The sequence below is a fragment of the Coregonus lavaretus genome (genome assembly GCF_964263955.1).
Source record: "Coregonus lavaretus genome assembly, contig: HAP1_SCAFFOLD_913, whole genome shotgun sequence".
NCBI lineage: Eukaryota > Metazoa > Chordata > Actinopteri > Salmoniformes > Salmonidae > Coregonus > Coregonus lavaretus.
The window spans coordinates 123,504-195,592 of NW_028165943.1; the positions used below are offsets into that span (position 1 = coordinate 123,504).

Below are 72,089 nucleotides of genomic sequence, written 5' to 3' on the forward strand. Positions count from 1 at the left end.
AGGGCTAAACTTGTTGTTTAAAGGGATGGGTCGACGCTATATCAGCATATCCTGTCATGCCCTCTAACACTAACGGTGAATCATTGTCCCTTCTCTCTTTCTCTTTCCATCTCATTCAGTCTTTTCTTCTCTCGTTTGCTCTCTCTCATTTTCTCTCTATTCACCCTCTTTATTTTATGTACAGGCAGGTACAGGCAGAACACCCATCCTTGTGAAACAGTGTGAAGGTCAGTTGTGTGTGTATTTTCACCAGCCTGCTGCTACAGTGGCATTGTGACTACTGTGGTGACTCCTCTCTCTCTAGTGGGTTCAAAGAAAAGAAGTGGGTTGAAAGAGGATGCCTCTCTCTCTCTCTCTCTCTCTCTCTCTCTCTCTCTCTCTCTCTCTCTCTCTCTCTCTCTCTCTCTCTCTCTCTCTCTCTCTCTCTCTCTCTCTCTCTCTCTCTCTCTCTCTCTCTCTCTCTCTCATACGGAACACTGAATCATTTCTACCGCCAGCTGTCATTATGTATGTGGAATATTTACATTTGAATACATAGAAAAAGTATTTCCACATACCTGGTATGACAGGTAAGTGTACAATCAGTGACCTAGACTATTACTATATCCAGGTGTAGAATAAGAGAGAGATATATATAGGCCTTTTAACAAACCAGCCCCTTTGGCAAATATAGCCTGCTATTCAATAAACCATGTGGGTCTGACTCAACCTCTGAGTATGAATGACAGTCATCAGAGTCATCTCCAGTTGTTGTTGTGACTAGTACGGCTTTCCAGTTCCCTCCCACCATGTTCCTCTTTCTGATATGACTGTAAGGACACACCCCTGTCATACACACCTATACACACCCACATCACATGACTGGCTGTGTGTAAAGTGATAACGTGACCAACTCATCGCAGTGGGGTGGGACTGGGAAAGAATCTGGGAAAATAATCAATCTACCCACCCAGTGGGGATAGATTCTCCATGGCAACCCAACTGTCAGGCTGTGAAACTGACAGGAAGACAGGAGTAGGAAAGGGAAGGTAAGAGGGGAAGAAGAGAGTAGAGAGAAGGAGAGGGGTGACTCATCTCTGGTCTCTACCCTACAATACACTTCCATACAGAGCTGATTTACCACCCAAAACAAAGGGCTGGATTCAATCCATATCGCGGAAGAATCGCAGAAGATCAACGTTCAAATGTAAAGGTAATTTACGATTGAGCCGACGTATGCAGAGTTTACCGTGAATACAGTCTCCGCGAATCCTTTGCCTTTAAATTTCAGTTGAACTAAAACATGGATCTTCCGCGATACTGCTGCGATACAGATTGAATCCAGCCCTTACTCAAATGTATTAAAGACAAAAATATATTTGATCTATTGGAGTGTTGGTATCCAGTATCCATTTAGCCACAAAAAACCTTGGTGGTGGTTTTTCTAAACTCTCTACTTGTATCATATTTAAGATAATGTATGAGTGCAATATTTCTCATACCATAGTGGCTACACAATGGACACACACTGGTTGAACCAACGCTGTTTCCATGTCATTTGAATGAAATTACGTTGAACCACGTACGTACGTACGTACCGAGCGCACGCAGACACACACAGTTTGACTTTATTCAAGGTCCGGGCATCGACCTAGAGGCAGATCATTGGAACCCAGCTTCCATCTCTCCCTCTCTCTCTCACTCTCTCTCCTCCTTTTTTTATTTCTCTCTTTCAATTCAATTGAATTACTCTGAAACATATGTTTACATTGCCAAAGAAAGTGAAATAGATAATAAACAACAGTGAAATAAACAATCAAAAATGAACAGTAAACATTACACTTACAAGTTTCAAAGGAATATACATTTCAAATGTCATATTATGGCTATGTACAGTGTTATAATGATGTGCAAATAGTATTTCTCTTACTTCCATCACCCATCTCTGCTCTCTCCCTCCCTCCCTCCCTCCCTCCCTCCCTCCCTCCCTCTCTACTTATTTCATAGTCAATAACAACCCCAACCAATATCAATATCTCATATTCCATCCACCTCACCAATCCCTGGGTAGATAATAAGCCTGACAGCTGGATATGTATTTTGATACTTTCTCTAATATTGAGCTTGTAGGGAATTGCTTTTCCTCATCACATACACAAGTCTGTTGATGTCAACGCTGCGTCTGTGTGTATGAGTCATGAGGCGCGCATGTGTTTGTGTGGGCATACATGTACTTACACTGTGTACAAACCATTAAGGACACCTTCCTGATATTGAGTTCCCCCCCTCCCCAGAACAGACTCAGTTTGTCGGGGCACGGACTCTACAAGGTGTCGAAAGCGTTCCACAGGGATGCTGGCCTATGTTTACTCCAATACTTCCCGCAGTTGTGTCAAGTTAGCTGGATGTCCTTTGGGTGGTAGACCATTCTTGATACACACAGGAAATAGTTGAGCGTGAAAAACCCAGCAGCGTTGCAGTTCTTGATACACTCAAACCGGTGCGCCTGGCACCTACTATCATACCCCGCTCAAAGGCACTTAAATCTTTTGTCTTGCACATTCACCTTCTGAATGGCACACATACACAATCCATGTCTCAATTGTCTCAAGACTTAAATATCCTTCTTAAACCTGTCTCCTCCCCTTCATCTACACTGATTTAACAAGTGACATCAATAAGGGATCATAGCTTTCACCTGGATTCACCTGGTCAGTCTATGTCATGGAAAGAGCAGATGTCCTTAATGTTTTGCACACTCTGTGAATGCATGTGTGTGAGTGTGTGTGTGTGTGAGTGTGTGAGTGTGTGAGTGTGTGAGTGTGTGAGTGTGTGTGTGTGTGTGTGTGTGTGTGTGTGTGTGTGTGTGTGTGTGTGTGTGTGTGTGTGTGTGTGTGTGTGTGTGTGTGTGTGTGTGTGTGTGTGTGTGCGTGCGCCCCGCTGTCAGGCCTATCAGTCCTATAATTGGTTTGCTGCTGGAACGGTAAATACAGAAGAAGAGGAGTCTCAGAGAATGCGTCATAGGGAGAAGGAATTCAACTGGAGTGTGTGTGTTTGCTGCTGGAATGGTAAACAGAGAAGAAGATGAGTCTCAGAGAATGAGTCATAGGGAGAAGGAATTCAACTGGAGTGGAGAGAGAGAATCGTGTGACATTTCATTTATCGATCTCCTCTTGTTATCACATTAATGAGCCGTCAGGCCACGCATTCTAATTAGACATAGCTATGTAACATAGCTAATTAGAAACATATCATTTGAGATTAGAGATATGCAGTGTTAGAGATATAATAGCTACATGTATTATAATTCATTCATAATTTTATTGGGCTATGGATATGCCTTGATTCAGTCAAAACCAATCAAACCATGTTGTTTGAGAGGCAATGATCAAGGTGTTTATTTGATTGTGGATCAGGGTTTAATTGTTGATTACCTTGTTCTTGAGAATACAGGTGTATTGTCTGTAACTAAAAGCTGGTCCTAGACATTTTACAGTTCTGATCACGTAATCAATGAATCACCATCAAATTCAAATGTTGAAATCAAAAGATAATTATTGTTTACAGAAGTAGCAAATTAATGTTGCAGTGTGCAGAGCGATAGTGCAGATCGATAGTTTGTGACTCAGAGCAGGCGTTTGGCCGATAGGGAGAAAATCAACTGGAATCTTTGGATGCAATCAGTGGTGTAGGCAAACGCAGTTTATTTTTTGGGGTAAATAGTTGACAAACCTTGAAAAATGCATTGAAAGTATATGGAGCATTACTTTTTTCATCGAGACCAGCGAACAGTTTACTGGATGCAGTGTAGTAGAGCCAGTATTCTCAAGGCTTTTGCACCATCTGCTGGTTAAATAGGATAGTGCTTTCAAATTAGAGTACATTTGCTGACATTCATTTTTTATTATTTTTTTTACCTTTATTTATCCAGGTAAGCCAGTTGAGAACAAGTTCTCATTTACAACTGCGACCTGGCCAAGATAAAGCAACGCAGTGCGATAAAAACAACACTGAGTTACATATGGGGTAAAACAAAACATAAAGTCAAAAATACAACAGAAAATATATATACAGTGTGTGCAAATGTAGCAAGTTATGGAGGTAAGGCAATAAATAGGCCATAGTGCAAAATAATTACAATTAGTATTAACACTGGAATGATAGATGTGCAGGAGATGATGTGCAAATAGAGATACTGGGGTGCAAATGAGCAAAATAAATAACAATATGGGGATGAGGTAGTTGGGTGGGCTAATTTCAGATGGGCTGTGTACAGGTGCAGTGATCGGTAAGGTGCTCTGACAACTGATGCTTAAAGTTAGTGAGGGAGATAAGAGTCTCCAGCTTCAGAGATTTTTGCAATTCGTTCCAGTCATTGGCAGCAGAGAACTGGAAGGAATGGCGGCCAAAGGAGGTGTTGGCTTTGGGGATGACCAGTGAGATATAGCTGCTGGAGCGCATACTACAGGTGGGTGTTGCTATGGTGACCAATGAGCTAAGATAAGGCAGGGATTTGCCTAGCAGTGATTTATAGATGGCCTGGAGCCAGTGGGTTTGGCGACGAATATGTAGTGAGGACCAGCCAACAAGAGCGTACAGGTCACAGTGGTGGGTAGTATATGGGGCTTTGGTGACAAAACGGATGGCACTGTGATAGACTACATCCAATTTGCTGAGTAGAGTGTTGGAGGCTATTTTGTAAATGACATCGCCGAAGTCAAGGATCGGTAGGATAGTCAGTTTTACGAGGGCATGTTTGGCAGCATGAGTGAAGGAGGCTTTGTTGTGAAATAGGAAGCCGATTCTAGATTTAACTTTGGATTGGAGATGCTTAATGTGAGTCTGGAAGGAGAGTTTACAGTCTAACCAGACACCTAGGTAATTGTAGTTGTCCACATACTCTAGGTCAGACCCGTCAAGAGTAGTGATTCTAGTCGGGTGGGCGGGTCGATTGAAGAGCATGCATTTAGTTTTACTAGTGTTTAAGAGCAGTTGGAGGCTACTGAAGGAGTGTTGTATGGCATTGAAGCTCGTTTGGAGGTTTGTTAACACAGTGTCCAATGAAGGGCCAGATGTATACAAAATGGTGTCGTCTGCGTAGAGGTGGATCTGAGAGTCACCAGCAGCAAGAGCGACATCATTGATATACACGGAGAAAAGAGTTGGCCCAAGATTCGAACCCTGTGGCACCCCCATAGAGACTGCCATAGGTCCAGACAACAGTCCCTCCGATTTGACACATTAAACTCTATCTGAGAAGTAGTTGGTGAACCAGGCGAGGCAGTCATTTGAGAAACCAAGGCTATTTAGTCTGCCAATAAGAATGCGGTGGTTGACAGAGTCGAATGCCTTGGCCAGGTCGATGAAGACGGCGGCACAGTACTGTCTATTATCGATCGCTGTTATAATATCGTTTAGGACCTTGAGCGTGGCTGAGGTGCACCCATGACCAGCTCGGAAACCGGATTGCATAGCGGAGAAGGTACGGTGGGATTCGAAATGGTCGGTGATCTGTTTGTTAACTTGGCTTTAAATGTTTCGAAAGGCAGGGCAGGATGGATATAGGTCAGAATGTATTCAGACCCCTTGACTTTTTCCAAATGTTGTTACGTTACAGCTTTATTCTAAAATGGACTAAATCGTTTTCCCCCTTATCAGTCTACACACAATACCCCATAATGACAAAGCAAAAACTGGTTATCAATTTTAGCAAATTTATAAAAAATAAAAAACGGAAATATTACATTTCCTTAAGGATTCAGACCCTTTACTCAGTACTTTGTTGAAGCACCTTTGGCAGCGATTACAGCCTTGAGTCTTCTTGGGTATGATGCTACAAGCTTGGCACAACTGTATTTGGGGAGTTTCTCCCATTCTTCTCTGCAGATCCTCTCAAGCTCTGTCAGGTTGGATGGGGAGCGTCGCTGCACAGCTATTTTTGATCGGGTTCAAGTCCGGGCTCTGGCTGGGCCACGCAAGGACATTCAGAGACTTGTCCCGAAGCCACTCCTGTGTTGTCTTGGCTGTGTGCGTAGGGTCGTTGTCCTGTTGGAAGGTGAACCTTCGCACCAGTCTGAGGTCCAGAGCACTCTGGAGCAGGTTTCTATCAAGGATCTCTCTGTACTTTGCTCCGTTCATCTTTCTCTCGATCCTGACTAGTCTCCCAGTCCCTGCCGCTGAAAAACATCCCCACAACATGATGCTGCCACCACCATGCTTCACCGTAGGGATGGTGCCAGTTTTCCTCCAGATGTGACGCTTGGCATTCAGGCCAAAGAGTTCAATCTTGGTTTCATCAGACCAGAGAATCTTGTTTCTCATGGTCTGAGAGTCTTTAGGTGCCTTTTGGCAAACTCCAAGCGGGCTGTCATGTGCCTTTTACTGAGGAGTGGCTTCCGTCTGGCCACTCTACCATAAAGGCCTGATTGGAGGAGTGCTGTAGAGAAGGTTGTCCTTCTGGAAGGTTCTCCCATCTCCACAGAGGAACTCTGGAGCTCTGTCAGAGTGACCATCGGGTTCTTGGTCAACTCCACGACCAAGGCCCTTCTCCTCCGATTTCTCTGTTTGGCCAGGCAGCCAGTTCTAGGAAGAGTCTTGGTGGTTGCAAACTTCTTCCATTTAAGAATGATGGAGGCCACTGTGTTCTTGGGGACCTTCAATGCTGAAGACATTTTTTAGTACCCTTTCCCAGATCTGTGCCTCGACACAATCCTGTCTCTGAGCTCTACGGACAATTCCTTCGACCTCATGGCTTGGTTTTTGCGCTGACGTGCACTGTCAACTGTTGGACCTTATATAGACAGGTGTGTGCCTTTCCAAATCATGTCCAATCAATTGCATTTACCACAGGTGGACCAATCAAGTTGTAGAAACATCTCAAGGATGATCAATGGAAACAGGATGCACCTGAGCTCAATTTCGAGTCTCATAGCAAAGGGTCTGAATACTTACATAAATAAGATATTTCCGTTTTTTATTTGTAATACATTTGCAAAAATTTCAAAAAAACTGTTTTTGCTTTGTCATTGTGGGGTATTGTGTGTAGATTGATGAGGGGGGGAAAACGATTTAATCCATTTTAGACGAAGGCTGTAACGTAACAAAATGTGGAAAAAGTCAAGGGGTCTGAATACTTTCCGAACGCACAGTATAAATGAGAGGTTCATAGCTACATTCAACCACTAGGGGGCAGCACCCACTTAAGTATGGGGCCCATGAGGATTTACACAGCATAACAGCCTGCTGTTACACCGTAAACAAAATGGTTCTTATTGTTGATGTCCATGATCAAATCAAATGTTATTCGTCACATGCTTCATAAACAACAGTGAAATGCTTACTTACAGGCCCTTCCCAACAATGCAGAGAGAAAGAAAATAGACAAATAAAATAAAAGTAAAACATGTAATTATAAAAGTAATAACACTGTAGATACACAATGAGTAACGAGAACCTGGCTATATACACAGGTACAAGTACCGAGTTGATGTGCAGGGGTACGAGGTAATTGAGGTAGATATGCACATATAACTAGGAATAAAGTGACAGATTGTAAACAGTAGCAGCAGCGTATATGACAAGTCAAAAAAGTTAGTGCAAAAAAAGGGTCAATGTCGATAGTCCAGGTAGCTATTTGGTTAACTATTTAGCAGTCTTAAAGGCTTGGGGGTAGATATTACTACTGATATGGACACATGATACAGATAGGTAGGGTCAGGAATTTTTAACTTACCCTGAGTTTAGAAAAATTCCTGGCCCTATACATAGGCCTACAACATAGGGGATTGTTTATGAAACAGCCACCATATATTCTCCATATGTGTTTCCCAAGACATAAATAACTTTTTGAAGAATTATGCCTAGCTCAAAGGAACATCTTTTGTTATTTTATAGTTCAGCTCTTCTTGGGAGGTTTGGTTCTTCATAGCCATGTTTCACAAGATGTGACCACTTCAATATGTTGTAGTAGCAGTACATCATGTTCATGTGGTTTGTTCATGTGGTTTGTATTGCCTCTAACCCTCCCCACAAGCCATCAACAGAATCATGGCACAAGTGGCTAAACTAAATCTCTAGCTAGCTACACTATAACTTAAAGCGAATTACAGTACATGGAGTTCATACATTTGAGCTATCTTATGATATACACTACATGACCAAAAGTATGTCGACACCTGCTCGTCGAACATCTCATTCCAAAATCATGGGCATTAACATGTAGTTGGTCCCCCCTTTGCTGCTATAACAGCCACTCATCTGGGAAGGCTTTCCACTAGATGTTGGAACATTGCTGCGGGGACTTGCTCCCATTCAGCAACAAGAGCATTAGTGAGGTCGGGCACTGATGTTGGGCGATTAGGCCTGGCTCGCAGTCGGCAATCCAAATCATCCCAAAGGTGTTCGATGGGGTTGAGGACAGGGCTCTGTGCAGGCCAGTCAAGTTCTTCAATACTGATCTTGACAAATCATTTCTGTGTGGACATCGCTTTGTGCACAGGGGCATTGTCATGCTGAAACAGGAAAGGGCCTTCCCCAAACTGTTGCCACAAAGCTGGAAGCACAGAATCGTCTAGAATGTAATTGTATTCTGTAGCGTTAAGATTTCCCTTCACTGGGACTAAGGGGCCTAGCCCGAACCATGAAAAACAGCCCCAGACCATTATTCCTCCTCTACCAAACTTTACAGTTGGCACTATGCATTGGGGCAGGTAGCGTTCTCCTGGCATCCGCCAAACCCAGATTAATTTGTCGGACTACCAGGTGTTGAAGCGTGATTCATCACTCCAGAGAACGCGTTTCCACTGCTCCAGAGTCCAATGGCGGCGAGCTTTACACAACTCCAGCCGACGCTTGGCATTGTGTATGGTGATCTTAGGCTTGTGTGCGGCTGCTCGGCCGTGGAAACCCATTTCATTAAGCTCCTGATGAACAGTTCTTGTGCTGATGTTTCTTCCAGAGGCAGTTTGGAACTCGGTAGTGCTTCAGTACTCAGTGGTCCCGTTCTGTGAGCTTGTGAGGCTGAGCCATTGTTGCATCTAGACCTTTCCACTTCACAATAACAGCACTTACAGTAGACCAGGGCAGCTCTAGCAGGGCAGAAATTGGACGAACTGACTTGTTGGAAAGGTGGCATCATATGACGGTGCCACGTTGAAAGTCACTGAGTTCTTCAGTTAGGCCATTCTACTGCCAATGTTTGTCTATGGAGATTGCATGGCTGTGTGCTCGATTTTCTACACCTGTCAGCAACGCGTGTGGCTGAAATGGCCGAATCCACTAATTTGAAGGGGTGTTCACATACTTTTGTATATATAGTGTATCTACACAGTTAACTTTGAGACACGTATTTGGGCTCGTTCCAGACAGTCATGCAAAATCTGTGCATATCTGCAGAGGTTTATCAGATCTTTACAATGCCTGGCAAAAGTGTATATATAATATATGACAAAACTAAGATACTGTAATCTGCACAGGACCTTGTTAACCCAGTTCACCCTTTAAGATACACTGAGTGTACAAAACATTAAGAACACCTTCCTAATATTGAGTTGCACCCCCTTTTGCCCTCAGAACAGCCTCAATTCGTTGAGGCATGGACTCTACAAGGTGTCGAAAGCGTTCCACAGGGATGCTGGCCCATGTGGACTCCAATGCTTCCCACAGTTGTGTCAAATTGGGAAACGGTTGAGCGTGAAATACCAGTAGCGTTGCAGTTCTTGACACAAACCGGTACACCTGGCACCTACTACCATACCCCATTCAAAGGCACTTAAATATTTTGTCTTGCCCATTCACCCTCTGAATGGCACACATACCCAATCCATGTCTCAAGGCTTAAAAATCCTTATTTAACCCGTCTCCGCCCCTTCATCCACACTGATTTAAGTGGATTTAACAGGTGACATCAATAAGGGATCATAGCTTTCACCTGGTCAGTCTATGTCAAGGAAATGTTTTGTACACTCAGTGTATGGCTGACTAACAGGAACCCAACCGATAAGAAGTGTCTGACTTCCTCAAAATGAATGCAGGATGGATGGATGGATGGATGGATGGATGGATGGATGGATAACAAAATCAACAAGTTCAGGTTTGACAATCTTGGTGTTTTATTGTAAGTATTGCATTTTCAAACTTACACAGCGAGAATCATCATCATCATCAGAGAGCATGTTCTACAAAGGATTGATGGCCACAGAGTTCATCTGAACAACAAGGGGACTATAGTCTCTCCTATAGCCTGGTTAAACCAGACTGAATGCTGGTTGAACCCAGGCTAGGTCTGTCTTGTTTGGAGGTGGAAATAGCTGTATCTACTTTGACCCATTCTGCTTTAGCCTGGTTCCCAGATCTGTTTGTGCTGTCTTGACCAGAATGACCATAGGAGTTGGAAAGACAACACAAACAGATATGGGACCCAGGCTATTCATTCTCCCTTCGAGTCGGTGTCTATAAGACCAATATCTAGTACACTGGAGTGACATTATTCAGGGTGGACGTCAATTCCATCTAAATTCCATCCGCGAAATGGAGTGTGTATTCAGTTTGGATACCAGGCAAGAAATTCCCATCTTGAACTCAAAAGATAGGAATTGAGTTAGAATTGACCCCAACTCTGGATATAACAACATCCTGCTAGCCATACACAGCCAAAAGCAGGTATCTCTTATATGGCCGCCCTAAGGACACCAGACAACACACACAAAAGAGAGAGAGGGTATTGGGGAAAAACACTGTTTTTCATTAAATATGGGCCCTTTTTTTCTCATAGTGCAAGTAAAAAAAAATACAAACTAAAAGCGATAGACGATAAAGGTGTAAATGAATGTGGGAAGAGTGAAGTAATCTGCCCCCCTGTGAAAGAAGAGGACACTGTTGGTGTTCTGAGGTTGTTTGGCTTATTTGTTTATATCGAGAAAGCACCATCGTCCAATGATACCATCAAGTCTCTCGAGAGATGAGATCATGAAATCCTGCAAGATTACACTAACTTTACACCTTAAATGATGTCCTTCATTGAAACCATAGGCTTTTGTTCTCAATAATATTAATCTGAGGCTTTTTGTAAATGTAAGACACATTTTGTTGACTAAAACATAGTCTAGTAAAGACTACTACTTGTCCTCCTACTAAAGGAGTGTGGAGTTAGTTAGCCCCCATTTTGTATAGTAGCTGGCTCAGTATTTGCCAATTAGACTTGGCTATTGTAGGCTGAGTCCAAAATCAACCCCTTGAACCTACACCCCATCCCCTCCTAGGGGTAATTCTAGGATAATTGGATAGGTGTAAACTGTTATGACAAAAACTCCACCCAGCCTATCAGAAAAGGAGAAGAAATGACCATACAGCTTGGGGTCAGTTTGGAACTCGACCGTGGATGCATAAGAGGCAAGGCTCAGTACTGGGAGCAGCTTGGGGGCTGATTACATTTCAAGTGTCCGGCTAATAAAACAAAAACAGAAAATAATGGAAAAACATTAGCCTGGTATCCCGACTGATTTCACTACGATTCACCAATGTCTTTGTCCCAAATGGCACCCTATTCCCTGCTTAGTGCTCTAGTTTTGACAGAGTCTAGTCAAAAGTAGTGCACTATGTAGGGAACAGGGTGCCATTTGGGACAGACACTTGTTTCACTTAAAAACATAAAAAAGGAGGAGGAGAATAATAAGATAAGACAGAAACAAAATAAGTTAACTTTTTTTTTTTTTTTTTGTTGGTTCTGTGAGGGATGGAGAAATAAGCTAATAAATATATAAACTTTAAAAAACTCAAGGGTCAGGGGGGGATTGTTCTTTCATATGAAGAGATACGTGAATACCAGTGGAAAACAAGACTTTTCAAAGTGCAAGTTGGGTTCGCCTCAGTAACAAGGGCTAAGGATGTACACACAGTCAATGACATCATCATAAACCTTGGTGTTGTCACTTCAGACTCGAGTTCTACCACAGCTCACGAGATACCACCAGTGGAATGCCATATAGGTTTTTTCAAAATAAAAGTAAAAAACTAACCCATTTGAAAAAATAAGAGTGCCACCCAAACTCTTTATTTATGAACAGAAGAAGTCCTGGGGTGGCGGCCATTTTTTATTACAGCCATATAGTTGTTGTTCTCTTGTTGTTGTGTCTTGAACTTTAAGTTAAGTATTGTGAAGTGTAACTTCTCCTCTTGGGGGAGAGGGGGACAGCTACAGAATGGTAACTTTTGAACGTTTCAACCAGCAAAATGAACAAAGCAATACTGTCCAATCCTTGCCACGTCGACGACTGACTGACTGCTTGCCAGTCACACTCTGAGAGAATAAGTAGAATAAATCTTTTCAAAAATATAATTTAAAATGCACAAAAACACAAGGTCAAAAACAGCAACAGAGGCAATAGTTTTTTTCTATCCACAAGTTTTCTACTTTTTTTTTTACACTCCTTTTATCATTGTTCATTTATTAAGCTATTTGTAAGCTATCTAATTATGTACAAAAAACAAAGCAAGTTGAATTAGCTTTTTTGGACGGCCACAGGTCTGTTGCCTTGGAAAAGAGTGGGAAAAAACAGGAGGAGCTCAAATGGTCGAAAAAAAAATCAGAAAACTACTAGAAATAGTTTTATTGCTTGTTACTGCTGGATAGAGAGAAAGGATGATGTTGTCTCTATAGTCCAAAGTTCCTTAGCATTCTTTCTTTTTAAATTGTGCCGATTTGTTTCTATAGACAGCTATAGGGTAGGCAAGTGCAGGATAGCTTGTTGTGGTAGCTGCTTTGTTGTAAAAACACATTTTAAGATTTATTTCCACATCGAGCACCACCCACGTTCCATGGGAATGTATATAATGCATGTATTTTTTTTATTCCATTCGTTTGGATGGAAACGTCCTGTATGACATGGCAGACAAGGATTGTTGGTTGTACAAGCGTTTGATCTGCGTTGTTGATGGGTTTGTTGTTGTTGTTGTTGTTTCACGTAGCACCATTTCAAGTGTCTGTTGGATGCTGTGGTGTGGTTGCGCAGTGGTAAAAAAACCCACAAAGACAAGGAATTTAAAATAAAAAGGACGTCGTTCAAGGGCCAAAATGTGTTGATATGGCATGTAGACTTCTTGACATTCCACAGTCCAAATTACAACTTGTTCCCAAATTTGTTTTTAATTCTAGCAGAACATTCACTTGACTTCGCACACAAGACCAGAGCAAACACGCAAACACATAGAACCAAACAGGGTTTTAAAACTCATAAAACTCATCATAAAACATTCTAATATATATTAGAAATTTAAGTGCATTTCTGATGCTAAAATATGGGGTTGTTTTTTTGTTCTAAAATAACTTAATCAATTGTTTGATTTAAAAAAAGAGATCTATTCCCTTCGATTATGTCTGCAATAAAATCAAGATAATGCTGATCCCAGCTTATTCGTGAAAATAAATCATTTTTCATCTTCATTTTCAACCATTCATAAAGCCACTCAAGTAAAATCTAATTTAAAACCATTGCTCTTATTCAGATCATCAAAATAAAGGTTGGTTGGTTCTGTGTTTGGATCCATCTCTGTTCTTCATGTACCTGTTAATCAGGACGAGGCGGGGGGTTGGACCTTCTGCTTGGGACGGAGGGTGGGTTGAGGGGTTCCAAGGGGGGTTCATCTCGGACTGTGGGTTGTTGGTTCAGCAGCGAGTTGGAGCAGAGCGACGGATGGTGCGAAGGGGAGGGGTTACAGACAGGAAGTAGTTGCCTGAAAAGGCAGGAAGTTAGAAGGACGTCAGGGCGCCACTTGAGGGATGCCATGGCGATGGCGTAGTCGGCGATGATACATGTAGATGGGTTACATGACGATACACAACAGGTGGATGGAGTTTGAAGGCCAAGGTTTTTGCAGGTTGGAGCCGGGGGTGGAGACAACTCTAATTGGCCGGTCGGAGAAGGCGGCGAGTTTGACGAGGACACTGGAGTAACGTTCGCTCTCATAACCTTCGCCGCTGGCAAGGTTCAGGTGGTTGGACTTTGGATGTTGGTGGAGCCCCCGAGGTTGCAGATTGGAGCCGGGGGGGAGGAGTCTACACCCAACAGCCATCTCCTATGAGGAGGATCCTGAGAAGGCTGAGGAGAGTTTGAGGATGCTGCAGCTGGAGTAGCCCTCGTCGCTGGCTAGACTCTGGAGGCTGCTGTGGTCGTCTAGATCGCTGGTGGAGGCCGTAGAAACCGAGTCCAGCTCCCCGTGCTCCGAGAACTCTGTAGACTCCACGTCCACCTCAATCTCCTCTGTCGAGGGGGAGCGAGGTGAGAAAGCGAGAGAGAGAGAGAGAGAGAGAGAGAGAGAGAAGAGCAGAACGTTAGAATAATACACTCTAAACAAGAGCTTCTTGGAACTTAACAGGAACACTACTAAACTGAGAAGTTTGGTGGATTTCTGTGCAGAAACAAATCATTCTAGTTATCCTAAGAATAGGGAACTAGTGTGCAAAGTCCAAATGTCTCTTTAACTGCTGTGCTTATGTGTGTGATACATTGAAATAAAAACTCAAATCTGACAAAGATCCTTATTGGCATTCACGGTCGCTCACCTTGGTCAGAGTCGGAGCGCTCGGAGGAGCAGATGGTGGAGCCCACGCTGTCCATGCGTATCCTCTCTCCCTCCCCCGGCCCAGTGCCTCCTACCCCGACCCCAGTGCCCCCCTGCAGCAGGTCCAACTGGCGCTGGAGGTGCCTCTGCTCCCTCTCCAGACTGTCCAGCTGGTTACGGCTCTTACGTTCCGCCTCTTCAAGTTTCTAGAAGAGGGGGAGAAGAGAGGAGAGGAGGGAGAGAGGAGAGAAGAGAAGGGAGAGAGAAAGTGTGTTTATTTATCTTGAACAAAATGTATTTGTATACCCGTTTCCAAAGAGCACCTGCCACCGCCCCCACCACACCCACAGAGCAATGACGAGTTGCTATCCTTTGTGTTCCTTTATCTATTTAAAATGTATATTTTACCAGGTGTGTTCAAGTTTCTATAGGAGAGAAGAAAGAGATGAATGTGGTTATGAATTGATTTGAATGTTTATTTTAGCGGGCAAGGTTGATGGAGAAGATATTCTCAGAGGGATAGTGACAGTGGGAGAGGGGGGTGGAGGGAGAGATAGAGATAAGTGGCGCAGTGGTCTAAGGCACTGCATCGCAGTGCTAACTGTGCCACTAGAGATCCTGGTTCGAATCCAGGCTCTGTCGCAGCCGGCCGCAACCGGGAGACTCATGGGCGGCGCACAATTGTCCCAGCGTCGTCCAGGGTAGGGGAGGGAATGGCCGGCAGGGATGTAGCTCAGTTGATAGAGCATGGCGTTTGCAACGCCAGGGTTGTGGGTTCGATTCCCACGGGGGGCCAGTATAAATAGATATGTATTCACTAACTGTAAGTCGCTCTGGATAAGAGCGTCTGCTAAATGACTAAAATGTAAATGTAAATAAGGAAGTAGTCAAAAAACTGGGAAGAGGATGAGAGATAGAGGAGTCAATGAAACCTCCAATCAATTCTCCAAACGCTATAACAATGTCAGCAACAGGCTTTAGTCTCCTGAACTAGGCTAACTCTAACCTTTGGAAGGGAAATCACCCAACAGTCCAACACAGAAGCAACTATCTGTCTTTCCAGACTTGCCGTTGTTTATCTTGTATCAGTGTTTTGTTTACGATGCATTTGTTTACTACTGCTGTTACACAGAGTCACGTCTATACTTGATAAAGACTAGAGCTGACAGCTAGAGCACAGTGAGAGAGAGAGAGGGGGGAGAGAGAGGGGGGGGAGTGAAAGAGATAGAGAGAGGGGGGGAGACAGAAAGATAGAGAGGGGGAGAGAGAGTGAGAGTGAGAGAAAGAGCGAGTGAGAGAAAGAGAGACATGTTTCTGTGTCATTGTCAGGGCCAATGTCATTGATCTCCATCTCCATACTAATCTCATTCAGGTGGCTGTTAGTAGTGGGGAAGCTGCACGGCCATAGTTTCATACCCAAGCAACATGTTTGTCATTACTAGCAAGGTTTCCTCCAAAGAAATTCCGCCAGTGAGCAAATTTCAGGTCTGCTGAGCGCAAACTCAACGTTGTGAAAGTTCTGTGCAACTTCCAGCGCGCGTTTACTGTGAACACTGAGGCTGTACCCGCTTTAAGTTACAGTTTTAACAGTGGCCAAGTAGGCTACTGTGGCTATTTGATCATAATGTAGGACTACCATAAAAAACTATGGAGAATATGCATCACATAACATCATATCATTCAGCCTACAGTAGTAGCCAATGTGTGGTGTTCAACGTAGGCCTACATTCCATGAGACTTTTGAACACAAAACATGCAGGCCTTGACATTAACCTGTTTATCCTGAACATTTTGTTGTGTTGTTTGATGCAAGAAACCACTTTACAAAATAAAATGCATTATTATTCCCATACCATTATTACAGAGAATCAGACAAATTATGCTACCCTATTGGCTACTTAGCTTATTCAAGACCGTCTCCAAATAATGTTGCAATGAAAGTGGCTAATAATAATTGCATTGATTCGATCACAATTCCCCAAAAAAGGGAAACGTTGATAGTGTTAATTAACGGGGAGAACTCTAGAGAGTTGAGTGAAGTTCAATCTTGTGCTTCTCTGCGCGGGGTGATATTTCTTCTGCGCGGCAGTCCCAGGGGCACACAGGCAGCTTAGAGGGATCATTGGTTACCAGTCAAATGTGTTGTTTGTGTTACAATAGTAAAGCTTCATACAACTTCAAATCAATCAATGGAAAATGTCAAACATTTGTCATACATGTTTAAAGCATTTGAAGAGGTCATAAGTTTGCATGTGTCCGGGCAGTATAGCTACCTTAATATGTGATTTGGCTTTGTTGAGCAGTCCCAGGGTGGTGTGGCGGTTACAGTCTTTTCCCAGAGGGATGAGGGCCTTCAACCTCTCCAAACACAGACGCAGGTGGGCTCGTCTGGAAGAAGACAGGAACACACAGAGAGAGAGAGAGAGAGAGAAAGAGAGGTTAGAGACAGGATATTACAGGATTCAGGAGCCAGATACAGTAGATGGATAACAAGACAACACATTGGTCCAGATGATACTGAGAGAGAGAGAGAGAGAGAGAGAGAGAGAGAGAGAGAGAGAGAGAGAGAGAGAGAGAGAGAGAGAGAGAGAGAGAGAGAGAGAGAGAGAGAGAGAGAGAGAGAGAGAGAGAGAGAGAGAGAGAGAGAGAGAGAGAGAGAGAGAGGAGGTGTAATGGTGTTTCCTGCACCCTACTCAGTTTTACTTCCCCCCTCCATCGCTGTAGACTCCTGTAGTGTCTAAGGAACCTATAGGTAGTCAGGTCAACCTGACCACATGACCTGACCATGAAATGGTTGTCTCACCTAGCTATCTTAAGATAAATGCACTAACTGTAAGTCGCTCTGGATAAGAGCGTATGCTAAATGACTAAAATGTAAATGAAATTCTCTGAGCCGTAGTTACACCACAACACACACGATCTCAAATGACACAGAGAGGTGTAATGGCATTTCCAACTTCATTTCTCCCTCCCCCTCTTCCTCATTCTAATGATAGCTAGCTAGACTACATTACTGAAGGTCGGACTGTACAGTACATCTAGGTAATGGGTGAGTTGAGAGGTAGAGAGAGATCATGGAGGGTGTAACACAATAACCTGTCAATTGGGTTGCAGTGAAGGGGTCTTCTAGCTAACCTAGGGCATTAAGCTGCAGTGAAGGGGTCTTCTAGCTAACCTAGGGCATTAAGCTGCAGTGAAGGGGTCTTCTAGCTAACCTAGGGCATTAAGCTGCAGTGAAGGGGTCTTTTAGCTAACATAGGGCATTAAGCTGCAGTGAAGGGGTCTTTTAGCTAACCTAGGGCATTAAGCTGCAGTGAAGGGGTCTTTTAGCTAACCTAGGGCATTAAGCTGCAGTGAAGGGGTCTTCTAGCTAATCTAGGGCATTAAGCTGCAGTGAAGGGGTCTTCTAGCTAACCTAGGGCATTAAGCTGCAGTGAAGGGGTCTTCTAGCTAACCTAGGGCATTAAGCTACTCAGACTAGGACACTGAAAGTGTCTCGGCCCTAAGGCTAGATTACAACCTAAAGACTGCAGCAATTACTCAGAAATGACTCTCCTCTCTCTCTCTGTGTGTGTGTGTGTGTTTCTGTGTGTGAGTTCAACTATGTGAAGAACGTGAACGTTATGCCTCTGGGTTGTGTGGGGGTAGGATGTGTGTTTGGAATGGGAGGGCAGCACTGCTTATAGCACTTAAATAATAAAGGTGCATGCACACACACACACACCCACACACACACCCACACCCACACCCACACAAACGTACACACGTCTCTATATATGATAAATATCTGTCTGTCTCTGTCTCAGTCTGTAATCAGCCCCATTCACAGGGCATGCCAGCCCACATTCAGTCTTTATCAGTCCCCCGGTTATCCTAGAGCAGACCCTGCAGGTCTACACAGAGATGGACTACGATCCAGATGAATCTCTGTTCTCTGATCTATAGCATGTGTGTGGGTGTCCTCTGTATAGCGGTGCCTCGGGCCTTACTCCGAGGTTCCACTAGGAAGCAGCATCGCACGGTGAAACATCGGAAGCCATTCACTTAAAATGGAAGGAAAACGAGGGAACCGAACAGGGCGAGGGGACCGTTGAGCAGTGCGAGCATGGGCGAGGGGACCGAACAGGGCGAGGGGACCGTTGAGCAGTGCGAGCATGGGCGAGGGGACCGAACAGGGCGAGGGGACCGTTGAGCAGTGCGAGCATGGGCGAGGGGACCGAACAGGGCGAGGGGACCGTTGAGCGGTGCGAGCATGGGCGAGGGGACCGAACAGGGCGGGGGGACCGTTGAGCGGTGCGAGCATGGGCGAGGGAACCGAACAGGGCGGGGGGAACGTTGAACGGTGCGAGCATGGGCGAGGGAACCAAACAGGGCGGGGGGAACGTTGAACGGTGCGAGCATGGGCGAGGGAACCGAACAGGGCGGGGGGAACGTTGAATGGTGCGAGCATGGGCGAGGGAACCGAACAGGGCGGGACTTAAGTTGGGAAAGGCTGAACTTTATTCATATCCTCTAGGATATCGCGACGTGAGTGACCAATCGAAGCTCACCATAGCTTCCAACCTCTACTGGATTGGCTGACAATGGCTGTTGATACGTAGCACTACTTAGCTCGCTTGCTAGCACCCACATGAGGGTCAGGCTAGCGTGGCTGGGAGAGTGCTGCTTGTATAGTGTTAAAAGCCAGTTAGACAGGTTTGGAGACCTCTGGGTTATCACACTATTTGACCTGGAAGATGGCTGTGGCACATCAGTAAGGCTGAGCTGGCTGAACACACACACACACACACACACACACACACACACACACACACACACACACACAATCTCATTGATCAACTCACTGAGAGAAATAAGGGAGGGAGGGAGAGGTATCCTAGACAAGTCTAGACATGCCTGTCAGGCTACAGTGTGTGAGGTGAATGGAGCTCCTCCAGACAGTAGTTCTACAGGCCTGTACTTCCTCCTCCCCATCCTCCCCATCCTCCACCGCTCTACACTTCACTTCTCACTGATAAAGACAACCATGCACCCTACTGCAGTCTCAGCAGCTGACCCTAGATAACCCTCACTTACTGGAGGGAGGGAGGAGGGAGGAGAGAGAGAAGGAGGGAGGCAGGGAGGGGAAGACAGCAGGCACCGTTCACAGACCTATCTGTCTATCTGTCTCAAGTGAAGGTTAATCTTCATGAGTAGGCTAGGCTAGTTAACCACAATTACTGTAGGCCTATTTAGCCATGGCCTCCTTTTCTTTCACACATAGAAGATGTGTGGATGTAGTTTGAATTCATAGGCCTATTCTGATACGTGTCACAGCAGCTAACCACAGACACCTCCACACCAATATGATGACATCTCAAAGCACATTTCTCAGCCTTGATTTCTACACATGCAAGGTCAATGTAACTAAGGTCAATGTAACTAAGGTCAATGTAACTAAGGTCAATGTAACTAAGGTCAATGTCCCTCTCCTTCCTCTCTTCTCTCCCCTCCTCCAGAGAGCAATGGAGATGGAAACAGATGGGGGGAGGGAGAGGGACAGAGAGATCGAGAGAGGAGGAAGGAGAAAGAGAGAAAATAGAGATGTAGAGATTGACGGAGAGGTAGAGACTGAGATCGACAGAGGCAGAGACAAACAGAGAGAAATAGAGAGAGTGAGCGAGAACGAGATAGAGAAGTATGTCCCTATAATTATGTCACTGTCCATACAAAATGTCCACCAATGGTTATATGGTCCTAAGCCTTTAGAGCACAGTTGTTTACCAGTTAGGTTTAAGAGTTAATGGTCGTAATTCCTAAAGCATGCTGGGCGGTTGTGTATCGGTCGGGTCAAAGACCTGGGCTTAAGGCCTAATAGGTGACAAAGAATGAATGAGTTGTTTGTGGGCTTAAATACCTGAGTGGGACTTTAAATATAGGCATTCTGCACCATAATCTCCTTTGGGGCCTCCTGAGCACAAAATAGCAAACATGTCCAATACTATGAGTAACAATGTGAATTAGAATTTCTGTTTACTTCCTGAATGCAATGGAATGAACCCCAACCCTGCTAGGCCTAGCTGTATTTCCTTAGTGGTTCTTAGAAAAGCATATCTCGTTACATAAATGGCAATGGATTTAATTTGCAGTGGTAGGACACTGCAACACTACACACACCAGCGTTAGCTACAGGAAGGATCATGACAGGACGCTAACCTCAGTGTCAGTAGTGTGCTGGATATAGATAGCCTGCTAAGCTAATTTAGCACTGCAGGGGGTTGGATAGCATTAGCTCCACTCCTATGAATAGCCTAGCGCTTGCTAGCATTAGCCCACTAATGAGCCTTGTTGCTTTAGCTATTGATAGCCTGGAACACGTGCTAACATTAGCCTGCCAAAGGGCCCTGTTCTCCATGTCATCCATCCTATGAATAGCATTACCTAGTGTTAGCTTTACGTGAATGGGGCTCCCATCTGCAGCATGCAGATTACATAACACGTGCTGCTAGCGTGCTGATGCTACCACGAAGGCTTGTACTCAGAACCCACACACAGGAAATCAAAGCTAGGATATTGAATGACAACAAAGGTAAATGGATGCATAACGTTGGAGTTTGTGAACCTGATGGCATGATGATGGTAAAAATAAACAATTGTGTGGAGAGTTGGTCTTCCATGCTCTCTAACCTCCACCTCTCGCTCTCTTTTCTATGCGTCAAACCTGCCTCCAACACAAGGGATAACCCTTCAGAGAAAAAGGCCATCTGCACTTCAAAACCCTCTTTTGTAACACGGCAGAATCGACCCGAGCACTGCTCACAGCTCTTTACCTACGCACTCCTTCTTTCCCTTTATTCATCCCTCCATCTCACCACAGGTTCTTCTTTTACCCTTCTCTCTTTCATCTGATCAAGAGAGAGTTTGAAAGGAAAAAAGAACAACTGCCTTGACAAGATGTTGAAAAATGGTTTGAAGAGAGCTTGAAAAAGCCGGTTGAAAGGATGCTCAGCTGTGCATACCGACAGGCAGCAAGCGTTTAATGTGGTTGGAGTTTTTACCACCACTCTTTTGAACCGTCACCTTCTCCAGCTACGGAGGCTGTAGTAGAGGTAGTGAGTGGTCTTTCTATAGACTGTTACATTATGGTTGTGAGGTAACTGGCGTTTTAGGGGCTGAAGAGGTAGTGAGTGGTCTTTGGGAGGTTAGATGTAGTGAGTGGTCTTTTTTTGTAGACTGTTTCACTTTGGTCTGTGGCTTGCAGCATCACGTCTGGCTCTATCTGCATTAGCACAGGGTGTTGTCTCCCAGTTTAATAGAATAGCTTCAATAGTAGATTTAGTATGTTTTGCAGCTTAGGCTAATTAAAGGTGGGTTTGTTTGAGAAACAAACACAGGGAAAACCTAGAGCCAAGGTGTAGTCTAATAACCCCAAAACAAACACAGGGGAAACCTAGAGCCAAGGTGTAGTCTAATAACCCCAAAACAAACACAGGGACAACCTAGAGCCAAGGTGTAGTCTAATAACCCCAAAACAAACACAGGGACAACCTAGAGCCAAGGTGTAGTCTAATAACCCCAAAACAAACACAGGGACAACCTAGAGCCAAGGTGTAGTCTAATAACCCCAAAACAAACACAGGGACAACCTAGAGCCAAGGTGTGGTCTAATAACCCCAAAACAAACACAGGGACAACCTAGAGCCAAGGTGTGGTCTAATAACCCCAAAACAAACACAGGGACAACCTAGAGCCAAGGTGTAGTCTAATAACCCCAAAACAAACACAGGGACAACCTAGAGCCAAGGTGTGGTCTAATAACCCCAAAACAAACACAGGGACAACCTAGAGCCAAGGTGTAGTCTAATAACCCCAAAACAAACACAGGGACAACCTAGAGCCAAGGTGTAGTCTAATAACCCCAAAACAAACACAGGGACAACCTAGAGCCAAGGTGTGGTCTAATAACCCCAAAACAAACACAGGGACAACCTAGAGCCAAGGTGTGGTCTAATAACCCCAAAACAAACACAGGGACAACCTAGAGCCAAGGTGTGGTCTAATAACCCCAAAACAAACACAGGGACAACCTAGAGCCAAGGTGTGGTCTAATAACCCCAAAACAAACACAGGGACAACCTAGAGCCAAGGTGTGGTCTAATAACCCCAAAACAAACACAGGGAAAACCTAGAGCCAAGGTGTAGTCTAATAACCCCAAAACAAACACAGGGAAAACCTAGAGCCAAGGTGTAGTCTAATAACCCCAAAACAAACACAGGGAAAACCTAGAGCCAAGGTGTAGTCTAATAACCCCAAAACAAACAAGAAAGAGCTTATTGTAGAAATGTCCTTTTTTTCATGGGTAAAACACTGATCTGGCTGAGGACAAAGTCCTGCTAGTTCTGATTATACAGTATTTTGTGGAACACACATCATGAAGCAGAGAGAGAAAGGAGCAATACACTATAGCTGGCCTAGATTTCCTGGAACTTTTGAATAAGTCTTAAATAATTAATGACTTTATGGCACGGGCCATCCAAGATGTATGATATACATTTCATAGGTCTTTAAAGGGGCAGTTCAGACCCTGTTTACAGATAGCACTCCATACATTTGAAGGATGTGATCAGGACGGTATATATTGGTTTAGCGGTAGGTCCATTTCAATGATGTAGGCCTATAAATAGAGGGTAATGTCATTAAAACACTAATTCCTCATTAATCAAGACAGATCCCATCGCTACTGGGCCCCACACCCTCAACCCCTCAACCCCACCTCCCATATTACCTAGTTATTGATGTAGCGAGCTGACACGTGACCCTTCACATAGATATTATACTAATTACAGATCCTTCACATAGTCCGCATCCCAAATGGCACCCTATTCCCTACATAGTGCACTACTTTTGACCAGGCTCTGATCAAAAGTAGTGCACTATGTAGTGAACAGGGTGCCATTTGGCACGCATCCAATGATATTATACTAATTACAGATCCTTGGTGGAGCTCGGTGGTAAATCTCAAAGCTGACAAGGCAGTCAGGAAATGGAGACATCATGGTCATTATGAACTACGCCCCAAATGGCACCCTATTCCTTACATAGTGCACTACTTTTGACCAGAACCCTATAGGCGCTGGTCAAAAGAAGTGCACACCATAGGGAATAGGGCGGCGCCATTTGCGACGCACACATGATCATTATGAACATGGTCTTGTTAGCATTACGTTGACCAATATCACCATTTCTCTTTCCAGGGATAGGAAGAAAAATAAAATCCAACCACTTTTCTTTCCAGCTTTATCTTGCCTTATTTGAGGCACAAAAGCCACAGCCTAAATCCAAATAGATTTTAAATTGGTATTTTTCTGAACAGTAATATTGAGAGCTAATCAGATTATACACACCAAACATACACAGATGTTGTCTATGATTTCAATGAAGCGGAAAGGTATTGAAATATCCACTGAGTGTACAAAACATTAGGAACACCTTCCTAATATTGAGTTGCACCACCCGTTTTGCCCTCAGAACAGCCTCAATTCGTCGGGGCATGGACTCTACAAGATGTCCAAAGCATTCCACAGAGATGCTGGCCCATGTTGACTGCAGTGCTTCTCACAGTTATGTGAAGTTGGCTGGATGTCCTTTGGGTGGTGGACCATTCTTGAGACACACGGGAAAAACCCAGCAGCGTTGCAGTTTTGACACACCCAAACTGGTGCGCCTGGCACCTACTACCATACCCCGTTCAAAGGCACTTAAATATTTTGTCTTGCCCATTCACCCTCTGAATGGCACACATACACAATCCATGTCTCAAGGCTTAAAAATCTGTCTTTAACCTGTCTCCTCCCCTTCAACTATACTGATTGAAGTGGATTTAACAGGTGACATCAATAAGGGATCATCACTTTGACCTGGATTCACCTGGTCAGTCTATGTCATGGAAAGAGCAGGTGTTCCTAATGTTTTGTACACTCAAGTGTAGGGTAAATCTATAATTTAAGCTCTAAAAATATCAAACAGGACTTGTTGGCTTAGCTGTGTACTCTTGGGAAATCGCTTTATGCCTCTGTAGATCATATGGAATAATATATAATTCATATATGGGCCAAACGTGCGGCGCGTTGATCCACCCCCGTACATTTTGCAGATGGTGAAATTCAATATGCATGTGGCAGTCACTCTTCACACAGCCCACATACATGTTACATAAATATTACATAAAATCAAATTGTATTCGTCACATGCGCCGAATACAACAGGTGTAGACCTTACAGTGAAATGCTTACTTACAAGCCCTTAACACTTAATTTTCTTAAAACTGCATTGTTGGTTAAGTAAAAAATTGATAAGTAAAAAATATAAAAGGAGAAAAATAGACAAATAACAAATAATTAAAGAGCAGCAGTAAAATAACAGTAGGGAGGCTATATTGTGACACTCTGGCTCCGGGACTTTTGTATTTGAGCCAGGGTGTATTTGTTTTGTGGGGTTTTGTTGTGGGGTTTTGTTGTATAGGGTGTATTCGTTTGGTTGTGTTTTGGGTGAGTTATTTGTGGTGTCGTGTGACTCCCAATCGGAGGTAACGAGTGTCAGCTGTCGGCTCGTTATCTCTGATTGGGAGCCATATTTAAACTGTTTGTGTTCTCATGAGGGTTGTGGGTTTTTGTTCCTGTTTAGTCTTTGTCACTATTGGACTTCACATTCGTCGCTTTGGTTTGTTGTTTTTGGTTGCTTTAAGTAATAAAGTCAACATGTTCTTTTCACTCGCTGCGCCTTGGTCTCCTTCACTCCTCGACGAACGTGACAGAAAAACCCACCGTAACAGGACCAAGCAGCGTGTCAAGCGGCAACAGGATTCATGGACGCCTATAAAGGATTCATGGACATGGGAGGAGATACTGGCTGGAAAGGGTCCTTGGGCACAACCGGGAGAATATCGCCGCCCTCGTGAAGAGCTGGAGGCAGCTAAAGCCGAGAGGAGGCGGTATGAGGAGGCAGCACGGAGTCAAGGCTGGAAGCCCGTGGGTACTACCCAAAAATTTCTTGGGGGGGGGCTAAAAGGGAGTGTGGCGAAGTCAGGTAGGAGACCTGCGCCTACTCCCTGGACTTACCGTGGAGAGCGAGAGTACGGGCAGACACCGTGTTACGCAGTAGAGCGCATGGTGTCTCCTGTACGCAGGCATAGCCCGGTTCGGTACAGTCCAGCTCCACGTATCGGCCGGGTTAGAGTGAGCGTTGAGCCAGATGTCATGAAGCCGGCCCAACGCATCCGGCTACCAGTGCGTCTTCTCGGGCCGGCGTACATGGCACCAGCCTTACGCATGGTGTTCCCGGTTCGCCCACATAGGCCGGTGCGGGTTATTCCACCTCCCCGTACTGGTCGGGCGACGGGGAGCATCAACCCAGGTAAGGTTGGTCAGGCTCAGTGCTCAAGGGAGCCAGTAAGCCTGCACGGTCCGGTATTTCCGGCGCCACCTCCCCGCTCCAGCCCAGTACCACCAGGGCCTACACCACGCACTAGGCTTCCTGTACGTCTGCAGAGCCCTGTGTCTCCTCCACGCACTAGCTGTATGGTGCGTGTCTCCAGCCTTTTCCCACCAGTGCCTACACCACGCACCAAGCCTCCTGTGTGTCCCCCGAGTCCTGTGCGTCCTGTTGCTGCTCTCCGCACTAGGCCTTATGTGCGTCCCCAGGGTCCAGCATGCCCTGTTCCTGCTCTCCGCACTAGGCCTTATGTGCGTCCCCAGGGTCCAGCATGCCCTGTTGCTTCTCCCCGCACTAGCCCTGAGATGCGTGTCCTCAGCCCGGTACCTCCAGTTCCGGCACCACGCACCAGGCCTACGGTGCGCCTCAGACGGCCAGAGTCGGCCGTCTGCCCAACGGGGCCTGAACTGCCCGTCTGCCCTAAGGCGCTTGAACTTTCCGTCTGCCATGAGCCTTCAAAGCCGTCCGCCAGACCGGAGCCGCTAGAGCCTTCCGCCAGACAGGATCAGCCAGAGCCTTCCGCCAGACAGGATCAGCCAGAGCCTTCCGCCAGCCATGAGCAGCCAGATCCGTCAGCCAGCCATGAGCAGCCAGATCCGTCAGCCAGCCATGAGCAGCCAGATCCGTCAGCCAGCCATGAGCAGCCAGATCCGTCAGCCAGCCATGAGCAGCCAGATCTTTCAGCCAGCCATGAGCCGTCCAGCCAGGATCCGCCAGAGCCGTCCAGCCAGGATCCGCCAGAGCCAGCCAGCCAGGATCCACCATTGAGTCCGGGGCTGTCCCTTAGCCCGATGCTGTCCCTTAGTCCGGTGCTGCCCCTTAGCCAGGTGCGGTCCCTTAGCCCGGTGCTGCCCCTAAATCCAGGTGGGGTAAGTTGGAGGGTGGTCATGTGGAGGAGGCTAGGGAAGCGGGTGGTGACTAAGGTGGGGTGGGGACCACGACCAGGGCCAGAACCGCCACCGTGGACAGACGCCCACCCAGACCCTCCCCTAGACTGTATGCTGGTGCGCCCGGAGTGCGCACCTTTAGGGGGGGGTACTGTGACACTCTGGCTCCGGGACTTTTGTATTTGAGCCAGGGTGTATTTGTTTTGTGGGGTTTTGTTGTGGGGTTTTGTTGTATAGGGTGTATTCGTTTGGTTGTGTTTTGGGTGAGTTATTTGTGGTGTCGTGTGACTCCCAATCGGAGGTAACGAGTGTCAGCTGTCGGCTCGTTATCTCTGATTGGGAGCCATATTTAAACTGTTTGTGTTCTCATGAGGGTTGTGGGTTTTTGTTCCTGTTTAGTCTTTGTCACTATTGGACTTCACATTCGTCGCTTTGGTTTGTTGTTTTTGGTTGCTTTAAGTAATAAAGTCAACATGTTCTTTTCACTCGCTGCGCCTTGGTCTCCTTCACTCCTCGACGAACGTGACATATATACAGGGGGTACCGGTACAGAGTCAATGTGCGGGGGCACAGGTTAGTCCAGGTAATTGGGGTAATATGTACATGTAGGTAGAGTTATTAAAGTGACTATGCATAGATAATAAACAGAGAGTAGCAGCAGCGTAAAAGAGGGGTGGGGGGACAATGCAAATAGTCCAGGTACCCATTTGATTAGCTGTTCAGGAGTCTTATGGCTTGGGAGTAGAAGCTGTTAAGAAGCCTTTTGGACCTAGACTTGGCGCTCCGGTACCGCTTGCTGTGCAGTAGCAGAGAGAACAGTCTATGACTAGGGTGGCTGGAGTCTTTGACAATTTTTAGGGCCTTCCTCTGACACCGCCTTGTATAGAGGTCCTGGATGGCAGGAAACTTGGCCCCAGTGATGTACTGGGCAGTATGCACTACCCTCTGTAGTGCCTTGCGGTCGGAGGCCGAGCAGTTGCCATACCAGGCGGTGCAGCCGTGTGAGTACATGAACACTGCTGTCTCTCACGTGCACGCCCACCCGTCTTATAAAAACACACAACTAACATAGCTTACTGTATACTCAGTCACAAACACACACATGCACACTAACACAGGCTCCAGTGTTGAATCTAGCTACGCTAGCAACACAATGGAGATGTTGTTTTTATGGTAAGGATGCCCTGTGTGGTTCAGTGTGTGTGTGTTCCCTCTCTCTTTCATGAGGCCCACTGCTTACTGTGCTGTCACATGATGACTGCTATGGTGCAGGTCACATGTTCTACCAGCAGCACCTGTCCAACTAACTGACTGAACAGGTCATGTAGCCTATTGGACTGGGGTCAAATAGTCTGTTTGTTCTCGATGCTTAAAGCACATGGTAGTAACACCCACTTAGTCTTTTTTAAAGCACCCACATGGTTAACTCCCAAAAGCAACATCATCACAACATATCACCTTCCCATAGGACAACCCCACCAGGAAGAGTCAGTCAGTGTCACTTCAAGGTTCTGTACTAGATTGACCTTTTCCAATACTATATTTAAGCAATAAGGAACAAGGGGGTGTGGTATATTGGCCATATACCACAAACCCCTGAGGTGCCTTATTGCTATTATAAACTGGTTACCAACGTAATTAGAGCAGTAAAAATACATGTTATACGGTCTGATATACCACGGCTGTCAGCCAATCAGCATTCAGGGCTCGAACCACCCAGTTTATAAAATGTTTTATTTGTAGCAACCACATGATTTTCTAAAGGGAACGAAATGTTCTAAAGAACCATACTGCCATGATAATCAAAGAGCAAATTAAACATTTGATTCAATTCATTACTTTGGGATTCTTATTTGATTCCCTAGTTATAGGCTACTTATTCTATTCCAATAACAGACCATACAGCTGATCGACACAGAGCCACCTTCCCATAGGATAATAGGATGTGTCACTGTCCCCCCTCAAAGCAAATTGGATGTAAATCCGAGTGACAGGGGTGAATGTAAATAAAGAAATACATTGATATTCTTGGCGAGTGGTGGATTGTAATATCTTGCCGAGCAGTGAGTGTTGACATGGTGATCTGCCACGTTTCTGGGCTTAAACACACACACACACACAAACACACACACACACACACACTACTCTCTCAGATGAATATAGGCCTGTCCTGCCGATGGCGTCTTTACACTAAAGGACAGGAGGACGCTTTGCTGTTGTCTATTATAAGACATAGACAGATGGGGGAGAGGGATGGATGTAGGGAGAGGGAGAGGGGGGGGTGGCATACAATACGTTGCGGGGGAGGGAGAGGTGGGGAGAAACAGAGAGGGGAAAAAAAGAGATGGAGAAAGAGAGAGAGAGCGAGGGGGGGACGGGGAGAGACCGTCATTAAAGGTCTAACTCTTCCATCTCTGTGTAATCTGCCCAGAAACTAGCATCTGAAGCCTACAGCAATGTATGAAATGTTGCGCTGCTAGCTGGGCTAGCTACTAAAGACAGAGTGCTCCAGCTCTTAGTGGTTGAGATAACATAGACAACATCCTTGTATAGTTACAACCCTCAATAAGCCAATAGGACAAAAGAGCAGAAACACAAGGACATGAAGCGTGTCTAGCTGGCTATTGACAGAAAGAAACGATTTGGGACTCTTAGACTGGTACTTGAGAGAGTAAATGAGAGAGAGAGAGAGAGAGAGATCCCTCCTTCGCTGTCTTCTTCTTCTGAGTGGGGGACATCCTATAAGGACAATCGTCCTTTGAGTTTTCACTACAGGCAGACAACTGACAGGCAATTGTTATATGTAACTAACAGCACTGAAGAATGAAAGGAATGTGGAATGTGTTCACTCTAGAAGTGTGCGACAGCCCACTCCACTCGTTGGGGATCCTAGAGACTGATTAGTGAGTCTGGGGAGTCGGAATTCCCTCTCGGAATGAAGTCGGATGGTGACCCATATTCCATGTCGGAATGACAGAGAAACATTGGGGATGTAGCTATTCTGTGGGGGTGGAATTTATCACTATGAGTGGGTAGGTATGGTGGTATTCAGTGTGTGTGTGAGTGTGTGTGTGTGTGTGTTTCTCTCTCGTTTTCTGGTTCTCAGTAATGCCCTTTTTAGACTTCCATGGACTAACATCAGTTCCTTCTTCATTCCTTTGAGATATGATTGTCTGGTCGTGAGCAGCACATCCTGTGGATCCATCCAGACAACCACTGGGTTGTTTAGTCTAGAACCACAGTGGAACTCAAAACCAGCTGGTGTATAAAGGGGTTAAATCAACATGGGATATCTGGAATATCAGGGAACCCTGCACCACATTACTTACTCACTCACTCACGCAGGCACACACACACACAACATTTACATTTTAGTCATTTAGCAGATGCTCTTATCCAGAGCGACTTACAGTTAGTGAGTGCATACATTATTATTATTTTATTTTTTCATACCCCCCGTGGGAATCGAACCCACAACCCTGGCATTGCAAACGCCATGCTCTATCAACTGAGCTACATCCCTGCCGGCCATTCCCTCCCCTACCCTGGACGACGCTAGGCCAATTGTGCGCCGCCCCATGGGTCTCCCGGTCGCGGCCGGCTACGACAGAGCCTGGATTCGAACCAGGATCTCTAGTGGCACAGCTAGCCTTAGACCACTGCGCCACTCAGGAGGCGTACACACACACACACACACACACACACACACACACACACACACACACACACACACACACACACACACACACACACACACACACACACACACACACACACGAGGGTTGGTTGGTAAATAAATCCAATTGTACGATAATTGCTGGGCAGATATACACTGTAGTCGATCTGTCCTACTACACGTCACGCCTGCTCACTGAACCCATGCCAAACCACAGAGCGGCATCTGCAATGATGCATGGCAACACAGCAACACAGAGAGGGAGGGAGGGATGAGAGGGGAAGTTTAAAAAGGAAGCATTGCGAGAGGAGAGAAGAGAGAGAGTGGAATGAAATGGATAGAGAGTAAAAAGCAAGTGAGTGAAAGAGAGAGAGATACTTGTTTAATTATCTATTTCACTTGCTTTGGCAATGTAAACATATGTTTCCCATGCCAATAAAGCCCTTTGAATTGAATTGAGAGAGAAAGAGAGAGAGAGAGTTAGAAATAGTCAGCGTGGGGGATGACTGGAGGAAGAGGAGGTAGAGGAGGGGGTTATGCAGGCTATGCCAGCTGTGCAGTGTCCAGTAGGTTCTAGCAGGCAGGGTCCCAGTGAGACTGGGACTGGGGGCTCATAACTAACACACACATGGATTAGTTCACACGTGCCTAACATCGCTCTGCTCTGTAGCTTTTAATCTGGTCCACTGGAGAGAGGGATGGAGGGGATGGGTGGAGAGAGGAGAGAGATAGAGAGGGGGAGGGGAGAGAATGAGAGAGAGATAGAGAGAAAGAGAGAGCAGACCCCAATATCACATGACCTCAGAATCATGTGATTCTGGCGTCCACAAAGCTTGATGACTCTCTACTACTCAAAACAAGAAGTGTCGCTTCCCCTCCTTAGTCCCTACCTCCATGGGGATCCCCTCCTCTATCGTTCCCTGCTTCCCCTCCTTAGTCCCTACCTCCATGGGGATCCCCTCCTCTATCGTTCCCTGCTTCCCCTCCTTAGTCCCTACCTCCATGGGGATCCCCTCCTCTATCGTTCCCTGCTTCCCCTCCTTAGTCCCTACCTCCATGGGGATCCCCTCCTCTATCGTTCCCTGCTTCCCCTCCTTAGTCCCTACCTCCATGGGGATCCCCTCCTCTATCGTTCCCTGATTCCCCTTCATCTCTTTCTTTTCTCTATCATTCCCCATCCATGATCCATCCCTCCATCACTTCCCATCCCTCCATCACTTCCCATCCCTCCATCACTTCCCATCCCTCCATCACTTCCCATCCCTCCATCACTTCCCATCCCTCCATCACTTCCCATGCCTCCATCCCCCCTTCTATAGTGACCTGAGGTCAGAGGAGCATTGGATTAAACTCCAATAACCAGAAGGCTTTACTGTCCTAAAACACCACGTTGGGCTGAAACAGATAAAACCGAGGGAGATCCCTCCAACATCCAACCAACCAGATGTTGGCTTCTGGGGCACGACTGTCCTTCTGCTATCCCTGATATCCTCTCTCCTCTCACTCTGCTCTGGTTTATGCTAATACTGTACACACACACACAGCTGTCTCCCCACCCCCGCCTCAAATCCTAAAAGCAGATCCACTTAACCATGCCTTGTAACAGTGGCTAGGTACAGTAGTTCACAAACCCAGGACCCTATAAGCTAGCTCTGTCCCTGTTACGGAACACTAACTGTAAACAATGACACTCCACCATCCACACAAACCAACCAGGAAGGATATGATGTCGTCAGAAGATACCGCATTTTGATTGGAGGGCATCCGTCCTTAACAAGCCATGATTGGTCGAAACTGAGCAGTTTTCCCTCTAGCAGTCTAAATATAGACCCCAGACAAATGTAATCGAGATGGTTCAGTTCCAACAGGCTTCTAGTTCTTCCTTTTAGGTTGGATGATTTGGTTAGCTGGAATGCTAACCGATTGACATGCTGCTCTAGGGTGCGTCCCAAATAGCACCCGATTCCCTATGTAGTGCACTACTTTTGACCAGGGCCCATAGGGAATAGGGTGCCATTTGGGACAAAGTTCTAGACTAGCAGCAGCAGCAGCAGTAGGGGAGAGGACGGAACATTAGTGCATTCCATCCTGGAACACTCCTACTAAACAGCCACTTGGGATGTGGGTTTGGTTTGTCAAGAAGCGTGACCCACTATCGTTATGGGGTGGGTGAGAAAATACCACCACATAAGGAGTTTTATTAGTTGTGGTAAAAGGGTAAAGAGGGAGAGATGTTGATTTGATCGAAAGCACTGTCTTATCAGGGAGATATTCCAAATACAATCAAAACACTTCTATTTCTATCCTTCTAAACAAACATGAGTGTGTAATCCCCGAAACAAACTGACCCTCCCATCTCCTGCACATCTTGGAATGCTGTACGTGCTAATGCAAATATCCTGTATAAACACAAACATCCCCTGTATAAGGGCACAACAAGGATGTGCATAGATATCCTGAGTCAAAGGTCAGGTAAGGACGAGTGACCGGCACCTAATCCAGCTGGAGGGTGTGTGTGTGTTCACTAAACCAGTGTGTTCTTACAGAGCGACTCAGCAGAAGGAGAATATAGGACAGTTAGGAAGACGTGCGTAACGAGGATGACCTAGAGATTCTCTTGTGTCTCCTACACGGAGTGTGTGTGGGTGTATAATGAGCTGATATAGGACCGTGTGTACACAGTACATCTAGGTTTGTGTATGTGAGTGGATTAGTGCACGCGGTTGGCTAAATATGTGTCCTTCAGAGTCAGGCCCTTCGTGAGACAGGTGTTTTCCGTCTCTATTCACCCTCACCCAGTTACTGTTACTATTACACCCTCTCACAGCCAGATCAACTAACGCTACGCTATGCTAATGCTAACCGCTAACTAACTCCTATAACGGAATATTACTGCTAGCTTCGCTAATGCTAACTGCTAGCAAACAGCTAGTTAACTCTTTTACCAAAATAGAAGTTAGCGGTTAGCATAGCCTCGCCTAGCGTAGCGGATCTGGCTGACCAGAGGGGAAAGTGCTCCAGCCCCCAGCACGTGTGCGTGCTCCACCCTGATTCCGCTGTGCTCCGCTGTGCTCCACTCTGGCTCTGCTGCGTTCGCCAGACCAAAGATCAAGTCCCTTAAGCTGCTTTTCTGAGCCAAGAAAAGCTTACAAGGCATCACGTTGGTTGGCTAAGAACGAATGAGTCCCAAACCGCACCCTATTCCCTATTTAGTGCACTGCTTTTGACCAGAGCCGGTCAAAAGTAGTGCACTATATAGGGAATAGGTTGCCATCTGGGACGAACCCCAACTGGGTCCAGTTTGGGCCTGGCTGCAAGGCCTGACAACAGGGAGGGTGGGGTGGGTATTGTTGTTGCTATGGTCGGAGGAGAATTGGGACAAACTCCGCTCTCACACACCATGAAGGATGTAGACCTGAGCACCTCAGGGTCCTAAAGCCTGGGCCAAAACCAAAACAGCTTTCAGAGTGAAATCACGACTTTGGTATTGTGTTTCATGGTCTTATTCTGCTCCTCTAAAGTCATTCAGAATGATCAGATGAGAGAAGACATGAGGTTCTTCTGAACTTATGTTCAATTGAATGCAATACATTTACATTTACGTCATTTAGCAGACGCTCTTATCCAGAGCGACTTACAAATTGGTGCATTCACCTTCTGATACGTAAGGGATAATCAATGAGGGGCTATGCATTCTATGGAAAATAATGAACGACGTGGAAGGTATGTTCCACGACACGACGCGCCAGCGGAGTGGAACTCACCTTTCACGGAGTTGCATTATTTTCCAGAGAACACATAGAGCCCAATGGGTAGTGGGTAATTGAAATTGGAATCGAACTGCACTAAATATTGCAGATTGTACCCTTAATATATCATAGACATCCCTTGCTGAAAGGTGTTTAAGAGAGAGTCTGTTTGCACAACCCCTTGTCATAGAGTGTCGAGCGGAAAAACTAATATAATTCTATCAGCGGCAGAGAGACTAGAGACACCCAACCACCAGCAGCAATATCATTTAGGAGTTTTATTATTGTCTTGTGTATTATAGGCCTGATACACACTATTAAAAGAATAGTGAGGGGTGAGGGAGACGGCATCTCTAGATTTATGTCCCAGAGTAAAAGCCTGGCCCTCTTGATTACCCATAAACAGAGACATCATAAAACAACATGGCCAGTTGAACACACAGCTGGTTCAATAGGGACTACGGTCATTGAATCCCTCACTAGCAGCATGTATACTGTACATACAATACTTAGCCTAGCATCACGCATAGGAAACAAGCTAATGGTAGGGTTTGGTTAGTAAAATACTAAGTGGTGTTTTAGGGGCTAGGCTATTTGGTTAGCAAAATGCTCACTCACATACTGCTCTAGCAAGGAAGCACCCCACAAACAATCTAATGGTGTAATTTGTCTTAGGTACTATTTATTTTGCGTAATGTTAACGGACGTTGGGAAGCACCCAGCATACACTAACAAACAAGCTAAACCAACCAGTGTAAACTCTAGCTCTAATGCAGTAGGCTATAATTTCACGTCTTCATGTATGAGCGACCTGGTTTATAAGAGACTGCTAAATAATCAAAGAGGGTGAAACCGACGTGTTATCTAGTCTGGTGGCAGTGGAGGCCTGATGCTATGTGAGCATCTGGAATGTGGTTTCTGGGTTTCAGGTCTCTCATCTTCTACCCTGTCATCTCTGTCTGCAGCACGGCTTTGTCACTACAGGGATATCACCTCACGGGCCTGCTGCGGTAGCAAGAACAATGGAATGGAACTAGTCCATTTGATAAACTTGACTAAATGGAATGGAACTGGTGAGTGTTCCATTCCAGAAACCAGAGTGCAGCAGGGCTGGCTTGGACAATTCAATGCCAAACGGGTTTAGTAGGCCCGTGACATATAAAGTATGGTATTTACTTACAGCAAATGAGATTAACTGTATGCTTGTGATTCAGATTTTTGAATGTTTTTTCTTAAAGGGCCGGATTACGATTCCTCCATGAATGAAACTAATTTCTCTAATATTGATTTGTTTTAGGTTTAATCTGCCCAGCAACAACACCACTCACTGTGGCCTAGGTCTAAATGTCATGTGGTAGGTTGAAAACCTTGTCAACAGCAACTAACAGGTGCACTTGGCTGCTACAGTGCTGTTTTAGCATAATGCATTAAGCACAGGTTGTTCCAAACCAGCTAGGCAAGCACAGCAGTTAGTTACATCAGTAAAGGCCTACAGATGTAGGATCTTAATTTGATCACCCTTTTGCAGGAGTACTTTCCTGCAACGCAGGACATTTTTTTACTTGTAGTGTATTTGAGGTTTAAAATGGCTTCTGAAGTTTGTCATTTCCACTTTGACATTTCAGACTTGATTTCCCCTACAAAAATGTCCATTAATTATAATCCACATAATAATTCACATTTTCGGTTGCTGCAGGATTATTTTCCTGCTGTAGCAAACTGGCTCATATTAAGATCCTACATCTGTACGTCTCCTCGCTCCTCCTACCCTCATCACTTATCTCGGCCACAACCCACACAGAGCCACCAGTGCCACACGATGCGTCAGCACTGACGATGCAAAACCATTAGGGCACTATCTGCCAGAACCAGTCTCTGTGGCAGGATGGTAGGACGGCATGGTGTCATTAGAACACAGAACAGTCATGAGATGAGATGACACATCATAACCTTGTCTATATTTAACTAGTTAATTGGTCAACCAACACATCTCCTCTCCCAATGTCCCTGTCATTTAGAAAAGTCACAAAATAAATAACGAGGTGGTATGTAATGAAATGGATTCATTCCTTTCATTGTGCGTAGACTAAAGAGAGGCTACATTAGGAAATGAGTGGGCTTGTTTTTACTATCAATCCTTCAGTCTAGCCTTGTATTATTGATGGTTTCCAAGTGAACCCTTTCAGACCTTCCTCTCCTCTCAGGCGATTGATGAAGCCTAAACACTCCAATGTGGGTGGTTGAACTCCAAATCTGATAAGGGCTTCTAAGAATCCACTGTCTTCTGTCTGTACAAAGCAGCCATAAAACCCTGGCTGTGTCTGAAATGGCACCCTATTCACTATGCAGTGCACTACTTTAAACCAGGGCCCAAATTGCACCTTATTCCCTATATAGTGCCCTACGGGCCCTGATCAAAAGTAGTGCACTTTATAGGGAATAGGGTGCCATTTCAGAGGCAGCTGCTCTCACCCTCAGTAACCTCCAATGCCCCACATTCCTCTGCTTCAGATCAGTGGTGAGTGAGTTTGGGAAAATGCCAAAAATACCAGAAGTTTCTCCAAATATGCTTAGACAGTTGAAAACACCTACCCTGCGAAAGGACAGGAGAGTGAAACTTCAAATAGCTAGGCCTACTTGTTGCGGTGTAAACTAGCAAGCCTAACTTCTATGCAATTGACGAGCAAAAAAAATAAGAAACTTGCATAACATGCACTCCAGAAACTATTTGAACAATTGGCTTGCGTCCCCAAATGGCACCCTATTCCATATATAGTGCACTATGGGTCCTGGTCAAAAGTAGTGCACTATGTAGGGAATAGGGTGCCATTTGAGACACTGAAAATGTCTCTGGTTTCGGGCCCAGTCTGCTGTGCTTGCACCCTACCCTGCCCTGCCTGGCCGTAACCGTGTAACTCAAAGCCCTTAGCAATGGCTCCATTGCGTAACCCAATGTACTGTAGAGTGGTGAACCCAATGTACTGTAGAGTGGTGAACCCAATGTACTGTAGAGTGGAGACTCAACATAGAGAGAGAGGGGGAGGGAGGGCAAAGAGAGAGAGGGCAGAGAGAGGGCAGAGATAGAGGTGGAGAGAGAGAGAGTGTAGAGAGACAGAGGACAGAGAGAGAAAGGGAGAGAGAGAGAGAGAGAGAGCAGAAAGAGCGAGAGGTAGAGAGAGAGGGCAGAAAGAGAGAGGCAGAGAGAGAGAATATCCTTAGATTAAGAGGAACTAGGTCAAATCTTCCTTTTGCTTTAATAACCTGTTGCTGGGGAAAGTTGCCTGGTGGAAAGCTACAAACTGGCAGGCTAAGAGCAAGTGATTTTGCAGTGCAATTTGAGGGGCTAGTTGGACTTTTCCATATATATTTGGACAAGTTGACTTTTTGTTTTAAGTGTAATAAGTATGAAAATGAAAGACCAACTCACCTGTTCTTCTCCAACTCATTATGTGTGGACCTGCAAACAGAAAAACAAGAAAGGAACTTGTTAACCAAGGAACCAACACATTGCAAAGACCTGTGACATTTCAACACATCAATAATTACAAAAGCTTCATTTCAGAAGTCAATAGGCGTATCTATTTCAACAAACATCCATGGATTCAGTTGAGGGGAACAGTATATTGCTGGTACACTGCACTTACTTTGACTTGGTCTGATCAGAATGAATTGGATTGATCAATTAATCCCAATGGAGAAGTACTGTACTAAACTCCTACACACACACACAGATTGGCTGGACTGCGAGGTGCAATACTAAGACTGTGCCTGAGAGTCAGTGTGCACTATGCACTGTGAGTATGGTTGATATGCCCGGCAAGGCTTCAGTCCCATACAAAGAGCCTGTTTCGTCACACACTTCAACCTCCTCCTCCAACACTGCATAGCCCCATGTAGCCCCATGTGTATGGCTGCCTGAGAGTGTGGCGTGTGTATGTGTCAGGCCTCAGACTCAGTGCTGTGTTAATAATGCAAAGTGATTCATCTGGTTCCCTAAGAGCCTCTTTGTATGGCAACACACTGAAGATAATCAGGCCCTCCTGCTACGGCCTAAATGGCCTGCCTGCCCGCCCAGTGTGTGTGTGTATGAGAGTGTGTGTGTGTGTGTGTCTTTTTAAACAAACTCCTCAACCCACTCGCCGCAGGGAGGAACCAATTATTGGTTCCCAGGTCATATGGGCACTTCTCTTTATTGGAGGGGAACTATTACTGTTGCGAAGTTTTCACACACAAAAATGGCATCCTCCTGCAGAGGCTGACCTGATAGGATAGACCACTGTTTAGCTACACGGAACAAGGGATGAGGAAGAGAGTAAGGAGAAAGAAAGAACGACAGAGAGGGAGGAAAAGAGACGCTGCCAGGTTACAAGGGATTCTGGGAGTTGGCGCCTCTTCAGAGCGACTCCAAATCCTTTTTATTTTATTTTACATTTAATTATTAATGTACATAAAAACACCATATGTCTCCATTAGAATACATTACCACCGCTGCTGCTCTTGTGCTTATTGTGTATGCAAGACTGGGTTAACAACTGAACTGTGACAGTCATTTCTCATTAACAAGGACCAGAGAAGCCGGTCTCTGCTAAACTTGCCATCACAGCCTAGCAAGGACCTAAGATGTAACCAATTTCCTGTACTGTAAATAATTATGTAGAAAAACGACATCCTCCTTCGAAACATTTTGCAACTCCGTGCTATAAATAAACAACCGTGCCGGACTCCATATATTAGGCTACACACACAGAGACACACACCCTACACCCACCACACCCTACCCTACACCCACAAGCCTATCTTGATTAATCTAAACCGTTTTTATCTATAGAGCCAATAGACCACCAGCCAGCCAGGAGCCAGAGCCTGCCACAATTTATTAGTGTAAATACCACACAATTTACAGCTCAGCTCATAAACTGTACAAAGCCTTCTCATATACAATGTTAAAACTTTATGCTCCTGCAAGTTTATTTCTCCCCTGTAAAAAATGATGGAGAGATATTAAAGGGGTGCCGACAAACTCTGTGTTTGCTGCTATTGCGTTGTTCTAATGGCGGCTATGAGGACGCTACCGTCCCACCAATCATATGGGTTAAAGTGTAAATAATTGGATGATATTACTTAACGTCAGATATTCCCTACAGGGGGATGAAAGATGAGCTGGAATGTGTTTTACAGGGTTGGCACAATTTATCACAGCCCCAGATGAACAATCACAGTAGCAAGCCTTGCCCTTAAAGGGATACTTTGGGATTTTGGCAATGAGGCCCTTTATCTATTTCCCCAGAGTCAGATGAACTCATGGATACCATTTTTATGTCTCTGTGTGCAGTTTGATGGAAGTTGCTAATTAGCGCTAGCACAATTGCTAACGCTAGATAGCATTGGCTTGAGAAACTACCTCCAACTTCCTTCATTCTAGACACAGAGACATAACAATGGCATGCACCAGGCATCCACCATATGACTCTGGGGAAGTAGATAAAGGGCCTCTGCCAAAATCCTGATGTATCCCTTTAACTACACACATAGAACTAACATCAACAACATGCATTATAGTCTTTCATGGTTGAGGAGAAATTGACTACTTCTCTTATAGTATTTTTAAGAAACAACTGTGCACTCTCTGCTGTTGTGGCATTTTGCATCATTCTGATTGGTGAAGATTATTTTGAATTTCGACTATCAGGATATCTGAGGAAAATAAATCATGATATGATATTTGAATAGTGAAATAATTTCAAATGCCCATCCCTACTCCAAGCAGGTTAGAGTAAACTCTAAAACGATATAAATGGTTTCGAATAGTATTTGAACCCTGGTCTGCAGCAGCCTCCCCGTGGAGGAAGGATCAACCAACAACCCCACAGTACATCTTTATATGGAGACCTGGAGCTGCTCCTTGTAAACTACCCGCCCTCTAAGACACATACAGCACCGGATGTCACAGGAAGGCCAAACAGATCATCAAGGACATCAACCACCAGAGCCACTGCCTGTTCACCCCGCTATCATCCAGAAGGCGAGGTCAGTACAGGTGCATCAAAGCTGGGACCGAGAGAATGAAAAACAGCTTGTATCTTAAGGCATCAGACTGTTAAATAGCCATCATTAGCACATTAGAGGTTGCTGCTTACTATTGAAATCACTGGCCACTTTAAGAAATGGAATACTAGTCACTTTAATAATGTTTACATATCTTGCACTACTCATCTCATATGTATATACTGCATTCTATTCTAATGTATCTTAGTCCATGCCACTCTGTCATTGCTTGTCCATATATGTATATATTCTCAAATCCCATTCCTTACTAGTTTTGTGTGTATTGGGTATATGTTGTGAAATTGTCAGATATTACTGCACTGACGGAGCTAGAAGCACAAGCATTTCGCTACACCCGCAATAACATCTGCTAAACTCGTGTATGTGACCAATCAAATTTGATTTGATTTGATTAGAAGAGATCAAGCCAGATAGGCCTAGATCTCCTATATGGGTTAACACTCGTAAACACACTAGCCCAGGGTTTCCCAAGGGGTGCACGTTTTTTTGTTTTTGCCCTAGCACTGCACAGCGGATTCAAATAATCAACTAATCATCAAGCTTTGATAATTTGAGTCAGCTGTGTAGTGTTAAGGCAAAAACCAAAACGTGCCCCTTGGGTCCCGAGGACCCTGTTTGGGAAACGCTGCACTAGCCTATACAGTAGACAATAGTGTATAATCACCCTCTACGGTAGGCTACAGGACACATCAAATCAGCTATCAGAGTGCGATCAGAATGTCTGTAGCAATAGCTCAACAGATGCAGATGACTTGAATGGAGGAATGGAGGATCCCTGCCACACACAACGGTGAGATAAACATGTCCCTGCTGAATAGGGTGAAAGAGGGACAGAGAGTGTGAGATCAGCCAATCTGATCACTATCATTGCCATGCATAACTAGGCTACACTATAGCTGTGAGTAAAACGTTTGTTCCTGTTTTTCATTCCTCTCAAGTTTAAGATGAAAAAGGCTCTCAGTCTCTCAGTCGGATTGAATCACGGCTGGCTGTCCATGGTAAGATGACTGTATAAGTAGAGGACAATAGTATGTCCATGGTCTTAACCGATAAGACCACCTACGCTATTATAGTCTATACAGAATCTAGCCTTCAATGCATTTTCCTCTGAAAGAGCATTACGGCAGTAGTATCAATCTTGTCTAAGGCTCTTTGTAGAACGTCATTTTCAAATACATCAGCTATTGAAGTGCAGGCTAACGTTTATACATTAGATTAAACTGCATAGATTTTTAGTAATAATCAGATTACACATACAAATGGGGAAAAAATCACAAAGCCACATCGACAGTCTTTTAAAAGGTTCTATGTATTCACCTTGCTCGTGCCTGCATACAACACCAGCCGCAAATAGGAGCTTTTTTCCATCAGGGTTGGGGACAAAACTAACCAAATATTATAGCTTGGGAAGAGTATAACAACATATAGTATTAACAAATGTTTCGACACTGTAAATGGGAATCAGTTGTAAGACCGTAATAACGACTATATTATAACCAATTATTATTTGTTTTGTACATAAAATAATTCAAAACCCATGGTGTTAGTCGGTTTTTCCATCTGCAAATTTCTCCCAGTCCCTAACCTCCATCAGTTTGACAATCAGCTGATGATAGCGAGCTCCAGCTGTTAGTGCTACCCCAAGCCCAAAGCAAAGAGTGCCCTAACATTCACTCTCTGTAGGCTACACGGTTTTTAATCCACGTGTATATTTTATGCTTGGACAATTTCTCTGAATACATGTTAACTCCTGCATATAACATGCCATGATGTTCTATAAGTGGGCTTACATGCTGCAAAAGAGGGCAGAAGTAGGTTAAGACCCTCAAGTGGTGTTGTGCCAACCACATCTAGGCTTGTTTTACCAGTCAATAGGCTACAACGTTGCACTGACAGTCGAGTGATAACACATTATGCCAGCATTGTTATCGATCATTCAGCTTATTATAGAGAAATGCAACTGAATGACAGTTAATTCATTTGTTTAGATCAACATAAATACCCAGGCAAATAACACATTGGCATGGCATGCAAGCTCGAAGCTATTGATCAACAAAAGTGCCGTTTTTCTTACCTGTTATGGTTATTGTGGAACTTCTTGTTTCGAAATTTCTTTTGCCTCTGGTAGTTCGTGTTCTGAATGGACGACGGAAACGTCGATGCATATCCGTGTTCACACTCTGTTGAAATAAAATTGTGGTTAAGGCAAGTTGGACCGTCCCCCACCATATGCAACATTTTGTAAACAACGGGAAAAAATATACAATGTTGGTGCTAGATCATCCGAATAAATTGTGCAACTCTTGCCACCCACCACACATCTACCGTTAACGGAATTAATCGTTTGTTTTCGGTGATGACGCTTGAAAACAGCAACAACACACACAGAACACTGTCACTGACATAGCCTAGCTACATTTGTCTGTGGTGTATTTTAAAGTTGTCAAACATGACAAGCAAATGTTTTTAAAACTCTGAAAATACACAAATGAACCTACATAATCAAATTAAACGAATCTAACCACAAATGCCTAACGTTATTTTATTTTTTGCATACCTCTCTCCCTCCTTTCTAGATATTCTGCTGCTTCCAATAACCTCTGGATGTTCATCAACTGCACTGCCGTCATTCTGCTAGAGCTAGCGAACGTTAGCTAAACGTTTCTACAACTTGTGATACTATTTCAAAGACAGGTATTATTGCGTTTCACGATCCAAAATCGGAATAATTGTTCCTCGTTGAGTATAACACAAAACGTTACTTCAGAAATGTCTTGTTTGTTAGCTAATTTGTTTGCTGGATCTGGAATTAAAAGCCTTGTCGAAAAAAATATTCCTAGTCTTATACAACACAGCTAGCTAGCTGCAGCCTATTCAGTCAGGTTTTCAGCCGTTAAAAAATCGAAAAACGAGTGTAGCAAAGTATTAAAAGTATTCAGGAAAAACAGTTAAAAATTTTACAAAATGGATATAAACTACATAACATTTCCACCGAAAGCCCAAAGCCTGCAAAGTCCCTGCTGCTGCCTGTGTTCACTCCTCCCAGTTTGTTTACCTAGCTCCACAGCTGAGGGGCGGAGACCTAGCTCGAGCTGGGGGCTGGTCTCGACGCAAAGCTATATGGGATATTGAGTCTTTATTCTATTGATTTCTAAGCTGAAAATATTACCCCTATGCTATGGCTGCTATGCTACTTTGCAATGTACTACTGTCCACCTCCAATGTTTCATGTTATTTAAATAATTACTTTTAATTGGAAATGTAAAGGAAAGAGACTACATTATATGAATAAGCCTTATTTTAATAGCCTGATATTCCTATGTTATTATGTTAAAACGTTATTAACTGGCCTATAATGAGTCTAAAAGCAGGAATGGGCTACAGATCACTCCAGACTAAAGACATCAAACATGAATATTGTCCACTGGATTGTAGTTGAAAACCGGTCTGTATGCTATTCCCGATGATCATATCTCCTTTCGCATTCATTTCTAGCAAAAAAGACTGCAAGCCCCATGAATCAACACCAGAGTGGGGGTGTACCTGCTGACTGAAGCCGGGCCCAGCAACAAATTACATCACCGCAAAGGAGACGCTCGATTGGTGATACCTTGTGACAGGCATCTCATGCGAACTTGCACTTGACCAATCACAAAGGGATTTCGCGCCATGTGGAAAACCCGCAAGTATCAGGAAGCAACAACAATCGGGTAGAAAAAAAGGAGAGATGAAAATGTTGCACGAAAGATATCATTGTTTGTTAGATAATAAGAGAATAGTAATCAATTTACTCTAACTTTGAAACTTACTTATTATATTAAACTTTTTGCAATAACCTGATACGTAAATGGTGTACTAAAGAAAGTATTTTTTATAGAAAATATAATAAAGCATGCAAGCATCTATTCAACAAAATCCCTTTCTTGAGATTTACAGATTGTGCAACTATTGCACAATGAACAGAAATATAAAGCAATACAACTGAAACCAGGTGCTCTAGGCTAGCGTCATAATAGTGAGAAAAAGCATCCTATCTGAAATATGTACAAACATCTAACAATAGGCCTATCTCTCCCCCCAAACAATCGAGCTGTTTAGACTACCGAGGAGGCTGCGGGGGCACTATGACGTCACCCCAAAATGAGTTGGAGGGCGCTGCGATGCTGTGGTAAAATATATCTACTCTCAAAGTGGTGGCCAACAAAATGTTCTGTGCACCCACACCTAAAACCATTATGGGGTTTAATAAATCTAGGCTTCGTCAGTGGCCTGGCCTATATGGTCAAATAGGAATATATGGTGAAATAGGAATTTAGGTTAAATAATTAAATTGTTCCAGTGAGCAGGTGCAAAGCAAATTATGCTTTTGAGGGGTAGAAAAACATACACAAAATTATATATCTTAATCATATCAGAAATCTAGACTACAGGGAAAGTAATAGATAATGTATTACATTCATAATATTAGGCTATTAGTGCAATATCAGTGCGCGTGCATAATAATGCATGCATGAGAATAATAAGTAGATCAGTTGAATGAACTCAGCCCTTTGTTGTCTCGCGTCTGTTGACAATGAAACTCTTGTTTCCCTGAATATTACTGGGAGAAAACCGTTACACAAATAAACTTACTTCCATCCTTCCTCTCGGCGTTCTCGATAAAACTTGCTGCTTCCAGCAAAACTTGAACGTTTTTCAGAAAAGTATCAATCTGACTCAATGGAGAAGAAGCGCCGTCTCTGGAGTTGAAGACGTCATTAATAGAGCAACTAGACATATCAAAATCTTGCTGATCCATAGACGTTTCGGAGTCCAAAAACACATATTCGCTCTTCAACTCTCTTTTCTGCCTATCACTTCTGGCCATTTTCGTTCACTTAGGCTGCTTTGCTGGCTACTTTTCCTGGAGGAAAATAAACAGAAAGGCAGCTAGCAGTAGAGCCTGCTTTGCTTGTTGGTGGTGATAGGGCTTTTATGAACGCAGGTTATATTGCACGAAACGGTGCTTGGAGGATTGTTGCGCATTGGGTACACGGAAAGCCTGCCTCTGTCTGATGCATGCCGCATGGTCCTAACGCCGGCCTTTCAAGGTAGGTTCCTGCCAACGGTTGTCTCTACGTCTCTTCTTTGGCCCCCATATTTTGTGGACTACAGACAATATTACTGAAATATTTCTTTATGATAGCAACAGAATGAAAACTATTCGAGTTGGTGTATAAGGTGGCTATAAGCACTGTATGTAATACGATTATATTTTGGTGTTCATCTTCTTTGTGACTCATGTAGGCTGTTTTGTTTTGTTCACATCACTAAGGTCATGTGAATGAAGGATTACTTTAATATTATCAGCAATTGAGAGGATAGGTCACACACACCCATTCATATTGTCTACATTCAGACTATTGTTGTCTTTCTGGACCAGGTCCAGGTGTGTATAACATGTATTGCCTGCCTGAATAAGTCTGAAAAATGAATGCACTCACTAACTACAAGTCGCTCTGGATAAGAGTGTCTGCTAAATGACTAAAATGTAAATGAATAGGCTAGAAAAAACTCCAGTCTTCTTGAACTTCAACCCGGAAGGAGAATTCCTTTGAAAAAGAGGGAAAATTACTCAATTTTTGTGTGTGACTGCCTGGAATGGATTGAACTGATTACCCTTGATTCTTTCCCCATTTCCCAGTAGCCTTTTAGCTTTTTACAGCACAAGATAGTTCTTTTTACCGGTACGTAGCCTACATGTTGAGACAGAGCTCTCTCCTCTCTGAAATCTACTTTAAACACACACACACACACACACACACACACACACACACACACACACACACACACACACACACACACACACACACACACACCACTTCAAAGCAGCAGCAGTGGGCCACGGGTGTTTGAAGTAAGGTTCACAGAGAAAACGTTGAAGTCCAACGCACAAGGGAACCACTACAGTGTCCGTCCCCTCTCTATCACCGCCTGCTGCGTAGAGGGAAAAGAGGAAGGAAAGGACGGAAGCCATTTGAGGGACAGAGCTAGCTGCCCTGCCCTGGTCTGGTCTGCCTCAGTGGCCTTGTTTGAAGGTGTTGCATTTGCAAAATGAATGGATCTATAAAAAAACGCTCCATAATATTAGTAGGCCTATATATGAGTAGCCTATATAGGAGTTCTAATTCCTAATTCTATGAGTATAACTTCCTTGTGTTTCGAGGTAAATAGGTTCAGTTTGTTCATTGTAATATAAAGTCCAATGTTTGACCAATCAGGTATCCAAGATGGAACAATGGAATATCCCACATCATAGGAGTCAGACTTTCAATCGGTAGAGTAGACTGACAGACAGACAGACTCTCCCAGTGTTGGAGAAAGGCTTATGAGAAGGCCATAGCTTGGGGCTGATTGAGTGGTGCCCGAAGAAGCCAAAGACACACCACTGACTCACTCAGGTGTGGACCCATGCCGTATACAAAACACACACACACACACACACACACACACACACACACACACACACACACACACACACACACATACACACACACACGCACACACAACTGACCCACCACCAAGGGGTACATACACACAAAAAAAAAATGTATGCACGCATGACTGTAAGTCGCTTTGGATAAAAGCGTCTGCTAAATGGCGTATTATTATTATATTATTAAGGGGTGGAATCATGCCGTTTACAACCATTCAGCCCTCCTCTTATGACACGGGTCAACCGTTCCCTTTCAAGTTATCATTTAAATTAAAACAAGCTCTATGTTCTTTAATTAAAGGGTAATTCCTGTGTCAAAACAAGGGATCCTAGCTTACACACTCACACACACACACACACGCACGCACACACGCACACACACACACACACACACACACACACACACACACACACACACACACACACACTTGCCTTAAGCCATGGAAGATGACTAACAAACCATGCAGGGTGGATCCCCCCAACACCAGGGCACCAGTGGATAACCCAGGTCAACTATTCCAATAACTACAGCTCATTCTTCAAGGCTTAACTGGCGACCATAACAACCAGCTCATCCCTTATAGCAAGCCCTAAGGACAGACTCAGACTGTTGAAATGGCATCCTAGTAGTGCACTATAGGGATTATACTATTGCACTAGAAAATAGGGGGCCATTTCAGATTGGCCCTAAAAGTGTTTAAATGCTATCTCAATTGGGGATATTAGTAAAAAAAAATAAAAAATTTCCAGACCGGAATTTTTGTCAAAATACATTAAATGAGTCAACGCCATATCAATTAACTTGTTTTGATTAAAAACAGTAGGCTGTAATGGAAACTGGGGACATGATACACCTTCAGTAATTATGTTGGGAAAACAATCGCTGTTAATGTCTGAGTAGGTGGTTGGCATTTAGTCTCAGGAACCCATCATCATTTTTTGTGTGTGTGTAATTTTTACCTGCTTTTTCTCCCCAATTTCGTGATTACGATCTTGTCTCATCTCTGCAACTCCCCAACGGGCTCGGGAGAGGCGAAGGATGAGTCATGCGTCCTCCGAAACATGACCCACCAAGCCGCGCTCCTTAACACCCGCTCGCTTAACCTGGAAGCCAGCTGCACCAATGTGTCGGAGGAAACACCGTTCAACTGACGACCAAAGTCAGCCTGCAGGCGCCCGGCCTGCCACAAGGAGTCGCTAGAGCGCAATGAGCCAAGTAAAGCCCCCCCCGGCCAAACATTCCCCTAACCCGGACGACGCTGGGCCAATTGTGCACCGCCATATGGGACTCCCGGTCACGGCCGGTTGTGACACAGCCTGGGATCGAACCCCAGGCTGTAGTGACGCCGCAACACTGCGATGCAGTGCCTTAGACAGCTGCGCCACTCGGGAGGCCAGGATCCCATCATTTTGGCCACCGCTGGTGAATTTACCAGAAGCCTCTTGTTTCCTGACCCGTTTTTGCGTAATTTTTTTTGTCATCCTCACACTTCAGTGTCTCCATGGAAGGGACATATTAGAAGCATTGATGAAATGAAACCTTCAAATGAGAGAGAGATAGATACACAGAGAGATATACATAGAGAGAGAGAGAGGGGGGGGGGGGGGGGGGGAGAGAAAGAGAGAGAGAGGGGGGAGAGAGCGAGAGAGAAAGAAAGAGAGAAAGAGAGATACATTGAAACAATATAAAACAAACTTTATTATTACTTCCCTGCAAAACCTCAGTGACATTTTGGTAAATGTCAGCGATTCACATCATTCTCCTCCGAGGACACATACAGCAGTGGGTGTTCATGGGTAATTAGCTAACATCTGTCCGTTAGCTAGCTACCAAGATTTTAACTCACTGAGAGGGAGAGAGAGACAGAGAGAGAACGCGAGAGAGAGACAGTGAGGGAGAGAGAGAACTCATCACATGACTTGTCACATATGCTGCTGCTACTGTTTACAATCTGTCACTTTATTCCTAGTTATATGTACATATCTACCTCAATTACCTCGTACCCCTGCACATCAACTCGGTACTGGTACCTGTGTATATAGCCAGGTTATTGTTACTCATTGTGTATCTACAGTGTTATTACTTTTATTTTATTTGTCTATTTTCTTTCTCTCTGCATTGTTGGGAAGGGCCTGTAAGTAAGCATTTCACTGTTAGTCTACACCTGTTGTTTATGAAGCATGTGACTAATAAAATTGGATTGATTTGATTTGCATTAAAGTCTTCTGATCTAAAACATGGACTACCCTTCAGATTCACCTCTGTTACAATTGAGACGTATAAAGAGCTTTCACTCTACAGGCCTTTTTACATCCCTAAATTCCTATCTTTGACCCCCCACAAGCCCTCAAAAGTACTCTTTTGTTTTAGTGTCATACTCCCTACACCCTTTTGACCCCAAACCCCATTTCAAACAGGTGTGTAAATCAACTCTGTTCTTTCTCTTTTGGCTGTCATGTGTTGTTAACAGGGACCCTGTTCAACCCCTCAGTGTGTGTATGTGTGTGTGTGTGTGTGTGTGTGTGTGTGTGTGTGTGTGTGTGTGTGTGTGTGTGTGTGTGTGTGTGTGTGTGTGTGTGTGTGTGTGTGTATGTAGGTGTGTGTGTGTGTGTGTGTGTAGGTGTGGACTGTTGTTTGCATCCCCCTCAGTCTGAAAGGGTATTTGGCTAAAATGGACACCCTCATGATGAGAGGCTGTAAAGGTTTCCTCTTAGTTGTTGTGTTGTTTTGTCCATGCTCAATTACATGATTATAATGATTACTGACTTTAATTCCCAGCTTTCAGTATGTGTGAGCGATGGACGATGGAGGTCTACTCTAACACAGACACGTAAACACACACATACGTAAACACACACAAACACACACACACACACACACAAACACACACACGTAAAAAAGCACACACACACACACACATGCAAATCCTGTTTGCCCCTTCCTCAAAACAAATAGGTTTACTAACTGAGTTACATGCTTGGTCTCTGTTTGTTTAGTTGACTGACACCCACACTATGAAACCCAATACAAGCTAGCTTGTACAGGTGCCTATGTGTACTCTATCCCACGGGCATTCAGAGACCATGTTCAAAACATCGTCCATCATGACAGCGCTTTCTCATAAAAGCAACACAACAGTGGGAGTGACAAAGTGTTTTTTGGTGGGAGTATTTCACTTCACATGACCTCCCGTTGACACCAGCTAGCTAGCTAGCTAGCAGTCACGTCAGCTAATTAACTTAGCCTGTTTTCCCATGGGGCCAACCATCTATAGCCCTACGGGTCTCTCTGATTTGTCAGGGATTGTCCCCTAGATGTTAATCTCACCAATATGTCTTCTATCAGATATCAGTCAGTCAGGCCCGTTTTCTTTTGTCTTGTATCACCTAGGGAAAGACTTCCTGTATATTATCTTGGGCCTAAAGGATATTCTCACTCTCTTCCTTGTGATACAGTCCCAAATACTCTGCTGCTAGGCTACAGCTCCAGTCCCAAATATTCTGCTGCTAGGCTCCAGCTCCAGTCCCAATACTCTGCTGCTAGGCTACAGCTCCAGTCCCAAATACTCTGCTGCTAGGCTACAACTCCAGTCCCAAATACTCTGCTGCTAGGCTACAGCTCCAGTCCCCAATACTCTGCTGCTAGGCTACAACTCCAGTCCCAAATACTCTGCTGCTAGGCTACAGCTCCAGTCCCAAATACTCTGCTGCTAGGCTACAACTCCAGTCCCAAATACTCTGCTGCTAGGCTACAGCTTCAGTCCCCAATACTCTGCTGCTAGGCTACAGCTCCAGTCCCAAATATTCTGCTGCTAGGCTACAGCTCCAGTCCCCAATACTCTGCTGCTAGGCTACAACTCCAGTCCCAAATACTCTGCTGCTAGGCTACAACTCCAGTCCCAAATACTCTGCTGCTAGGTTACACCTCCAGTCCCAAATAGTCAGCTGCTAGGCTACAGCTCCAGTCCCAAATACTCTGCTGCTAGGCTACAGCTCCAGTCCCAAATACTCTGCTGCTAGGCTCCAGCTCCAGTCCCCAATACGCTGCTGCTAGGCTACAGGTCCAGTCCCAAATATTCTGCTGCTAGGCTACAGCTCCAGTCCCAAATACTCTGCTGCTAGCCTACAGCTCCAGTCCCAATACTCTGCTGCAAGGCTACAGCTCCAGTCCCAAATACTCTGCTGCTAGGCTACAGTTCCAGTCCCAAATACTCTGCTGCTAGGCAACAGCTCCAGTCCCCAACACTCTGCTGCTAGGCTACAGCTCCAGTCCCAAATACTCTGCTGCTAGGCTACAGCTCCAGTCCCAAATACTCTGCTGCTAGGCTACAGCTCCAGTCCCAATACTCTGCTGCTAGGCTACAGCTCCAGTCCCAAATATTCTGCTGCTAGGCTAAAGCTCCAGTCCCCAATACTCTACTGCTAGGCTACAGCTCCAGTACCAAATATTCTGCTGCTAGGCTACAGCTCCAGTCCCAAATACTCTGCTGCTAGGCTACAGCTCCAGTCCCAATACTCTGCTGATAGGCTACAGCTCCAGTCCCAAATTCTCTGCTGCTAGGCTACAGCTCCAGTCCCAAATACTCTGCTGATAGGCTACAGCTCCAGTCCCCAATACTCTGCTGCTAGGCTACAGCTCCAGTCCCAAATACTCTGCTGCTAGGCTAAAGCTCCAGTCCCCAAAACTATGTTGCTAGGCTACAGCTCTAGTCCCAATACTCTGCTGCTAGGCTACAGCTCCAGTCCCAAATACTGTGCTGCTAGGCTACAGCTCCAGTCCCAATTATTCTGCTGCTTGGCTACAGCTCCAGTCCCAAATACTCTGCTGCTAGGCTACAGCTCCAGTCCCAAATACTCTGCTGCTAGGCTACAGCTCCAGTCCCCAAAACTCTGTTAGTAGGCTACAGCTCTAGTCCCAAATACTCTGCTGCTAGGCTACAGCTTCAGTCCCCAATACTCTGCTGCTAGGCTATGCTCCAGTCCCAAATATTCTGCTGCTAGGCTACAGCTCCAGTCCCAAATACTCTGCTGCTAGGCTACAGCTTCAGTCCCAAAAAACTCTGCTGCTAGGCTACAGCTCCACTCCCCAATACTATGTTGCTAGGCTACAGCTCCAGTCCCAATACTCTGCTGCTAGGCTACAGCTCCAGTCCCAAATACTCTACTGCTAGGCTACAGCTCCAGTCCCAAATAATATGCTATTTAGCAGATGCCTTTATCCAAATACTCTGCTGCTAGGCTACTGTCAAGGCGTGCTGTAGGTGCAGTGGCGGAATCAAATGCAGGACGCAGACTGATAATCCAATAGACTTGTATTGAGCCGAAACACGGCAAACGGACAACACTTGCCCGAAGGCGAAATACGCACGAAGGCGAAATGGAAAACAAACAGCGCACAAACAGGTGCGATAACTCCAGCGCAGTGGAGAGAAGCTCAACCGAGCGAAAACACGTCTAACAACAAACAATAATACACAACACCTGACACACACAACGGGAACTAAATAGGACACTAATGATACTAACTGAAAACAGGTGTGACAACACTCAGACAAAAGCAAACGAACATGAAACATACAACGGTGGCAGCTAGTACTCCGGAGACAACGAACGCCGAAGCCTGCCCGAACAAGGGAGAGAGGCAGCCTCGGCCGAAACCGTGACAGTACCCCCCCCTTGACGCGCGGCTCCAGACGTGCGCTGACTCCGGCCTCGGGGACGACCCGGAGGACGCGGAGCCGGGCGCGTCGGGTGCCCACGATGGAATTCCGTCAGGAGAGACGGGTCCAAAATGTCTCCCCTCGGCACCCAGCACCGCTCCTCCGGACCGTACCCCTCCCACTCCACTAGATACTGGAGACCCCCCATCCGACGTCTCGAATCCAAGATGGACCTCACGGAGTACGCCGGTGCCCCCTCGATGTCCAATGGGGGCGGAGGAGTCTCCCTGATCTCACTGTCTTGGAGTGGGCCAGCTACCACCGGCCTGAGAAGGGACACATGGAACGAGGGGTTAATACTTTTATATTCAACAGGTAGCTGTAATCTATAACACACCTCGTTCAACCTTCCCAGGACTTTAAATGGCCCTACAAACCGCCGACCCAGTTTCCGACAGGGCAGGCGGAGGGGCAGGTTCCTGGTAGAGAGCCAGACTCGATCACCAGGTGCGTACACCGGTCCCTCACTGCGGTGGAGATCAGCGCTCGCCTTATGACGTCGGAGGGCCCGCTGCAGGTGGACGTGTGCAGCGTTCCATGTCTCCTCCGAGCGCCTCGCCCACTCATCCACCGCAGGAGCCTCGATCTGGCTCTGCTGCCAGGGTGCCAGAACCGGCTGGTAACCTAACACACATTGGAAAGGGGTTAGGTTAGTGGAGGAATGGCGTAGGGAATTCTGGGCCATTTCGGCCCAGGGAACGTACCTTGCCCACTCCTCCGGCCGGTCCTGGCAGTATGTTCTAAGAAACCTGCCCACATCCTGGTTTACACGTTCCACCTGCCCATTACTCTCCGGGTGGTAACCCGAGGTGAGGCTCACCGAGACCCCCAACCGCTCCATAAAGGCCCTCCAGACTCTGGAGGTAAATTGGGGACCCCGATCAGACACAATATCCTCGGGTACCCCGTAGTGCCGGAACACATGGGTGAATAGGGCTTCGGCAGTTTGCAGGGCGGTAGGAAGGCCCGGCATGGGGAGCAAACGACAGGCCTTAGAAAACCGGTCCACAACGACCAGTATAGTGGTATTCCCCTGTGAAGGAGGAAGGTCAGTAAGGAAATCCACCGAGAGGTGGGACCATGGTCGTTGTGGCACGGGCAGGGGTAGTAACTTACCCCTAGGCAGATGTCTAGGCGCCTTACACTGGGCGCACACCGAGCAGGAGGAAACATAAACCCTCACATCCCTTGCCAACGTGGGCCACCAGTACTTGGCACTAAGACAGTGCACTGTCCGGCCGATACCCGGATGTCCAGAGGAGGGTGACGTGTGAGCCCAATAGATCAATCGATCCCGAACCTCGAGCGGAACGTACTTCCGACCCTCCGGGCACTGTGGTGGACTAGGGTCGGTGCGTAACGCCCGCTCGAGCTCAGCATCGACCTCCCACACTACCGGTGCCACCAGACACGACTCCGGCAGTATGGGAGTGGGCTCCACGGACCTCTCCTCCGTGTCATACCGCCGAGACAGCGCATCTGCCTTACCATTCTGTGACCCAGGGATGTACGTGATCTTAAAAGTAAACCTGGTCAAGAACATATTCCATCTTGCCTGGCGAGGGTTCAGCCTCCTCGCCGCCCGGATGTACTCCAGGTTACGGTGGTCCGTCAAAATGAGGAAAGGGTGTTGAGCCCCCTCAAGCCAGTGCCTCCACACCTTTAGGGCCTGTACCACGGCTAACAGCTCCCTGTCCCCTACGTCATAGTTCCGCTCCGCCGGACTGAGCTTCTTAGAATAAAAAGCACAGGGGCGGAGTTTAGGTGGCGCGCCAGACCGTTGTGAAAGCACGGCTCCTAGACCGGCCTCTGACGCGTCCACCTCTACCTGGAACGGCAAAGAGGGATCCGGATGCGCCAGCACCGGGGCCGAGGTAAACAGGTCCTTCAGCCTCCCAAACGCCCTGTCCGCCTCGGCCGACCACTGCAGACGCACCGGACCCCCCTTCAAAAGAGACGTGATGGGAGCTGCCACCTGTCCAAAACCCCGGATAAACCTCCGGTAGTAATTCGCAAACCCCAAAAACTGCTGCACCTCCTTCACAGTGGTTGGTGTTTGCCAATTACGCACGGCCGACACCCGGTCTACCTCCATCTTCACCCCTGACGCAGACAACTGATACCCCCAAAAAGGAGACCGACTCCTGGAAAAACAGACACTTCTCTGCCTTCACATACAGGTCGTGCTCCACCAGCCTCCGCAACACTCTACGCACCAGGGCCACATGCTCGACACGGGTAGGCGAGTACACGAGAATGTCATCAATGTACACAACCACCCCCTGCCCCTGCATGTCCCTGAAGATCTCATCCACGAATGATTGGAAAACTGACGGAGCGTTCATCAACCCGTATGGCATGACCAGATACTCGTAATGGCCCGAGGTGGTACTAAAGGCTGTCTTCCATTCATCGCCCTCCCTGATGCGCACCAAGTTGTACGCGCTCCTGAGATCTAATTTAGTGAAGAAACGCGCCCCATGCAACGACTCAGTCATGGTCGCAATCAGCGGGAGTGGATAACTGTACTTCACCGTAATCTGATTGAGACCACGGTAATCGATGCACGGGCGCAAACCACCATCCTTTTTCTTCACAAAAAAGAAACTCGAGGACGCAGGGGAAGTGGAAGGCCGTATGTATCCTTGTCTCAGAGATTCGTCTATGTAAGTCTCCATAGCTTTCTTCTCCTCTTGAGACAGAGGATACACATGGCTCCGTGGGAGCGCAGCTCCTGCCTGGAGGTCTATCGCACAATCTCCCTGCCTATGGGGCGGCAACTGCGTCGCCCTCGCCTTACTAAACGCAATAGCCAAATCCCCATACTCAGGGGGAACGTGCAATGCGGGCACCTGGTTTGGACTCTCCACCGAGGTAGCCCCTACGGAAACGCCCAAACATCTACCCACACACTGAGCAGACCACTCCATCAGAGCCCTCTCCTGCCACGAAATGGATGGGTTATGGGTACTCAACCAGGGCATGCCCAGCACCACCGGATACGCAGGAGAGTCAATCAGGAATAGCTGAATCATCTCCTGATGACCCCCCTGCGCACACATCCTAAGTGGCGCCGTGACCTCCCTGATCAAGCCCGTACCCAACGGACGGCTATCTAGGGCATGAACGGGGAAAGGAACATCAACAGGAAGAAGGGGAATCCCTAACGCTAAACAAAACTTTTTATCAATAAAATTCCCAGCCGCGCCTGAATCTACCAGCGCCTTATGCTGGGAATGAGGTGCTACCTGTGGAAAACGCACAGGCATACAAAAATGTGCAACAGAGAGCTCTGGGTGAGTGGGGCGCCTACTCACCTGGAGGGAATCCCCAGTGCGGGACCTGTCGTCCTCTCCCCTAGGAGGCCAACCCCAGCACCTAGCCGCGGTGTGTCCTCCCCGACCACAGTTGGTGCAAGGGATGGACCCCCTAGTAAGCCGACCCCTCCTCTCTCTAGCGCCAGCGCCCCCGAGCTCCATGGGGCACGGCTCGGAAGCGCTGGAGGGTGAAATGGACGGACCCCCCTCGGAACGCCCGCGGGTAGCTAGCAGGTTATCCAGCCTGATGGACATGTCGACCAACTGGTCGAACGTGAGGCTGGTGTCCCTACAGGCCAGCTCCCGACGGACGTCCTCTCGCAGACTACACCTGTAGTGATCGACGAGGGCCCGATCATTCCACCCTGCATCTGCCGCTAGAGTACGGAATTCGAGGGCGAACTCCTGAGCACTCCTCCTCCCCTGCCGGAGGAAGACCAGACGCTCCCCCGCCGCTTTCCCCTCCGGGGGATGGTCAAACACCGCCTTGAAGCGGCGGGAGAACTCGTTGTACGTGATGGTGTCCGCGTCGATCCTCCTCCACTCCGCGTTGGCCCATTCCAACGCCTTCCCGGACAGGCAGGAGATCAGGGCGGACACGCTCTCATGTCCCGAGGGCGCCGGATGCACGGTGGCCAGGTACAGCTCCACCTGGAGAAGGAAACCCTGGCACCCGGACGCGGTCCCCTCGTAAGCCCTCGGGAGCGAGAGTCGGACTCCTCGGGGTTCTGGTGCGGGACTAGGCTGACTGGCCGATGGTGCTGGCACGGAGGGTGGCGGTGGAGGCGTCCCCCAGCCTCGGATGGTGGTGATCACCTCCTGCAGTGCGGTCCCCATCTGCAGGATCTGGTCCCCTTGCTCCCGGACCCTGTCCTCCAGAGTCGCCTGGGCTGCTGCGGCTCCTGCTGATTCCATAGGTGGTGTATTATTCTGTCAAGGCGTGCTGTAGGTGCAGTGGCGGAATCAAATGCAGGACGCAGACTGATAATCCAATAGACTTGTATTGAGCCGAAACACGGCAAACGGACAACACTTGCCCGAAGGCGAAATACGCACGAAGGCGAAATGGAAAACAAACAGCGCACAAACAGGTGAGATAACTCCAGCGCAGTGGAGAGAAGCTCAACCGAGCGAAAACACGTCTGACAACAAACAATAATACACAACACCTGACACACACAACGGGAACTAAATAGGACACTAATGATACTAACTGAAAACAGGTGTGACAACACTCAGACAAAAGCAAACGAACATGAAACATACAACGGTGGCAGCTAGTACTCCGGAGACAACGAACGCCGAAGCCTGCCCGAACAAGGGAGAGAGGCAGCCTCGGCCGAAACCGTGACAGCTACAGATCCAGTCCCAAATATTCTACTGCTAGGCTACAGCTCCAGTCCCAAATACTCTGCTACTAGGCTACAGCTTCAGTCCCCAATACTCTGCTGCTAGGCTACAGCTCCAGTCCCAAATATTCTGCTGCTAGGCTACAGCTCCAATCCCAAATACTCTGCTGCTAGGTTACAGCTCCAGTCCCAAATACTTTGCTGCTAGGCTACAGCTCCAGTCCCAAATATTGTGCTGCTAGGCTACAGCTCCAGTCCCAAATACTCTGCTGCTAAGCTCCAGCTCCAGTCCCCAATACTCTACTGCTAGGCTACAGCTCCAGTCCCAAATATTCTGCTGCTAGGCTACAGCTCCAGTCCCAAATACTCTGCTGCTAGGCTACAGCTCCAGTCCCAAATACTCTGCTGCTAGGCTACAGCTCCAGTCCCCAAAACTCTGTTAGTAGGCTACAGCTCTAGTCCCAAAAACTCTGCTGCTAGGCTACAGCTTCAGTCCCCAATACTCTGCTGCTAGGCTATGCTCCAGTCCCAAATATTCTGCTGCTAGGCTACAGCTCCAGTCCCAAATATTCTGCTGCTAGGCTACAGCTCCAGTCCCAAATATTCTGCTGCTAGGCTACAGCTCCAGTCCCAAATACTCTGCTGCTAGGCTACAGCTCCAGTCCCAAATAATATGCTATTTAGCAGACGCTTTTATCCAAATACTCTGCTGCTAGGCTACAGATCCAGTCCCAAATATTCTACTGCTAGGATACAGCTCCAGTCCCAAATACTCTACTGCTAGGCTACAGCTCCAGTCCCCAATACTCTACTGCTAAGCTAAGCTCCAGTCCCCAATACTCTGCTACTAGCCTACAGCTCCAGTCCCAAATACTCTGCTGCTAGGCTACAGCTTCAGTCCCCAATACTCTGCTGCTAGGCTACAGCTCCAGTCCCAAATATTCTGCTGCTAGGCTACAGATCCAGTCCCAAATACTCTGCTGCTAGGCTACAGCTTCAGGCCCCAATACTCTGCTGCTAGGCTATGCTCCAGTCCCAAATATTCTGCTGCTAGGCTACAGCTCCAGTCCCAAATACTCTGCTACTAGGCTACAGCTCCAGTCCCAAAAAACTCTGCTGCTAGGCTACAGCTCCACTCCCCAATACTCTGCTGCTAGGCAACAGCTCCAGTCCCCAATACTCTGCTGCTAGGCTACAGCTCCAGTCCCAAATACACTGCTGCTAGGCTACAGCTCCAGTCCCAAATACTCTGCTGCTAGGCTCCAGCTCCAGTCTCCAATAATCTGCTGCTAGGCTACAGCTCCAGTCCCAAATACTCTGCTGCTAGGCTACAGCTCCAGTCCCAAATACTCTGCTGCTAGGCTACAGCTCCAGTCCCAATACTCTGCTGCTAGGCTACAGCTCCAGTCCCAAATATTCTGCTGCTAGGCTACAGCTCCAGTCCCAAATACTCTGCTGCTAGGCTACAGCTCCAGTCCCCAATACTCTACTGTTAGGCTACAGCTCCAGTCCCAAATATTCTGCTGCTAGGCTACAGCTCCAGTCCCAAATACTCTGCTGCTAGGCTACAGCTCCAGTCCCAATACTCTGCTGATAGGCTACAGCTCCAGTCCCAAATTCTCTGCTGCTAGGCTACAGCTCCAGTCCCAAATACTCTGCTGCTAGGTTACAGCTCCAGTCCCAAATACTTTGCTGCTAGGCTACAGCTCCAGTCCCAAATATTGTGCTGCTAGGCTACAGCTCCAGTCCCAAATACTCTGCTGCTAAGCTCCAGCTCCAGTCCCCAATACTCTACTGCTAGGCTACAGCTCCAGTCCCAAATATTCTGCTGCTTGGCTACAGCTCCAGTCCCAAATACTCTGCTGCTATGCTACAGCTCCAGTCCCAAATACTCTGCTGCTAGGCAAAGCTCCAGTCCCCAAAACTCTGTTAGTAGGCTACAGCTCTAGTCCCAAATACTCTGCTGCTAGGCTACAGCTTCAGTCCCCAATACTCTGCTGCTAGGCTATGCTCCAGTCCCAAATATTCTGCTGCTAGGCTACAGCTCCAGTCCCAAATACTCTGCTGCTAGGCTACAGCTCCAGTCCCAAATACTCTGCTGCTAGGCTACAGCTTCAGTCCCAAAAAACTCTGCTGCTAGGCTACAGCTCCACTCCCCAATACTATGTTGCTAGGCTACAGCTCCAGTCCCAATACTCTGCTGCTAGGCTACAGCTCCAGTCCCAAATACTCTGCTGCTAGGCTACAGCTCCAGTCCCAAATAATATGCTATTTAGCAGATGCCTTTATCCAAATACTCTGCTGCTAGGCTACAGATCCAGTCCCAAATATTCTACTGCTAGGCTACAGCTCCAGTCCCAAATACTCTGCTGCTAGGCTACAGCTTCAGTCCCCAATACTCTGCTGCTAGGCTACAGCTCCAATCCCAAATTCTCTGCTGCTAGGCTACAGCTCCAGTCCCAAATACTCTGCTGCTAGGCTACAGCTCCAGTCCCCAATACTCTGCTGCTAGGCTACAGCTCCAGTCCCAAATACTCTGCTGCTAGGCTAAAGCTCCAGTCCCCAAAACTCTGTTGCTAGGCTACAGCTCTAGTCCCAATACTCTGCTGCTAGGCTACAGCTCCAGTCCCAAATACTGTGCTGCTAGGCTACAGCTCCAGTCCCAATTATTCTGCTGCTTGGCTACAGCTCCAGTCCCAAATACTCTGCTGCTAGGCTACAGCTCCAGTCCCAAATACTCTGCTGCTAGGCAAAGCTCCAGTCCCCAAAACTCTGTTAGTAGGCTACAGCTCTAGTCCCAAATACTCTGCTGCTAGGCTACAGCTTCAGTCCCCAATACTCTGCTGCTAGGCTATGCTCCAGTCCCAAATATTCTGCTGCTAGGCTACAGCTCCAGTCCCAAATACTCTGCTGCTAGGCTACAGCTCCAGTCCCAAATACTCTGCTGCTAGGCTACAGCTTCAGTCCCAAAAAACTCTGCTGCTAGGCTACAGCTCCACTCCCCAATACTATGTTGCTAGGCTACAGCTCCAGTCCCAATACTCTGCTGCTAGGCTACAGCTCCAGTCCCAAATACTCTGCTGCTAGGCTACAGCTCCAGTCCCAAATAATATGCTATTTAGCAGATGCCTTTATCCAAATACTCTGCTGCTAGGCTACAGATCCAGTCCCAAATATTCTACTGCTAGGCTACAGCTCCAGTCCCAAATACTCTGCTGCTAGGCTACAGCTTCTGTCCCCAATACTCTGCTGCTAGGCTACAGCTCCAATCCCAAATACTCTGCTGCTAGGTTACAGCTCCAGTCCCAAATACTTTGCTGCTAGGCTACAGCTCCAGTCCCAAATATTGTGCTGCTAGGCTACAGCTCCAGTCCCAAATACTCTGCTGCTAAGCTCCAGCTCCAGTCCCCAATACTCTACTGCTAGGCTACAGCTCCAGTCCCAAATATTCTGCTGCTAGGCTACAGCTCCAGTCCCAAATACTCTGCTGCTAGGCTACAGCTCCAGTCCCAAATACTCTGCTGCTACGCTACAGCTCCAGTCCCCAAAACTCTGTTAGTAGGCTACAGCTCTAGTCCCAAAAACTCTGCTGCTAGGCTACAGCTTCAGTCCCCAATACTCTGCTGCTAGGCTATGCTCCAGTCCCAAATATTCTGCTGCTAGGCTACAGCTCCAGTCCCAAATACTCTGCTGCTAGGCTACAGCTCCAGTCCCAAATAATATGCTATTTAGCAGACGCTTTTATCCAAATTCTCTGCTGCTAGGCTACAGCTCCAGTCCCAAATACTCTGCTGCTAGGCTACAGCTCCAGTCCCCAATACTCTGCTGCTAGGCTACAGCTCCTGTCCCAAATACTCTGCTGCTAGGCTAAAGCTCCAGTCCCCAAAACTCTGTTGCTAGGCTACAGCTCTAGTCCCAATACTCTGCTGCTAGGCTACAGCTCCAGTCCCAAATACTGTGCTGCTAGGCTACAGCTCCAGTCCCAATTATTCTGCTGCTTGGCTACAGCTCCAGTCCCAAATACTCTGCTGCTTTGCTACAGCTCCAGTCCCAAATACTCTGCTGCTAGGCAAAGCTCCAGTCCCCAAAACTCTGTTAGTAGGCTACAGCTCTAGTCCCAAATACTCTGCTGCTAGGCTACAGCTTCAGTCCCCAATACTCTGCTGCTAGGCTATGCTCCAGTCCCAAATATTCTGCTGCTAGGCTACAGCTCCAGTCCCAAATACTCTGCTGCTAGGCTACAGCTCCAGTCCCAAATACTCTGCTGCTAGGCTACAGCTTCAGTCCCAAAAAACTCTGCTGCTAGGCTACAGCTCCACTCCCCAATACTATGTTGCTAGGCTACAGCTCCAGTCCCAATTATTCTGCTGCTTGGCTACAGCTCCAGTCCCAAATACTCTGCTGCTATGCTACAGCTCCAGTCCCAAATACTCTGCTGCTAGGCAAAGCTCCAGTCCCCAAAACTCTGTTAGTAGGCTACAGCTCTAGTCCCAAATACTCTGCTGCTAGGCTACAGCTTCAGTCCCCAATACTCTGCTGCTAGGCTATGCTCCAGTCCCAAATATTCTGCTGCTAGGCTACAGCTCCAGTCCCAAATACTCTGCTGCTAGGCTACAGCTCCAGTCCCAAATACTCTGCTGCTAGGCTACAGCTTCAGTCCCAAAAAACTCTGCTGCTAGGCTACAGCTCCACTCCCCAATACTATGTTGCTAGGCTACAGCTCCAGTCCCAATACTCTGCTGCTAGGCTACAGCTCCAGTCCCAAATACTCTGCTGCTAGGCTACAGCTCCAGTCCCAAATAATATGCTATTTAGCAGATGCCTTTATCCAAATACTCTGCTGCTAGGCTACAGATCCAGTCCCAAATATTCTACTGCTAGGCTACAGCTCCAGTCCCAAATACTCTGCTGCTAGGCTACAGCTTCAGTCCCCAATACTCTGCTGCTAGGCTACAGCTCCAATCCCAAATACTCTGCTGCTAGGTTACAGCTCCAGTCCCAAATACTTTGCTGCTAGGCTACAGCTCCAGTCCCAAATATTGTGCTGCTAGGCTACAGCTCCAGTCCCAAATACTCTGCTGCTAAGCTCCAGCTCCAGTCCCCAATACTCTACTGCTAGGCTACAGCTCCAGTCCCAAATATTCTGCTGCTAGGCTACAGCTCCAGTCCCAAATACTCTGCTGCTAGGCTACAGCTCCAGTCCCAAATACTCTGCTGCTAGGCTACAGCTCCAGTCCCCAAAACTCTGTTAGTAGGCTACAGCTCTAGTCCCAAAAACTCTGCTGCTAGGCTACAGCTTCAGTCCCCAATACTCTGCTGCTAGGCTATGCTCCAGTCCCAAATATTCTGCTGCTAGGCTACAGCTCCAGTCCCAAATACTCTGCTGCTAGGCTACAGCTCCAGTCCCAAATAATATGCTATTTAGCAGACGCTTTTATCCAAATACTCTGCTGCTAGGCTACAGATCCAGTCCCAAATATTATACTGCTAGGCTACAGCTCCAGTCCCAAATACTCTGCTGCTAGGCTACAGCTCCAGTCCCCAATACTCTACTGCTAGGCTACAGCTCCAGTCCCCAAAACTCTGTTAGTAGGCTACAGCTCTAGTCCCAAAAACTCTGCTGCTAGGCTACAGCTTCAGTCCCCAATACTCTGCTGCTAGGCTATGCTCCAGTCCCAAATATTCTGCTGCTAGGCTACAGCTCCAGTCCCAAATATTCTACTGCTAGGATACAGCTCCAGTCCCAAATACTCTGCTGCTAGGCTACAGCTCCAGTCCCCAATACTCTACTGCTAGGCTACAGCTCCAGTCCCCAATACTCTGCTACTAGCCTACAGCTCCAGTCCCAAATATTGTGCTGCTAGGCTACAGCTCCAGTCCCAAATACTCTGCTGCTAAGCTCCAGCTCCAGTCCCCAATACTCTACTGCTAGGCTACAGCTCCAGTCCCAAATATTCTGCTGCTAGGCTACAGCTCCAGTCCCAAATACTCTGCTGCTAGGCTACAGCTCCAGTCCCAAATACTCTGCTGCTAGGCTACAGCTCCAGTCCCCAAAACTCTGTTAGTAGGCTACAGCTCTAGTCCCAAAAACTCTGCTGCTAGGCTACAGCTTCAGTCCCCAATACTCTGCTGCTAGGCTATGCTCCAGTCCCAAATATTCTGCTGCTAGGCTACAGCTCCAGTCCCAAATACTCTGCTGCTAGGCTACAGCTCCAGTCCCAAATAATATGCTATTTAGCAGACGCTTTTACCAAAATACTCTGCTGCTAGGCTACAGATCCAGTCCCAAATATTCTACTGCTAGGATACAGCTCCAGTCCCAAATACTCTGCTGCTAGGCTACAGCTCCAGTCCCCAATACTCTACTGCTAGGCTACAGCTCCAGTCCCCAATACTCTGCTACTAGCCTACAGCTCCAGTCCCAAATATTCTGCTGCTAGGCTACAGCTTCAGTCCCCAATACTCTGCTGCTAGGCTACAGCTCCAGTCCCAAATATTCTGCTGCTAGGCTACAGATCCAGTCCCAAATACTCTGCTGCTAGGCTACAGCTTCAGTCCCCAATACTCTGCTGCTAGGCTATGCTCCAGTCCCAAATATTCTGCTGCTAGGCTACAGCTCCAGTCCCAAATAATCTGCTGCTAGGCTACAGCTCCAGTCCCAAAAAACTCTGCTGCTAGGCTACAGCTCCACTCCCCAATACTATGTTGCTAGGCTACAGCTCCAGTCCCAAATACTCTGCTGCTAGGCTACAGCTTCAGTCCCCAATACTCTGCTGCTAGGCTACAGCTCCAGTCCCAAATATTCTGCTGCTAGGCTACAGCTCCAGTCCCAAATACTATGCTGCTAGGCTACAGCTCCAGTCCCCAAAACTATGTTAGTAGGCTACAGCTCTAGTCCCAAATACTCTGCTGCTAGGCTACAGCTTCAGTCCCCAATACTCTGCTGCTAGGCTATGCTCCAGTCCCAAATATTCTGCTGCTAGGCTACAGCTCCAGTCCCAAATACTCTGCTGCTAGGCTACAGCTCCAGTCCCAAATACTCTGCTGCTAGGCTACAGCTTCAGTCCCAAAATACTCTGCTGCTAGGCTACAGCTCCACTCCCCAATACTATGTTGCTAGGCTACAGCTCCAGTCCCAATACTCTGCTGCTAGGCTACAGCTCCAGTCCCAAATACTCTGCTGCTAGGCTACAGCTCCAGTCCCAAATAATATGCTATTTAGCAGATGCCTTTATCCAAATACTCTGCTGCTAGGCTACAGATCCAGTCCCAAATATTCTACTGCTAGGCTACAGCTCCAGTCCCAAATACTCTGCTGCTAGGCTACAGCTTCAGTCCCCAATACTCTGCTGCTAGGCTACAGCTCCAGTCCCAAATATTCTGCGCTAGGCTACAGCTCCAATCCCAAATACTCTGCTGCTAGGTTACAGCTCCAGTCCCAAATACTTTACTGCTAGGCTACAGCTCCAGTCCCAAATATTGTGCTGCTAGGCTACAGCTCCAGTCCCAAATACTCTGCTGCTAAGCTCCAGCTCCAGTCCCCAATACTCTACTGCTAGGCTACAGCTCCAGTCCCAAATATTCTGCTGCTAGGCTACAGCTCCAGTCCCAAATTATCTGCTGCTAGGCTACAGCTCCAGTCCCAAATACTCTGCTGCTAGGCTACAGCTCCAGTCCCCAAAACTCTGTTAGTAGGCTACTGCTCTAGTCCCAAAAACTCTGCTGCTAGGCTACAGCTTCAGTCCCCAATACTCTGCTGCTAGGCTATGCTCCAGTCCCTAATATTCTGCTGCTAGGCTACAGCTCCAGTCCCAAATACTCTGCTGCTAGGCTACAGCTCCAGTCCCAAATAATATGCTATTTAGCAGACGCTTTTATCCAAATACTCTGCTGCTAGGCTACAGATCCAGTCCCAAATATTCTACTGCTAGGATACAGCTCCAGTCCCAAATACTCTGCTGCTAGGCTACAGCTCCAGTCCCCAATACTCTAATGCTAGGCTACAGCTCCAGTCCCCAATACTCTGCTACTAGCCTACAGCTCCAGTCCCAAATACTCAGCTGCTAGGCTACAGCTTCAGTCCCCAATACTCTGCTGCTAGGCTACAGCTCCAGTCCCAAATATTCTGCTGCTAGGCTACAGCTCCAGTCCCAAATACTCTGCTGCTAGGTTACAGCTCCAGTCCAAAATACTCTGCTGCTAGGCTACAGCTCCAGTCCCCTATACTCTGCTGCTAGGCTACAGCTCCAGTCCCAAATACTCTGCTGCTAGGCTCCAGCTCCAGTCCCCAATACTCTGCTAATAGGCTACAGCTCCAGTCCCCAAACTCTGCTGATAGCCTACAGCTCTAGTCCCCAATACTCTGCTGCTAGGCTACAGCTCCAGTCCCAAATACTCTGCTGCTAGTCTACAGCTCCAGTCCCAAATACTCTGCTGCTAGGCTACATATCCAGTCCCAAATATTATGCTGCTAGGCTACAGCACCAGTCCCCAATACTCTACTGCTAGCCTACAGCTCTAGTTCCCAATACTCTGCTGCTAGGGTACAGCTCCAGTCCCCAATACTCTGCTGCTAGGCTACAGCTCCAGTCCCCAATACTCTACTGCTAGGCTACAGCTCCAGTCCCAAATACTCTTCTGCTAGGCTACAGCTCCAGACCCAAATATTCTGCTGCTAGGCCACAGCTCCAGTCCCAAATACTCTGCTGCTAGGCTACAGCTCCAGTCCCCAATACTCTGCTGCTAGGCTACAGCTCCAGTCCCCAATACTCTGCTGCTAGGCTACAGCTCCAGTCCCCAATACTCTGCTGCTAGGCTCCAGCTACAGTCCCCAATACTCTGCTGCTAGGCTACAGCTCCAGTCCCAAATACTCTGCTGCTAGGTTACAGCTCCAGTCCCAAATACTCTGCTGCTAGGCTACAGCTCCAGTCCCAATTACTCTGCTGCTAGGCTACAGCTCCAGTCCCAAATACTCTGCTGCTAGGCTCCAGCTCCAGTCCCCAATACTCTGCTGCTAGGCTACAGCTCCAGTCCCAAATATTCTGCTGCTAGCCTACAGCTCTAGTTCCCAATACTCTGCTGCTAGGCTACAGCTCCAGTCCCCAATACTCTGCTGCTAGGCTACAGCTCCAGTCCCCAATACTCTGCTGCTAGGCTACAGCTCCAGTCCCCAATACTCTGCTGCTAGGCTCCAGCTACAGTCCCCAATACTCTGCTGCTAGGCTACAGCTCCAGTCCCAAATACTCTGCTGCTAGGTTACAGCTCCAGTCCCAAATACTCTGCTGCTAGGCTACAGCTCAAGTCCCAAATACTCTGCTGCTAGGCTACAGCTACAGTCCCAAATACTCTGCTGCTAGGCTACCGCTCCAGTCCCAAATACTCTGCTGCTAGGCTACAGCTCCAGTCCCAAATACTCTGCTGCTAGGCTACAGCTCCAGTCCCCAATACTCTGCTGCTAGGCTACAGCTCCAGTCCCCAATACTAATTTGCTAGGCTACAGCTTCAGTCCCAATACTCTGCTGCTAGGCTACAGCTACAGTCCCAAATACTCTGCTGCTAGGCTACAGCTCCAGTCCCAAATATTATGCTTCTAGGCTACAGTTCCAGTCACAAATACTTTGCTGCTAGGCTACAGCTCCAGTCCCCCATACTCTGCTGCTAGGCTCCAGCTACAGTCCCCAATACTCTGCTGCTAGGCTACAGCTCCAGTCCCAAATACTCTTTTAGGTTACAGCTCCAGTCCCAAATACTCTGCTGCTAGGCTACAGCTCCAGTCCCAATTACTCTGCTGCTAGGCTACAGCTCCAGTCCCAAATATTCTGCTGCTAGGCTACAGCTCCAGTCCCAAATACTCTGCTTCTAGGCTACAGCTCCAGTCCCAAATACTCTGCTGCTATGCTACAGCTCCAGTCCCAAATACTCTGCTGCTAGGCTACAGCTCCAGTCCCCAATACTCTGCTGCCAGGCTACAGATCCAGTCCCAAATACTCTGCTTCTAGGTTACAGCTCCAGTCCCAAATACTCTGCTGCTAGGCTACAGCTCCAGTACCCAATACGCTGCTGCTAGGCTACAGCTCCAGTCCCCAATACTCTGCTGCTAGGCTACAGCTCCAGTCCCAAATACTCTGCTTCTAGGTTACAGCTCCAGTCCCAAATACTCTGCTGCTAGGCTACAGCTCCAGTCCCAAATACTCTGCTGCTAGGCTACAGCTCCAGTCCCAAATACTCTGCTGCTAGGCTACAGCTCCAGTCCCAAATACTCTGCTGCTAGGCTACAGCTCCAGTCCCAAATACTCTGCTGCTAGGCTACAGCTCCAGTCCCAAATACTCTGCTGCTAGGCTACAGCTCCAGTCCCAAATACTCTGCTGCTAGGCTACAGCTCGCATTTTCATTCTGACTTCATTTTCATTCTAACTCTATTTTCCTTCTGACTCTATTTCCAGTCTGACTCTCTTCCTGCTTCAGAATCCTGGCTGGTTGTTTATCTCCACAGTTGTTGTTTTAACTCTGAAAGAGACCTCAGAAGACCTGTTACACACAGATCTGCATGCACACACACACACGCATATGCACGATAATGCATGCATACACAAACACTCACTCACACACACACACACACACACACACACACACACACACACACACACACACACACACACACACACACACACACACACCCTGTAGGTGATGGAAACCTGTTGGAAGAGAGTGACTTCTCCCTGTCCCCAGGCAATTTACATTTTGCTTGTGGTGACCATTGTTTCACTCTGTTCCCATGAAGTGACATCTGGTGACAATGGGTAAGAGGAAAGAAAGACACCCTGCCCCTCACACATGGTTTCTAGACCTGGCGCCAACGAAGATGTGTTCTTTTTTTACATTATTAGCTCAGAAAGTGTTCCTTACTTAGATTTGTGTGTATTGGGTATACAGTCGATATTACAAGTCTACACACCCCTGTTAAAATGCCAGGTTTTTGTGATGTAAAAGAATGAGACAAAGATAAATCATGTCAGAACTTTTTCCACTGTTAATGTGACCTATAATGTGAACAATTCAATTGAAAAACAAACTGAAATCTTCAAGGGGGAAAAATAAAAACCTTACAATAACCTGGTTGCATAAGTGTGCACACCCTCTTATAACTGGGGATGTGGCTGTGTTCAGAATTAACCAATCACATTCAAACTCATGTTAAATAGAAGTCATTACACACCTGCCATCATTTAAAGTGACTCTGATTAATCACAAATAAAGTTCAGCTGTTCTAGTAGGATTTTCCTGACATTTTCTTAGTTGCATCTCAGAGCAAAAGCCATGGTCCGCAGAGAGCTTCCAAAGCATCAGAGGGATCTCATTGTTGAAAGATATCAGTCAGGAGAAGGGTACAAAATAATTTCCAAAGCATTACATATACCATGGAACACCGTGAAGACCGTCATCATCAAGTGGAGAAAATATGGCACAACAGAGACATCACCAAGAACTGGACATCCCTCCAAAATGTATGAAAAGACTAGAAGATAACTGGTCAGGGAGGCTTCCAAGGGGCCTACTGCAACATTAAAGGAACTGCAGGAATTTCTGGCAAGTACTGGCTGTGTGCTACATGTGACAACAATCTCCCGTATTCTTCATATGAATGGACTATGGGGTAGGGTGGCAAGACGGAAGCCTTTTCTTACAAAGAAAAACATCCAAGCCTGGCTGAAGTTTGCAAAAACAAACATCAAGTCCCCCAAAAGCACGTGGGAAAATGTGTTATGGTCTGATGAAACCAAGGTTGAACTTTTTGGCCATAATTCCAAAAGGTATGTTTGGCGCAAAAACAACACTGCACATCACCCAAAGAACACCATTCCCACAGTGAAGCATGATGGTGGCAGCATCATGCTTTGGGGCTGTTTTTCTTTAGCTGGAACCGGGGCCTTAGTCAGGGTGGAGGGAATTATGAACAGTTCCAAATACCAGGCAATTTTGGCACAAAACCTTCAGGCGTCCGTTAGAAAGCTGAAGATGAAGTTCACCTTTCAGCATGACAACGACCCAAAGCACACATCCAAATCCACAAAAGCATGGCTTCACCAGAAGAAGATTAACGTTTTGGAATGGCCCAGCCACAGCCCAGACCTGAATCCAATTGAACGTCTCTGGGGTGATCTGAAGAGGGCTGTGCACAGGAGATGTCCTCGCAATCTGACAGATTTGGAGCGCTTTTTCAAAGAAGAGTGGGCAAATATTGCCATGTCAAGATGTGCCATGCTATTAGACTCCTACCCAAAAAGACTGAGTGCTGTAATAAAATCAAAAGGTGCTTCAACAAAGTATTAGTTTAAGGGTGTGCACACTTATGCAACCAGGTTATTGTGAGTTTTTAATTTTTAATTTTTCCCCCTCAACGATTTCAGTTTGTTTTTCAATTGAATTGTTCACATTATAGGTCACATTAAAGGTGGAAAAAGTTCTGACATGATTTATCTTTGTCTCTTTCTTTTACATCACAAAAACCTGGCATTTTAACAGGAGTGTGTAGACTTTTTATATCCACTGTATGTTGTGAAATTGTTAGATATTACTGTACTGTCGGAGCTAGAAGCACAAGCATTTCGCTACACCCGCAATAACATCTGCTGTAACACGTGTATGTGACAAATAACATTTTATTTTATTTTATTTTATTTTATTTATACACACACACACACACACACATACACACACACACACACAGGGAGACACAAACACGAAGGCAAAGTCACGCATGCATGTCCAAGCGCGCACACACACACACACATTCAAGCACTTTCAAGGGAGAGTGAGAGACAGACAGACAGACAGAAAGTGAGAGACAGACAGACAGACAGACAGACAGACAGAGTGAGAGACAGACAGACAGAAAGACAGACAGCGTGAGAGACAGATAAAGGAGTGAGACACAGACAGACAGACAGACAGACAGACAGACAGACAGACAGACAGACAGACAGACAGACAGACAGACAGACAGACAGACAGACAGACAGACAGACAGACAGACAGACAGAAAGCAAGAGACAGAAAGACAGACAGCGAGAGAGACAGATAAAGGAGTGAGAGTGATACAATTGATACAGGCAGAGAGAAAAAAGAGAGACACATAGAGGGACAGACAGACAGACAGACAGAAACCTAGATAGAGTGACTGCGATACAGAAGAGACATAGACACACACTGAGAGACATAGAGAACATACACATTGAGAGATATAGTGAACAGACACACTGAGAGACATAGAGAACAGACACTGACATAGAGAACAGACACACTGAGAGACAGAGAACAGACACACTGAGAGACATAGAGAACAGACACACTGAGAGACATAGAGAACAGACACACTGAGAGACATAGAGAACAGACACACTGAGAGACATAGAGAACAGACACACTGAGAGACATAGAGAACAGACACACTGAGAGACATAGAGAACAGACACACTGAGAGACATAGAGAACAGACACACTGAGAGACATAGAGAACAGACACACTGAGAGACATAGAGAAGAGACACACACTCAGCATGTCACCTCTCCTCTAATAATGAAACGGTTTGCTTTGGTCTTTCAGCTAACCTGTCATTAACCAACAGCCACAGGCCCTCAGACTGCTGTCTCTATCTTCTCTCTCTCTCTCTCTCTCTCTCTCTCTCTCTCTCTCTCTCTCTCTCTCTCTCTCTCTCTCTCTCTCTCTCTCTCTCTCTCTCTCTCTCTCTCTCTCTCTCTCTCTCTCTCTCTCTCTCTCTCTCTCTCTCTCTCTCTCTCTCTCGCTCTCTCTCAATTCAATTTCAATTTCAATTTCAATTTAAGGGCTTTATTGGCATGGGAAACGTATGTTAACATTGCCAAAGCAAGTGAAGTAGATAGTAAACAAAAGTGAAATAAACAATAAATATTAACAGTAAACATTACACTCAGAAGTTCCAAAAGAATAAAGACATTTCAAATGTAATATTATGTATAAATAGACAGTGTTGTAACAATGTGAAAATAGTTAAAGTACAAATGGGAAAATAAATAAACATAAATATGGGTTGTATTTACAATGGTGTTTGTTCTTCACTGGTTGCCCTTTTCTTGTGCAACAGGTCACAAATCTTGCTGCTGTGATGGCACACTGTGGTTTTTCACCCAGTAGATAAGGGAGTTTATCAAAATTGGGTTTGTTTTCGAATTCTTTGTGGATCTCTGTAATCTGAGGGAAATATGTGTCTCTAATATGGTCATACATTTGGCAGGAGGTTAGGAAGTGCAGCTCAGTTTCCACCTTATTTTGTGGGCAGTGTGCAAATAGCCTGTCTTCTCTTGAGAGCCAGGTCTGCCTACGGCGGCCTTTCTCAATAGCAAGGCTATGCTCACTGAGTCTGTACATAGTCAAAGCTTTCCTTAAGTTTGGGTCAGTCACAGTGGTCAGGTATTCTGCCAATGTGTACTCTCTGTTTAGAGCCAAATAGCATTCTAGTTTGCTCTGTTTTTTTGTTAATTCTTTCCAATGTGTCAAGTAATTCTCTTTCTGTTTTCTCATGATTTGGTTGGGTCTAATTGTGTTGTTGTTGTTGTTGTTGTTGTCCTGGGGCTCTGTGGGGTCTGTTTGTTGTGAACAGAGTCCCAGGACCAGCTTACTTAGTGGGCTCTTCTCCAAGTTAATCTCTTTGTAGGTGATGGCTTTGTTATGGAAGGTTTGGGAATCGCTTCCTTTTAAGTGGTTATAGAATTTAACGGCTCTTTCTGGATTTTGATCATTAGCGGGTATCGGCCTAATTCTGCTCTGCATGCATTATTTGGTGTTTTTTGTTGTACACGGAGGATA

At 46.4% G+C, this 72,089-nt stretch overlaps 1 protein-coding gene across 3 annotated transcripts; it reads right to left on the reverse strand.

Moving 5' to 3' along the window:
- Positions 1-10,064: 10,064 nt before the first annotated feature.
- Positions 10,065-45,333, reverse strand: LOC311115269 (max-interacting protein 1-like). 3 transcript variants are annotated; one of them, XM_084190464.1, is made up of 6 exons: positions 45,016-45,333; positions 42,458-42,563; positions 37,745-37,774; positions 16,809-16,923; positions 14,537-14,741; positions 10,065-14,234 (listed from the first exon to the last, which is right to left on the reverse strand). In XM_084190464.1, exons 1-6 carry the CDS (start codon positions 45,248-45,250, stop codon positions 14,050-14,052), a joined length of 876 nt encoding a protein of 291 aa, XP_084046590.1. In that variant the 5' UTR covers positions 45,251-45,333; the 3' UTR covers positions 10,065-14,049. The 3 variants fall into 3 exon arrangements, with proteins under 3 accessions (XP_084046590.1, XP_084046591.1, XP_084046592.1); XM_084190465.1 differs by lacking the exon at positions 45,016-45,333 and adding an exon at positions 42,941-43,418; XM_084190466.1 differs by lacking the exons at positions 10,065-14,234; positions 14,537-14,741 and adding an exon at positions 16,251-16,644.
- Positions 45,334-72,089: the final 26,756 nt, after the last annotated feature.

What these genes read in the sequence shown, in the direction of transcription:
- LOC311115269 (XM_084190464.1), bottom strand. Translation starts at nt 45,250, where the DNA reads ATGGCCAGAAGTGATAGGCAGAAAAGAGAGTTGAAGAGCGAATATGTG. An exon ending in CGCCGAGAGGAAGGATGGAA is followed by an intron (nt 42,564 to 45,015) that starts GTAAGTTTATTT and finishes TTATTTCAACAG; the next exon opens with AGTGTGAACACGGATATGCA. An exon ending in TTCCACAATAACCATAACAG is followed by an intron (nt 37,775 to 42,457) that starts GTAAGAAAAACG and finishes TTCTGTTTGCAG; the next exon opens with GTCCACACATAATGAGTTGG.